The sequence below is a fragment of the Mytilus galloprovincialis genome, chromosome 3 (assembly GCF_965363235.1).
Source record: "Mytilus galloprovincialis chromosome 3, xbMytGall1.hap1.1, whole genome shotgun sequence".
Taxonomy (NCBI): Eukaryota; Metazoa; Mollusca; class Bivalvia; order Mytilida; family Mytilidae; genus Mytilus; species Mytilus galloprovincialis.
The window spans coordinates 41523152-41584842 of NC_134840.1; the positions used below are offsets into that span (position 1 = coordinate 41523152).

Consider the following 61691-nt stretch of genomic DNA (forward strand, 5'->3'; position numbering starts at 1 on the left):
TCATATGACTTCTTTTCTTCGTTGAATAATCTATACACATTGACATTTGTGTTATCAAATCCATTCAAAACAGAGATCTCACGCCTATCCAATGGAAATGGTGGTGAAACACTTTCAAATGTCAAAAAATTGGCAATATCTTTTATTTCATTAGAAACATTGTATGTTTCAGACCGTAAAAAGTCCTGAGAAAAAGACGCTGATCCATTTCCATAGAATTTCCAGTTATAAATTTTCCCAAAACCATCAAATGCGTGTGTGAAATTTCTCTGACCCATCCCAAACATAGCTGGACCTGTTCGTACCTGCAGAAAATGGGGAAAAAAAATATATAAGTTTATCTACGTTCAATTTTTTTCATAATTCTACATGATCTTGAATAAGCATAGTGTTTTAAACGGATTTAGTTTAAACTCTTTCGCATAAACATCATATTTGCAAAGGAGTTTAAATTGATCAATCCAGCAACAAAAAGATGTAAATCCAAAAAATATTGAAAAACAAAATAGAAATGTTCAGTTTCCTACAGAAGTTAATAAAATATCTGAATGTATAATACGCAATGCATCGATCATATTTAGACATCAATTGAGCGAAACAAAATTTTATGGTGAAAAAAACATTTTTTTTTGTTCTAAAGTAAAAAATGGAAAACAACACGTTTAATAATTTATTGCGTTCGAAGCGCTTTTCTGGATTTATAATATAAAAAAGAAGATGTGGATTCGGGGGATCAGTTTCACCAATGGTATTTAATAATTTCGAAGAATACCTTCATCAGGAACGCTCAAAGCCGAACATTTGAAATCCGAAGATAGATAAGTACCGATAATCAATGAAGAGCTATATGTCAAAAATACCTAAAATAAATAGCCAAATTCATCTAAAGCCAACTTTGCCTGAGGTAGTTGAAACCTTAGTTTTACAATAATTTCAAAATTTATAAACGGACAATTTATAAAAGTTTGTTAAATCATGTCAGTACCGAAGCACCGACTACTGATATGATGATACCCTCGGGGATTGATAAATCGAGTCTAGCTATTTAGAGTAATTTTTACAGCTTGTTGCTAGTCACGGGGGTTAATTTATCGGTATATGTCCTGCATTGTCCTGAATTTGTTGGACCATTTTCATCTTATTTAAGTTTTGTTTTACATGGACCGAACATTCCTTTTCCCCTAATTCCCCTGTCACACAACAACATTCGCCTTTATTTGCCAAAATTTATACATATAAGATCCTTATACTAAGTTAAAGCTGTGTAAACATTAGACGAGTTAGAAAAAAAAATAAACATCTCACAGAAAAACAATATGTTATCAACACAGATAAATGAACACATGAAGCTTTGGTGCTATCTTATGATTCTTTTGAACGACAGATAGCATTATGCTGCATATTATTATTCTAATATTCAATTACATTGCGTATGATTATCTAAAGTAGTTCGTGTTCTATTGATTGAGTATAACCTGAATGTGAACTTTGATTCATACAAGTACAGAAAACACGTGAAAGGAACGTGAATTCAGAAGTTTGTTCGAATCTAAAAATAAATGATCTTACCAGGGAGCCATTCAGCCATTTTTGCAACGGATACTGGAAATGTATTGGTTTGTTCAGAAACACGTCCTTGCTATCAGTAAAAAGAAGACTATAAGCATCCTGTTCCACACTGTACACAAATTGTATACTTAGTATTACCAAAACAGCTAGAACAACATTGAATGTCATCTTCACAAAGTTAACAAGTGTTATCTAAATAAAGAAATTGTATTTACTTATGTGTATGTATTAGATATATAACTATGGTGTGATAAACTGTAGATTGCATACTGTACTTGATTTGTCATGTGTCGTACTTTGCCTTAAGATAAAAACATGCAAAATACTTCGGTTTTGAAAAAATAAGAGGTGTGATGAAAACGACTTTGAAGCAAGATTATCAAAGTTAGCCATCTGTAGTCCTATGCACTAACTTCCAACAACAGCGTGTACCATATGACAAGGCTGTAAATCGTGAAAGGTTGACATGATATTTTGAGAACAACACATACCGTCAAGGTTTTGGTTTTCACTGTAGTCCATTCAATATGACAACGGCTATCAGCTTTTAATAAAATGCAGCCTTGGCTTTTCAACCTAAAATTTATCAATGTTTTGTACCGATAGTACAGCTACACAAATTCCTTTTAAATGAAAACCTAAGAAAAAAACAATCTAACACAATTTTCTGAAACTTAAGCGAATTAAAAAATATTTCACCTTATATTCATCATGTGCTGGTGGTTTGTTCCACAGGATTGTGCATGCCTCTAATGTGGCAGGAGCCATATGTTTTTATCACCGCTAGCTAGCCTGTTTTGGTAGGTGAAGAGAAAGCCGAGTTTGTAAGTCTTTTTGCCAATACATAGCCTCTGCACTATTCAAGACCTCCTTGCGACAGCACATGATAACTAGGGTCTCGCATCCCAGGTAAAATTGTAGAGGATCTCGGAGCAGCAAGTGCCCCAGAGGTACATGCAGTGTGTAGGCCTACCGACGTGTGGACATGCCCTAGCACCCATCAACCTTGCCCCAGCTATGGATAAATAGTTGGTCAGATGAAGATCATAGCTCTGTTAAAGCAGTTCATTTAAGAGAAGGACAACTCGATACAAAACTAATGGCAAGATGGGAGTCATAAGCTTTGGCTAGCAGCTCATCTAGAGGAAGGAGACCTTGATGAATAAATCCCTGGCCCTCCTGGTAAGGGGGTTGTGCACTGGGCTAGATACTCAGCCACGGAAAGAAACTTGTGCTACAGAAACAGAAACAAGTGTTGATGCCTTGTGTGTCCAGAAGAACATGAAGAGGATTAAGTAAGTAAGTATATTCAAATAAATGTAACATCCTTGAACACTTTAATACTTAATAATTACATCGATTTTTTTTAGTCAAATACCAATCACTTAAATCTTTTTAAATCCTTGGATAATTGCACAAAATGTAAAAACAAAATGTCTTTATAAAATCTTTTCGATTAACATTTGGTATTTTTTTGTTTTGTTTCATTTTGTTTTTTATGTTTTGTTTTGTTTCCTTTTGCTTTGTTTTTTATGTTTTGTTTGTTTATTTTTGCTTTTTTTTTAATGATTTGTTTATTTTTGCTTTGTTCTGTTTTGATTTGTTCGCTTACTGTTTTCCATTAGGTTGAATATATCTTGCCTTGGTACAAAGAAGGAAATCAACATATACCTAAAATGGATTGAATAATTACCATACAGTGCATCCTTTGTAAACAAGGAAAGCAATACGGCGACGGAGAGACCTCACAACAATGCTTAAATCATCACGTGGGTTTTTTATTTTATTTTATTATACCATGACATAATGAAAGGTAAAAACAATGTAACAACATTTTGAATAATGAAAAAAGTATAACAAACTAGTTGGACTGAAACTGGTGCTGATTCTCTTATCATTTTTCTTTGATGTTCATATTGATAATTGGTACAAGAATATCATCATCCGTACAAGTAGACAAAATTACGTGCTTAATCTTCCCAATAGCTCGTTCGTGAAGAACCTTCCTAGGCCTCATACCAATTAGCTGTATTGCTTTTGGTTTGAAATTAATTATGAAACAACAGCATTCATGATTGTTTTTTTTCACCGTTTTGATGACTTTTTATGGTCTTTCACTAAATGTGCCATTTCTTTTAAACTTTCGTAAATGCCTTCTCCTGTTGAAGCACATGAACCATGTATAAACCATTTATGTCCTGTCAATTTGTGTAAGTGTAAACCTTCTGCTACTTGTGATGGACTAAGTGCATCTAGAAAAGATTGAAATAAATAAATGTTAATTATGCTATACTTATGATCAACAAGTTCTTATCAATATAAATGTATTTTTATCAAAATCACATCTAAATTATTTATTGGAGCAGTCAAAGATGAATGCCCGGATGGAATCATTTGGTTTTACAGAAAAAATATCTGTCAGCATAGTCATCTCGTGGACTATTTATTTTGGACCTCTGTGTACTGTTCAGTTCCAAATCTCAAATACCCTTTCTGAAGATTTAATGTTTAACGCTTTTTAATCACGGTTAGCTAAAATATTATTCACGTTCGTTAAATAAGGATACATTCATCTTGAGATAAACTTCTGAGCTTAGCAAAATCCGCTTTTGTGAGAATATGTTTTAAAATAAAATCTTACAATTTTTTTTTTATAATTATCTGTATTTTGTCTTTATTTTTTATCATATATCCCTACACGATTTTTCCATTGACTCATTAAGAATACTTACTAGGGAGATCCTGCTTATTAGCCACGACAACCAATGGTACATGTCTCATCTCATCATTCTGTAATATTCCCATTAATTCTTCTCTAGCTTCTGCCATCCTCTCTCTATCATTACTATCAATTATGAACAACAGACCTGTAATGGGATCAAATAAATAACCAATTATACAAACAAATTAGAAAATGGTCGTTAAATTAACTCGATTTTGTATATTTTATGATGCACAAGAGAAGTGCTTTCATTGATGATTTGGGGATTGTAAAATTTAGCTATCATTAAATCTATATTAGACAATATAAGTGTGTGCTAAATGGGAATGGTTTAGAAAAATCTATGGATTAGAAATTGGAGATTTGGTGATTTTATTTGGTGATTTTATCACAAATTTAAGAACGCCTTTTTCTGATTATATGTGCTTTAGGGTCCATCCTAATGATCACCGACATTGAAAGTAATCGGAATTGTTTATATAACACACTCATAATAAATATGCACTAACCTTCGGTGTTTTGGAAGTAATGTCTCCATAATGGTCTAATTCTGTCCTGTCCACCCACATCCCAGACAGTAAAACTAACTCCTTTACATGGATTCACTGTTTCAACATTGAAACCTATCGTTGGTATAGTTGCCACCGTTTCGTTCAATTTAATTTTGTAAAGAATTGTGGTTTTACCTAGAAATAAATATAAATATATATATATAATGAAAAAGTAAGGAATAGAAAGATTAAAACGAATAAAACGAATTTATCTATAAAATCCATTAGGTAATTCAAGAAGCAGTAAGTAAAAAAAATAAAAAAAAAGTTTGCCTATTTTTCTTTAGCAAGGGGTAGACTCGCATGACATTCTTTACAGTAAATAAGAGACAATAAAAATGTATTTGATTTAACATTTTAACTTCCATGTTAACATAATTTCAACAATTGAAGATTTTAACATTAAGAAATGACACAAACCAGAAGATTATTTTATTGGACTAACCTGCAGCATCTAATCCTAACATTAGCACTCTGGCAGGATTGGAACCAGTAAATTCAGATAATGCGTCTTTTAATTTTGCCATTAATCCTCCCATTTTTACCGTGTTTATTTATTTTTTTTTTTTGTTGAATGTTAAGACACATAAAAGTAATTTGAAGGCAATGATGAAAACCTCCGTGTTTTTATTAAGTATTTTTAAATCGTCAAACTTGGCCATGTCGATTATTGCTATGTGTCATAAACCATGTTGGAGGAATTGACGTCATACTAAATATTTCCTACAGGATTTAAATAAACCGATTATCATTGGTATATTAGATAGATATGTACCTACATCGAGTACATGTTGTCTATTTTTAATCAATATACATGTATATAAATATTTCGTTAATGGTTGAGCGTGTACATATAATGTTGTTTTGTGTATAATAATTGAATATATGTGTATATAAGTGCATAAACAGTTTAAAGAAATGAAAATTTAAAGAAGAAAAAAAGATCATGAATCAATAAACAATTTATTCATTCAATCATATAATGCCAGAGGCGAATTTTAAGGGGGCAGGGTGACCGCCACCCCTTTTTTTTGGAAAAAAATAAAGCATGACAGCCCCCTTCTTGGGCATTCAGTGCCCTCACCCCAACTTATGATAATTTCTGCATCCACCACTACATTCTAATGTCCTGATACATCTTCATTATAGACAAAACATAGATTTTTTTGAATATCTATGAAATCAAAATGTACAAAAGGTATGAATTTGTAAAATGCTTTCCTGTTTGTGTCGTAGATTTTCACAAACGATAAAACAAAAAAAAAAGAAAATTAAAACAAAAAGAAAAAAAAGAAAAAAAACAATGCATATTAACAAACATAAAAAAAAATGGATGAACTGTATTTTTATAGTTCGTTCTTATGTTGTACTGTCCCAGGTTACCAGGTTAGGGAAGGGTTGGGATCCCGCTAACATGTTTAACCCCACCACATTATTTATGTATGTGCCTGTCCCAAGTCAGGAGCCTGTAATTCAGTGGTTGTCGTTTGTTTATGTGTTACATATTTGTTTTTCGTTCATTTTTTTTTACATACATAAGGCCGTTAGTTTTCTCGTTTGAATTGTTTTACATTGTCTTATCGGGGCCTTTTATAGCTGACTATGCGATATGGGTTTTGCTCATTGTTGAAGGCCGTACGGTGACCTACAGTTGTTAATGTCTGTGTCATTTTGGTCTTTTGTGGATAGTTGTCTCATTGGCAATCATACCACATCTTCTTTTTTATATTCCCAAATATTGAATGATTTCCTTATAACGTCAATTCAGAATATAAAATGCATGCTTTGTACAGAAATATGAAAGCAAATTAATATACTTAAAAAATTTCGACTTATATCTCAATCTCAAAAACATAGATCCCATTAAGCTATATGGTATTGTCAAAAACATAGATCCACAGTTGTCAACACGTTACTCTAAACCTCACAAAGTTTTAACTCATATTAAAATTGTTGTGTTTATAGCCAAGAATAATTGCTGACTTTATAGACTTCAATGCTTTGTCATTTTCTTCTCAACAAATTTACAGGGTTACTGTTTGACTATTACTGGTTTCCAATTGAAACTCAAAAGCGTTTTCTTTCGTACTTTTGTGAAGCATCTCCATTATGCCAAATGAAGAATATTCAATTATTTCATAATTTGGAACTTTGACTCACTTAAACTTAGAATGATAAATACAACAGGTGCCGACATTCGAGCAGAAATTGCCTATCCTATCCAGAAACAGGAGTTCATCACGTTTTGCTGTTGTTGATTGTGTTGTTAAACCTAACTTTTCTGTGTAGTAGTTTATTAATGTTGTTTCTTTTTTTTTCTTTATTGGACCTTTTGATTTTTATTGCTCACTTTTTTACCTTTTTTTCTCTTTAAGTCATTTTTTTTTGTGAATTATCAGTAAAAAGATTAGCCATATTTTTTTTTGAATTATCAGTAGAAATATTAACCAGTTCTTTTTTTATGAATTATCAGAAGAAAGATTAACCATTTTTATTTCCAACGTTTTGAACGTAAATATTTCATAAACAATATTGTGTCATGTATCTCATAATGATAAAGAAACATTTAACGAGTGTTTAATTTCCATGGACTTGAAAACATATTCTTCCTCAGAATAGACATAGAATAGACATATCCCTTATTTTCTGAAAATTATAATCTAATTTGTTATAATTATTGAAAAAAATAAAAAATCGTTTTTGTAATTTTGTTCAAAGATCTTCTCTCGGAAACTTTTGAACCAATTGCATCCAAAAAAAGGTAGCTAGTATAAAGTTTGTGTTTTTAATTCCGACAAGCCAACCAGCATGGCCACCAAGGCTAAACTGAATACAGGATAAGGGTAAAATAGATTAATCTCTTAAACCTGAAAAACTGTAGTGGAAAGAGGATAAGGGAAAAATCTCACAAGACAAAATTATCAAAATGTTAAGATCTACCGACTTTTGTCTACGCCAAAATGATCTAAAGATTCCTTTATGGATGAATTACCCTTAAATAACGCTTTTTCGCGAATTTCCATGTGTTTGAGGGTAAACAAGCGTAAAAATAATCAGCAGTGCAGTATCTATACAAAAATGCTAAAGGAACAAAAACAATTAGAAGATTTTTTTTTTAAATATCTCTTTAACTATACTTGAAAGTTAGAAACTAAATCTGAAAAATGACTAGCATTACAAAATCTACAAAAATGCCTTATAACTGAAACAATTGTTGTCTTCTATATCATATAGGAGTTATTACCTTGAATGACAAAGTTTAACTATTTTTTTCATAATTTTGACAGTAATCTCGAAAACTATGAATGAAAGATAGAGGGTGGAAACTATACAGACAGCCAAAACTATTATCAATATATGATCTTCTAAAATTCCAATACGACAAAATCATTGGATCATCCCTTAAGTAGATAATGCCTAAAGATGAAGATTTTTTTTTATCGTTTTGGGCAAAATTTATGACAGAGAGGTACCGTAAGCATAAAAAAATGATTAGCACTAGACGATCACTATAAGGATGTTTTTGTTATGACTAATATGCTAGTCTTTAATGTACAAGAATGACCATTGTCAAATGAACGATACTGAAAGGCTCTTTAGAAATTTTATTTCTTTTTTTCAATGTAAACTTTAGTCTTGCCTTATCATTATGCTTCTGTTTGTGAACGGTTGTTTGTCTCTTCGTTGGCCAGGGTGTTTCCTGTTTGTATTGGATTTGTTGTTTTAATCCACCCCTGGCATCGTATCCATATTATAAGCAGAGGCGCACAAACAGTATCCATTGGAATACCAACTGTATGACTGAACATTAATCTTTCAATCTCTACATTTGTTGTTGCATTTTGATAATTTCATCGACATATGTGTTATGATGATAAGTCAAATATCCAGCAAAGTAAAAATACACTTCTTTACCAAAATTTTTGTATAGTTCAATGACACATTTAAAAATTCATCGATGTAGCTTTCTTAGTGTAATTAAGTATTTAAAAGAAACCAAATATATACACTAAGAATTTTAAAAAGACAAGAAGATAAACATCTAACAAAGTCACTATAAAGTGCATTGAAAATGCCTAATTACACAAATTTTCTTATCCGTGAGAACTTGTATGCCATATACCTCGATGAGCTTGAAATAAATGAAACGACAGAGACAAGAACCCGTCACAAAAAACAGATGTGAAATGATTGCCAATGAGACAACCCTTCACACACATGAGATCAAATGACATAGAAATTAACAACTATAGGTCACCGTACGGCCTTCAACAATGAGTTTAACTCGTTAGATGCATACAAACAGAAATACACCAAACAAAAACACAGTGGACGTGGATGGGTACTTGTACATCATATATCTTTTTCTTGAAATTGTCGTAGATTTACAAATAACACTAGGATCTAGGACACGCGCAATGATTTTAGTTTTTTCTTGTCAACTTACTATTCTTGAATAGTTACTTAAAATGTTTAATTATGCCGATTTCACGAAACAGGAACCAGTATGTCAAAAACTGAAAAATTAACAAAGAAAGACGTTTTTGAAAAACGATTAAAATGCCTACATTACAAGTTCTACTATTACATTTTATTCCTCATATACACAATTGTTCCTCTTGCTTTATTTCTTGTCTTTGACAATTTATATATTTGTTTTTGGAATTGTATGACGGTCAACCCACTGGTATACTTACTTTATTGACAAATCTAGTCTCAACCCTGTTAAGGTTCTTGCAATTTGATTGTTGTTGTTCACGTTCAAGCACATAAAATATGGATGTTTTACTCTCATCGGGACATGTACAGCAAATGCCATCCATAGATTCATAATTGGTATTCCAATATATCTAATAGATATAAATATATTCAGAATCACAATACATTCATTAACAGTCACACAACAGTGCTCTGTAAGTGGTTAGTACAGTGGTTTATATTTTTTTACTAGTTGTACATAATTAAATACATCAAGGCTCCGTTTTGAAGACCGTACCTTGACCTATAATGGTTTACTTTTTATAAATTGTGACTTGGATGGAGAATTGTCTCATTGGCACTCGTATCACATCTTCCTATATCTATCAAGACAGTGGCGACTACATACTAAAAGACCACGGATTATATCCTTCTGCTGAATTTAGGTAATCATGCAATTTTTAATTTATTGAAATATTTATAATGCATCACGATTTTCTCCATCATATTAATTGTTGACTAAATTGTTTTTGTTTAGTTTTGTTAAATTATTGATAAGAACAATCAGTGTCGGACCAAAGGGGTTGGGAATCCAGGGGTTGGAAACCACCTTTTTGGACTAGCATTGCATTTCAATGTGGACATATGGTTTTTAGCCTGGGTTTGGAACCCCTTTTAAAAATGACTGGATCCGGCCCTGGTATAAGCAAAATAATCTTCTTTGTGTGAATTAACCAACATATAAAAATAACCTGGTACTTCCAACGTCGAGATACTTTTATTTCCAATAATAGCCAAGACCGAACATATATATATAGTTCAAAAAAATAATCGGTAAAAGAAATAAAAGGTACAAATCAAAGCTGACTCCGTGTTCTTTAAAGGTGTCATACCACCAATTAAAAGTCCCTATCTGTTCAACCAAATATTGCAATTTTCACAGCTTTCTAAATATTTTACCTTAAGTTTAACTTCATAGAAACTAGGTATATCCTGAATTGTACAGGTGTCACCTTTCTGCATGCCAATTTTCAACATACATTCAAAATCATATAAGAAAGCAGAGAGCTTCCGAAAGGAGGTACCACTAAAAATAACCCCTGGTTTTCTGGAAATCTTAAATTAGTATACTATGGAGCGCATTAATCCTCAATTTTTAATGCAAACTCATAGACAGGTAAATTTTGGCTCAAAATGGTCTTAATATATTTCTCTTTCAACAAAACTTTCATTTCTGCAAATTTGTTAGTAAGTTTAGGTGAACAATGACATCAAATGCACTTTTTTTTGTCCGAGTAGGCCTACTTTCACTAAATTTGAGGGAGTAATTGGTGGCAAATTTTTAGATCAAAAATATACGAAAGAATTAAACCAGCTTTGGTCTGATCATCTCTATTCAGAGGAGTTGTTTCCCTTTTATTTACCGAATAAATGTTTAACATACAGTATGAAATAGATATGAAGCAAGAATTATTAATACTTTATTTCTCTTAGAGAATATAAATAGAATGGAATATTTGTTGAACCAAACCTGATTAAAGATATATAAACGAGATAAAAAGCAAATTATTGCTTAGTCTTTTTTTCATAAAAAAATGAATTTAAAATTGCCCTCTTATCACTGATATTATTTAAAAAAAAACCTGAATGAAGTAAAATAGCTTTGTTGCATTTGGACTTTGGAGGTGGTCATGGTGGACAAATGTATTTGCAGTAGTTTCCTTATTTATTATTAACATGTAAACAGAACAACAAAACGTAGACACTATACATATCACAATGATTTACAAAACAATGATTCTTCTTTCTCGATTTGATTATGGCAGAACTACATTGACAATATAGTCCTACAATGGATTAACATATTGTACAGTCCCATTATATACATTTCAACACTAAGATCTTCGGTGTTTTTGTTAAATCCCTGTTACCAAATCACTCTGGTTGCACGAAGAAATGGTTATCGGGATATCCCCGACTTCCTTCGCTATCTCAAATTCAGGTATCTTAGGTTTAAAGATGGGAATGGTCAGCACTTTTTGTTAGTTTTCACTAAGTCTGCCATTTCCTTCATGCTCTCAAAGATTCCTTCGCCTGTTTTTGCGCATGCTCCATGAATGTACCATTTTCTGCCAGTCATTTTCGGTAAACCAAGACCATCTGCCACTTCTGATGGACTCATAGATCCTGTAAATCATCAAAGGGTAGATGAAATATGAATTTTAGTTTTGTTTATGACATTTTCTTATCTAAAGAAAAGAGACTAATTTTAAATTCCAATACATTGTTTTTAAAATTGCATTAAAAGTAACACACACGAGGGTTTTGGAGGGGTTTATCTGTTTTCAGTCTTTAGTTTCCAATGTTTTGTTTTGTGTAGTGCTGATTGTCTTTTCGACGTTTTTCGTTTTTTTGCCATGTCATTTTTTTGTGTTTTTTGACGTATGAGTTTGAAAATCCATTTGGTAATTTCGCCTTTCTCATTTAATATAATTACAAATATTATGATCCATTTATAAAAAAAAGGAATGCATCTATAAAAGTACTACTGTTTTCATTTACAACCTTGCTGAAAAAGATAGCCGACAAAGGTAATTTGATATGGGACATGGAAATCACTCACAATGCTAAAATATGAAGACAAAAAAAACTTACGAGGTAAATCTTGTTTATTTGCCATGACTACAACTGGAACACCTCTCATTTCATCACTGTTGAGAATTCCATCAAGTTCATCTTTAGCTTCCGAAAGTCTCTCTTTATCGCTACTGTCAACTATATAAATGAGTCCTGAAATAATGTGGACAACATGTTCATTTATATTTTGCATCTAATTTTAGACAGTTCTATACGTTGTACACATGTTTATAAAACCTATAAGACGATGATATATATCTTTAAAACATTTAAAATTTTAAATTAAATAGAATTCACACTATTGAATTATTAAAATAAGCACTCTAAATAGGAATGGAGAGTACATTTTGAAATTGTTATCTATCCTGGGTAGGATGAATTTATGTAAAGTGTAAATAATAACTGTACCTTCTGCATTCTGGTAATAATGCCTCCACAGACGTCTGATTTTCTCCTGTCCACCAACATCCCACACGGTAAAGCTGACACCTTTTACTGGACTGACGGTTTCAACATTAAAGCCAATGGTAGGAATAGTATGAACACTCTCGTTCAACTTGATTTTGTAAAGTATTGTTGTTTTTCCTGAAGTAAAAAAACAAATATTAGTATCAACTATCCTCAAAATGTTGAGGAGTTAATGAAATTTAAATGTGTTTTCATCGTTGGTGTTTTGAGTTGCTGTTTTGGTTACGTATATCCAATATATCTTCTTATTCATGTAACAATATTCTCCCTAAATATCTCTAAACAAAGGATTACAACTTTACGTTTTGAATGGAAAATGCGATTTTTTATAGACAAAAGACAACTCCAATGTTTATTTTCTATTTCCTATAATGTATTTTCTATAATTAGATGATAGTTACTGTAGTCTAATGTTTTTATGCAAATCGGATGTAGATCTATATTCAAACGTTGTTTTCGAATCATGATTAAACTTTAATTTTTGTTTTCATCTTTTATGGATACACAGTATTATGTAACTTCAAGCCTGGAGACATTAAATAAAAAAAAAACAAAAAAAAAAAGGTTTAGTGCTGAAAAGCTAGTTTAACATCGCCAAATTTCCATTTTGTCATTTCTTTTCTCTCTTTTATTGGCATATACCAACATCTTAAAGAACAATATGTATAATTTTCATAAAACAAACAATTTACTTATAATTAGTAAATATAAGTCAGATTTAAGGAAAAAATTACCTGCTGCGTCCAATCCTAACATTAGAATTCTTGCTGGTGTTGATCCAGAAAATTCAGAAAATACATCGTACAATTTAGATAACCACAAACCCATTTTGTAAATTTTTAATTACACAATTCGCTTATATTTCAAGATATGAAAAACAAATTGAAACCTTCAGCTTTTTATAATTAATTTTTAAGTAGGATTTCGTCACCGATGCCATTTGATTACAACCAAATCGAACGATCCAGCTATTAACTTCCAACCTGGCAAGTATGACATTTATAAAAACCATTGGCTATATGGGGAAACTATCGAGGAGTATCGGATGTATGTTTACATTAGACCATGACGACTGGCTAATATAAATAGATATTTGATAACAGTTATTCATTTCTTGAAATCGATCACGGAAATAATATTATTTTAAATGTTATATGCTGAAATATTGACCATAAATTTCCTCGAGAAAATTTGAGGCCACTAAAATTATAAATAATGCTTGTATTAATGTAGATTTTATAGAGATTTTGCTGTTTTTTTTACATTACATTTATGTAATTGAAGACATATCATCAGTCTTATCTCTTACTTCTTTTGTTTCTACTTTTTTTTAGTAAGAAGTTAAATACAGGTTTATTTTATAAAATTAAATGTGATTGTCAGACTAAATTGTGACAGTAAATGTTTGATATTTTTTTGTTATTACTCCATGGTATTGTTCTGCAATTCAATATTGTTCGAAATCGTCGGTTTGCACAGAAATCTGCTAAATGTAAAGCCGGTGCTAGGCGCCGTATGAACTTGCAGTGGGGTTAGAGTTTTTTCCCTGAGTTTAAGGTCTTTCAGATAAAGAACAGCAATTCCTGTTCCTTTGCTTGTTTTGCTGTACGTGTACGAATTTGTGTCATCCTGTATGATGTGTCTCTGCTGAAACATCTCACCAAACTGTTGCAAATTGATTGTCCTTTGAAGCATAGCACCACAAAAAGTGCGGTTTCATTGACAAATTATAACACAGAATCTTATTGTGGTCAATATTTTCATTTCAACCAGAAATATATAATATAACATGTCTCTTTTCAAGCCATGTAAAAACAATCTTTTTTTCTAAAGTAGGAACTTTTTTGCCGGAAAAGATATCAATGAAACTCATAGATTATTATAATAGAACAAGGAGTCGCAGAATTACTAAGGGAAGTCGATCCTACCAAAGCTTCACCCGAAACAACATACAGTTCTCTGAGAATGTGCTGAACACCTTGCACCATCACTAACAACCATTTTTGACACTCTAACAACACTGAAAATTACCTTTTATAAGTAGTTGAAAAGTGACAATACCATAAGCAGAAAACTATCGACCTCTGTATCACGCAAGTTATTGGAGCACTCATTAGTTAAAACATGCTGAAATACCTAGAGAAAACAAATTGTTGATCCCCCGAACTACTATACGGCTTCCGAACTGACTACTAGTGTGAAACTCAGCTTTTCGTTACAAATTTAATCGACCACTCAGTAGGAATTCTAGTGAAAAAATACTACCTCCCTTGTTGTAGACCCTAAAACTAGATCTTTTTATTGTTTGTCCCGTTTTTGAAAGGCCGCCATCAGTTATAAACTTACGGGAAAGCCTTATTGTAAATGGTAAAAAAAAATGAAATGAGAAATAAGTTGAAATAAAAACAAACTTCAGTTGAATGTTATCGTTGCCCTCCTTAAATAGCAAGCAGCAAGTACAGCAGGCTATAGAAGCTTGGTGTAAAATTGGTTTAAATTTTGCTTGACGAATACATTCCCGGAGTACGCCATTTTAGCAGTCATTCGGTCAACAATTACATATATTTTGTAAAAAAACAAACTGTTAACTTTATATGAATATATCGTTGTTTTGAATTCATATTCATATATTATTATAAAACACAACTTTTGTTTTCGTTTTCTGACCGTTCGAGAACCTCACGAGTAAGCAAGGGAGTTTAACACCTTGCCATGTGATATGAGAGAGACGAAAGATACCAAAAGGGACGTTCAAACTCATACGTTATAGGATTTACCGTGTTGACAATTGGTTTCTAAATTTGCAGATATATTTTGTCTCTGCACTTTTTTCAATTTTGTATTATTCTAAGACCAACAAACATGAGGCCCATAGTTTGACATCAAATGCTATGTAGGAGAACGCATTCGCTACTTCTCATGCGGTTACCTTGGTGTTTAGCTCAGTCGCCAGTAACTATTTGTAATACAAGTTATTGAGTCCAAATCGGTATGCAAACAGGATACATAATGGACAAACGTTTAGCAATAATTTAGGACTCACAAGTTTAAAATGATTGAAACCTCTTTTTTTTTTTTTTGTAGAAGGCATGATTGAAAAGTCCTTTGTTCTTTGTCCTTTTTAAAAACATGTTAACAGTTTCGTATTAAGAACTAAAAGCTGAGAATAAAAAATCATAAGCCAACTATACTTCATCCACTGGTGTTTAAATTTATAAATTGGAGGACAATATGTATAAAAAATTATCAGATGTTGTCTTACTTAGGTCCCTATCATCCATTTTTGGGTTTGGAAAGTTGAACTAGAACATATTTTTTTAGAACTCTTATACCAGGAAAAATTGATAGAGGAAGAAAATGCATATTTTCCAACAATCTAATTAAAATATTGATCTCCGATTACGGTATATACTACATGTTATTGTTTGAAAATCTTTTAAAAAGTTTTTGTAAAAAAAAATACGTGTGGAGTGCATAATTCAAAGCATGAGCGATTTTGATACTTTTGGTTATCGAAGTACGAGAGCATTAAACTGTAAATAACTTTAATTTACATCACACAATCAATGGTTCTGTACATTGCATTTTTCACTCTTTGTATAAAGATATCATATATGTGTTCTGATTGATTTAAACATTATTGTAATCTTGTATTTTTTGGTTGTAAATTTGTAAATGATGTAAAAAAAAAAAATTCACCTTCTTTGAAACATGTAATGCATTTTCTACCCTTTTTTTGTTAATTAATTTGAATATTATTTTCCATAGAAAGCTCTTTCCGGATATTTTATAAATTGTAATTTGAAACAATCAGCTTGTATATCTTTATATTAGTCATTGAGGCCATTATGGAATGGTGGGATTCATGATGTCAAAAACTAAACAAAGAATAATTTAGTTTTATCATTGTGTTCCTCTTAACTTTTTAATGAGTCAGAAAAAAAACATCCATTGTTAATTTTTATTTATGAATACATACACACATAACAAAAAAAAGAATAACATAAAATATCACAATATTATCTATCTTTTAATTTCTCTTTCTCAGTTCAATTAAATATATTGCACAATCCACGTATTTTTATTGCTCCTCAATTTGATGCGGGATCTATCTTTCGTTTCTGTTTCACACTGATTGATGTCGATGTGACCAGGAGATAGGGTTTCAGGATATATATCCCGGAGTCCCCTTTTCATCTTTAAGTTCACATTACTTGTGTTAAGATGGGAAATGTCAATACTTTTCGTTATTTTTCACTAAGTTTGCCATTTCCTTCATGCTCTCAAAGATTCCTTCACCTGTCTTTGCACATGCTCCATGAATGTACCATATTCTGCCAGTCATTTTCGGTAAACCAAGACCATCTGCTACTTCTGACAGACTCATAGATCCTATAAAATATTAAAAAATCACAGGTCAAATAATTTTCTTAATTTTGTTAAACAGCTATTATTTATGATTCCTGTAATAATATTTAAGCAAAATGATAATTTTTTTTATTTTTCATGTTATGAATTTAATTTTTTAAATTTTAAAATGATAAAAAAAAATTGCATATACCATTCCTAAATGTTGAAATGCTGCAAATTATCATATACCAATATATGGAAATCAAACAAATTCTTCTACGACATGTCATTGTAAGGGAAGAGAAAGATATGAGAAAATAAATGTATTGATAAAAAAAACTCTACTCCAATGTAAATTAAATTTGTATGATTTTGAATTGACGAAAGTGAAAAACTTAAAAACTTACGTGGTAAATCTTGTTTATTGGCCACCACTACAACTGGAACACCTCTCATTTCATCACTGTTAAGAATCCCATCAAGTTCATCTTTAGCTTCCGAAAGTCTCTCTTTATCGTTACTGTCAACTATATACACTAGACCTGAAATTCGAAGAAGATACGTTAAATAAATTCAACATTTTGCACTCAATTATTAACAAGGTATTTTTGCTTTTTTGTATTTCCAATTAACTACTCTAAATGACATAATAATTTAAACAGCATTTTTGCTACTTCCTAAATTTTTTTTCTTCTAGATTATGATACAAGCTTTAATCTCCAAAGCATCACAAGCGATCCAACTTGAAGATTTCAAAGAAAACAAATAAGTCCATATAAGATCATATAAGTTAAGTCACATTGTTTTACCAGTAAAGAATTATTTCATATCGTTTTCAGTCTTAAAAAAACCACACCGTTCTAATGTGTAAAACGTTAAACAAATTTACCTTCTGTATTCTGATAATAATGCTGCCACAGACGTCTAATTTTCTCCTGTCCACCAACATCCCACACAGTAAAACTGACACCCTTCACTGGACTGACGGTCTCCACATTAAATCCAATGGTTGGAATAGTATGGACATTTTCGTTTAATTTTATCTTGTACAGAATCGTTGTCTTTCCTGAAATCAACGAAATAAAATAGAATTAAGATTAAATCAAATTGAATCAGCCGTTGACCAGCTCACAATTTAATTGACTATGCTAAGTATTGTAGTACCACTATTATAGGTCAAAGTTTCATCTTCGTACTTTATTTGACCTTTTAACATTTGTTTGATTCGAGCATCACTGATGAGTCTTTTGTAGACGAAACGCGCGTCTGGCGTAAATATAAAATTTCAATCCTGGTATCTATGATGAATTTATTTACAACCACTGGGTCGATACCACTGCTGCTGGAGTTTTAATTTCCCGAGGGTTCCCGTCCAGCAGTCGGCACATCTATGTGACTTGAGTTATCATTGATATGTTCATAATAATAAATTAACTTTTGACAAAACTTTGAATTTTTGAAATACTATGGCTTTTCTACATCGGGATTAGATTACCTTAGCTGTTTTGGCAAAACTTTAAAGGAATTTTTGGTCCTCAATGCTTTTCAACTTCGTACTTTATTAGGCCTTTTTAACATTTTTTGATTCGAGCGTCACTGATGAGTCTTTTGCAGTGGCGGATCCAGAAATTTTCATAAGTGGGAGCCCACTGACTGACCTAAGAGGGGGCCCGCTCCAGTCACGCTTCAGTGATTCCCTATATAAGCAACCAAAAAGGGGGGCCCGGGCCTCCTGGGCCCCCTCTAAATCCGCCTCTGTTTTGTAGACGAAACGCACTTCTGGCGTAAATATCAAATTTCAAACCTAGTATCGATGATGAGTTTATTTGCTTGTATTAAATATACTAATTTATTAAACATGTCGTTCTATACAAAAAAATAATAAAGAAATTTGAAATAGTAATAATAACTTAATAAGTCATAAAAAAACAAAATCAAATTACCTGCTGCGTCCAATCCTAACATCAGAATTCTTGCTGGTGTTGATCCAGAAAATTCAGAAAATACTTCGTACAAGTTAGATAACCACAAACCCATTTTGTATTTATTTTTATTTGTTTACTAGTTCACTTCTTCACAGCTTTTCGAAATTGAATAGAACTGTTAAAAAACCTCTGCTTTTTATAGTTTATCTTTAAGCGCGATTTCGTCACACATGCCATTTGAACACAACCAAGTCGTACAATCCAGCATTTAACTTCCAGCATGGCAAGTTTGACAGATATTTTTAAATCTATGATTAACGCGTAAAAGATCGAGGAGTATCGAATGTTAAATTACATTGCACCGTGACGACTGAATAAATACATATGTATTTTCCTAAATCGACAATATTAGCTATATATAGATATAGATATTAACAACAGTTTTCTAAGCAGATATTCTGTCTTTATTTCTTTATTAGTGTATACAATTTGAACTCTGCGAAACAAGAAATAAGGCACATTCTAAAGTAAATTTGTAACAGAATTGCCAAACAAATATAAATTTATTGAAATCATAATAAGTACAAGAATATGGCAAGCCGTTGTGGAATTTATTCCCTATTTATTAATATTAAAAATCATTTATTTATATTAATAAATGATTTTGTAATATTAAAACATATTTATTAACATTAAAAAATAATATTTAATAATAATAAATGATTTATTAATATTAATAAATAGGGAATAAATTCCAAAACGGCTTGCCATACAAGAAAGGTGATTTTTGTTTTTGTTTTTTGTTTTTGTTTTTGCTTTTTTTTTGCATTTAATATTATTTTCAATTTTGTTGTAAAAAATTAATACGTCATTAATTTGTTTGTTTAAATATATTAAGAATTGCAAACTATCAATATGTTCTTCATGCTTCTCTTTTTCTTATCGTGTTGGATTATTTCTGTATTCAGTCTTACATGCATGCTTTTTTTATTAGTTGTTAGTGGCTTTGAACCAGTTGTCAGTAACTGCGAGTACTCTCAGTTGAGGGTACCATACAATCAATTTGGTATATTACGTTTTATATAGGGAGGGTGGTAAACATAGTCTAATGCTTATATTTGCTTTCTTATCAACCAAAAGAAAAAAACGTAGAAATGGAAAAATTTTGGGCAAATGATCGATTGCTGGTGACTGTGTTAGTATATGCGCATAATTTCTCTATTTGCAGTAAAAACCATCTACGGTGAGATATATAAACATACATGCTTTGATACTATATATGCCCTTGAATTTTTACTAGATAACATTTTTGTTCGCTTTGGGGATTCCGTATATCGTCAGATTATCGGAATCCCAATGGGGACTAACTGTGCACCACTTATTGCGGACCTGTTTTTGTATTGTTATGAGTTACAATTTATGACAAAAATAAGCAAAGACCCATCGAAACAACATCTGATAAACAAATTTAATAGTACTTTTAGATATTTGGATGATATTTTGGCTCTCAATAATGACGACTTCAGTATGTATATTAATGAAATTTATCCTGTTGAACTTACTTTAAATAAAGCTAATACTAACAATGACCACTGCCCTTTTCTCGATCTTGATATCTATATCACTAATGGAAAGCTAAATACTAAAATTTATGATAAAAGGGATGATTTTTCATTTCCTATCGTTAATTATCCGTTTTTAGATGGTGACGTTCCCTTGGTCACCATCTTACGGTGTTTATATATCTCAACTTGTACGATTCGCTCGCGTATGTAACAATGTTTTAGATTTTAACGAGAGAAATTTATGTATTACTGAAAAATTATTACACCAGGGTTTTCGATATCACAAACTAGTCAAAACATTTACTAAATTTTATCATCGGTATAAAGACATCATTCGTAAATATAGCTCAACATGCAGACTTCTAACACGTTCAGGTATTTCGCACCCATTTTTTTATGGAAATATTCTTTATAAAGCACAAAGGTGTCAGTATTCACCTCAGAAACATACAAAACCTTTGAATAGACTTATTAAGAAGGGATATAATTATGATACTGTTGTCAAGTCATTGAAGATTGCATATTTTGGCGTTAATATTGAGTCACTGATAAGGTCTTTGCATCAGAACTAAAGACATTTATTCTAAAAACAGTTGTTGGCCTGACACGGGTTATGTTCTTCTCATATATGTTATGATGGTATGATACTAAACCCCTAACGGGAAGGATTGTGCCTGATGTTCATATGATGAAATCATAATCTTTCAGTCAGTTTAATTGAAGTCTGGAGCTGGCATGTCAGTTAACTGCTAGTAGTCTGTTGTTATTTATGTATTATTGTCATTTTGTTTATTTTCTTTGGTTACATCTTCTGACTTCAGACTCGGACTTCTCTTGAACTGAATTTTAATGTGCGTATTGTTATGCGTTTACTTTTCTATATTGGTTAGAGGTATAGGGGGAGGGTTGAGATCTCACAAACATGTTTAACCCTGCCGCATTTTTGCGCCTGTCCCAAGTCAGGAGCCTCTGGCCTTTGTTAGTCTTGTATTATTTTAATTTTAGTTTCTTGTGTACAATTTGGAAATTAGTATGGCGTTCATTATCACTGGACTAGTATATATTTGTTTAGGGGCCAGCTGAAGGACGCCTCCGGGTGCGGGAATTTCTCGCTACATTGAAGACCTGTTGGTGACCCTCTGCTGTTGTTTTTTATTTGGTCGGGTTGTTGTCTCTTTGACACATTCCCCATTTCCATTCTCAATTTTATACAACTCATGACTTTGCGACATCGAGTCAAATTCGGTGTCCGCACAGGAAATTAAAAGCCAGCTATAACTAAAGATATGCAAGCCAAATTTTGAATGGTTTTCTGTAACAGTTGTAATACCATCAAATGATTGTCCGGCTGTATACGAAAAAGGGTCGAAAAAATCCCTTGAATTTTGCAGTTGTAGAATTAATTCTACATTATATTGCAGTAAAAGTAAACATATTCTGGGTCATCATTATATATCTTTGGTGTTTCAACGCACCATATTTCTTTTTTATTTGGTGATTCTATAGAATATGTTGAAACTTGAGGGTACCAGGTTACTAAAGCTTGTACACAAGTAAAAAAAAGTGGTGATAATTTGATTGGTTAACTATCAGTGATGTTTTTTTCTTCTTATAATATGCAATGAAATGTCATGTGAAATTATGTCTAAAGTAATGGGCAGTATAAAACTTTACTCATGCCAAGTATTTCTTTATTTGAAACAAAGATAAATACTGCACATATGTTTTTTATTGCAAATTTATCAAAGACTAATAGGAGAAAACAATGGTGGCATTACCCATTTGTTACAATTTCATGCTATTTAGGTGAAATATTAAAAAAAAAATGATCTGAGTGGATTGAGTCTCAAAAACATATTAAATGAGAAAAATGCATTGAAATAGACCCCTACCATGAATATAAGTAGTCAGATCAAGCCATACTTATTGTTTTGGGTAGCTTTGTCTGACCTTTTCTCCTTATTTCTTATATTCTGCTTTAATAAAAATATTTTCCTTAATCAATACTTTAATAAAGGAGCCTGTTATTCAGTGGCTGTCGTTTGTTTATGTGTTACATATTTGTTTTTCGTTCATTTTTTTATATAAATAAGGCCGTTAGTTTTTTTTCTCGTTTGAATTGTTTTACATTGTCATTTCGGGGCCTTTTATAGTTGACTATGTGGTATGGGCTTTGCTGATTGTAGAAGACCGTACGGTGACCTATAGTTGTTAATTTCTGTGTCATTTTGGTCTTTTGTGGAGAGTTGTCTCATTGTCAATCGTACCACATCTTCTTTTTTTTTTATAGAAAGTTAAAAGTAAATGAAACTTTTTTTTTCAGTAGTCACAGCAAATTATTCAATAAAAAGGATGCTTTTTATGTCCCTCTCTGGAACGTGGTGTAAATTTAAGTTTGTCGTAAGAACTTGTTGAAACCTCCTTGGTGTCAGTAAACTTGTATATATTCAGCTTGAAATTTCAATTACTCATTTATCATAACATTTCAAACATAAATGAGTGAAAGTTACCACAATTTTTTTAAAAAGTTAAATTTTGAAGAAATGAGAGGTATATATGGACCAAAAAAGTTTTAATAATGAAGACAAAGAGGTCCATTAGTTGTATGTATCATCCTAGTCATCTATTGTATCATATTCCACTGTTTGTAGGCAAATGAGATGAATACTTGGATCATTTATTTGTCCACACTATATTCTACCAAGATGAAGCCTAATTTGGTTTTTCGAAAACAATTTACTGGAATCGCCGAGATGTCGTCTAAATAAATTCAGGTGTGGTCTTACTTTGTTAGTTCCTTAAATTCATATTTTGGAAAGTTAAACTTGAACATGATTTCCCTAATTCACGCAGACCAAGAAAACATTATAAGAGGAAGGATATACTATCATAGAAATTTAAAATACGTAATGTGTATTTTGATTGATTAGTCATCAAAAAAAGTTTCAGTTTGAAATAAAACGTGCGGAGAACATAATTCAATACAAGGGATTTTGATACAAATTGAGTTAAAGTGCATGAAACTTTATACTAACTATAATTTACATTCCACCATCAATGGAAATGTATAATGTTCCGGACCATATGAGTATTTGGACCATACGCGTATGGTCATGACCATATGCGTATACTCATATGGTCGGACCATATGAGTATATACTTGTATGGTTATTAACGGGCCGGACCATATGAGTATTTTGACCATATAGATATTTTTTTTTTCAAATATGCATTACAAACGTTTCAATAATACAATAAACTTTGTCTGAAAAAACAATGATGGTTATACATGATAATGTATTAATTTAAAAGGCTACGTTAAAATTAAATATTAATGCAAAAGTTAATTTTCATCGCTTATTACATTCTTGCATGTAGGCTAACGGCGACATTTACTTCCACACGGTAACATAACTTTTTTTGCATTTGCACGTCATGGTTGTGCACGATTCTTTTCAGTAACACCTTTTGTTCTTTAATATCGTAATATGCACTACAATACACCATATTCACAAAACAACTTAAATAAAATATGTAGCGCTTGCCAGTGACTTCTTGTGTAGAGTTTATTGAGAAATTTTTGGAAGTTATCTTTTCAAGTCAAAATATTGCTATTCACTCGTAATAACAAATCGATAATGGACATCGGTATAAAATGTGTTTATTATAATTTAATTTTGACTAGGTAGTAAAATTAACTAATGAACGGTCATACCATATGAAGAGTTTAGAAGTATTCAAAGTAAACTGTAACAGAGTGTTAATTACCCCGACCATACGCGTACGGTAGGACCATACGCGTATGGTCGGACCATATGAGTATATACCCATATGGTCATGACCATACGCGTATGGTCCAAATACTCATATGGTCCGGAACATAATGATTGTTCTACTATTTGCATAACGATATTATATGCGTGTCCGATTTCAAATTCTGATTCATAAAAGTTTAACATCTATTCTAATCTTATATATTTCAGTTGTAAAATGTGAAAAAAGGCACTTTTTTGTAAGAAGAAATACATTTTTACCCTGCCTTTTTTTTAAGTTGAAATTCTGTGGAATGTTATTACGATTATGCTAAAACTGAAAAATGACACAGTCAGATTGTTTGAGCTAAATTATTCAGCCTAACGCTCCAAATTGATCATTATATATTTAAGTAGAAATGTTTTGGTTAACTATTTCCTCTACACGGGAAAACTCAGATTATTATGGAACGATAGAATTAATGATGTCGAAAACTAAAGAAATGAAAAATAAAGTCAAATTAAAGTTAAAAAAGTGAAATTATGAAAGATTCAGAAAAGAAATGCAAGATATTTTTTATTTTATATGATTAAATACAAACAAAACAAAACAAAAACAGTATAACATTAAAAATCACAATAATAACACTCGTGTTATTCATCTTTCTCAGTTCAATCAAACATATTGCACAATCCACTAGGTTAAGTTGCTCCTTAATTTAATTTGGGATCGATATTTCAGTGTCTGTTGCACACTGATCGATGTCGAAGTGCCAAGGAGATAGGATGTCGGGAGATCCTGGAGTCTCTTTTTCATCTTTAAGATCACATTATTTATGTTAAGATGGAAAATGTCAATTCTTTTTGTTATTTTTCACTAAGTTTGCCATTTCCTTCATGCTCTCAAAGATTCCTTCACCTGTTGTTGCGCACGCTCCATGAATGTACCATTTTCTGCCAGTCATTTTCGGTAAACCAAGACCATCTGCCACTTCTGATGGACTCATAGATCCTGTAAAATATAAAAATCACAGGTCAAATAAATAATTATTATTTTAATTTTATTAAACAACTATTATTTATGATGCAAGTAATAATATCTTAGAAAATAATCTGTACAGAATTTTATTTCTAAATGATTAAAAAGTCCAACTATACATATACCATTTCTTAATGTTGGCATGCTGCAAATTATCACATACCAATATATGAAAATCAAATACATGTGTCTACGTACGACATTGACGTTTTAAAAAATATTTGAAAAAAACTTTATCAATCAACAACTCTACCTAGATGTAAATTAAATTGGTATTATTGTTGATTGACGAAAATGTCAAACTTATTAACTTACGAGGTAAATCTTGTTTATTGGCCAACACTACAACTGGAACACCTCTCATTTCATCACTGTTGAGAATCCCATCAAGTTCATCTTTAGCTTCCGAAAGTCTCTCTTTATCGTTACTGTCAACTATATACACCAGACCTGAAATTCGAAAAAGATACGTTTCAGATTCAGCATTTTTCACTAAAGTTTAAACAATATGTTTGTGTGTTTTTTTATTTATTCGTTTTCTGATCACGTTTTTAAATAATATTACATTCACTACTGTACATTACATAATAATTTAATTATTTTCAACTGTTATGAGTTTGAACACGCCGTTCTATGGCGTATTTATAACATGAATATAGTCGTATGCACAAACAAAAATACAATAATGTTCTTTGCGTCGAAAGAGGATGAAATTATGTAAAATGTTGAACAAATTTACCTTCTGTATTCTGATAATAATGCTGCCACAGTCGTCTGATTTTTTCCTGGCCACCAACATCCCACACGGTAAAGCTGACACCCTTCACTGGACTGACGGTCTCAACATTGAATCCAATGGTAGGAATTGTATGAACACTCTCGTTTAATTTTATCTTGTACAAAATTGTTGTCTTTCCTGAAATCAAAGAAATAATAAGAAGTGAACTAAAAGAATATTGAATCAGCCGTCAGCTCACGATTTAATTGACTACACTTAGTAGGTAATTGAAAATATTTGAAAATATGGCATGTGGATTGCAGTGCTACTATTTTAGGTCAAAATTGCTTGTATCGGAAATATGATAATTTAACACGACATTTGTGGTTCTATACAAAAAATTTATAAAGCAATTTGAAAGAACAAATCATATAAATAAGTCATATAAAAACAAAATTAAATTACCTGCTGCGTCCAATCCTAACATCAGAATTCTTGCTGGTGTAGATCCAGAAAATTCAGAAAATACATCGTACAATTTAGATAACCACAAACCCATTTTGTAAACTTTATTTGTCTACTAGTTCACTTCTTCACAGCCTTCCGAAATTGAATATAACTGTTAGAAAATCTCAGCCTGTTATAGTTAATTTTAAAGCGCGATTTCGTCATACATGCCATTTGAACACAACCAAGTCGTACTATCCAGCAATTAACTTCCAGCATGGCAAGTTTGACAGCAATTTTTAAACCTATGATTAACGCGTTAAAGATCGAGGAGTATCGAATGTTAAATAACATTGCACCATGACGACTGAATAAATAAATAGGTATTTTCCTAAATCGACAATATTATCTATATATAGATGTAGATATAAACAACAGTTTTCTTAGCAGTTAATACTATGTCTTTATTTTTTTTATTATTGTATAATATTGAACTCGGCGAAACGAAAAATAAGGTACATTCTTGTATACTAAAAAAAAGAATATGTGTATATCGTCTAGATTGCTATATAAATATCATTTTATGGAAATTAAGTAAAAGAAAGGCAATTGGTTTCGTCGGCGTCCGTGTCGGTGGCGGCGGCGTCCACAAATATTCACTCTGTGGTTAAAGTTTTTTTTAAATTTTAATCACTTTCTTAAACTATCCTGGATTTCTACCAAACTAAAAAAGAAGCTTGTTTATGGTCATAAGATAGTATCCATAAGTAAATTTTGTAAAAATCAAATTCCGTTTTTCCGTATTTTACTTATAAATGGACTTAGTTTTTCTGCTTGGAAACATTACATTCACTCTGCGGTTAAAGTTTTTAAAATTTGAATAACTTTCTTAAACCAGCCTGGGTTTGTACCAAACTTGGACAGGAGCTTGTTTATGATAATAAGATAGTATCCAGAAGTAAATTTTGTAAAAATAAATTTCCATTTTTTCTGTATTTTACTTTTAAATGGACTTAGTTTTTCTGCTAGGAAACATTACATTCACTCTATGTCTATGGTAAAGGTTTTTAAAATTTTAATAACTTTCTTAAACTATACTGGGTTTCTACCAAACTTGGACGGACAGGAGCTTGTTTATGATAATAAGATAGTATCCAGAAGTAAAAATTCCATTTTTTCTGTATTTTACTTTTAAATGGACTTAGTTTTTCTACTGGGAAACATTACATTCACTCTGTGGTAAAGGTTTTAAAATTTTAATAACTTTCTTAAACTATCCTGGGTTTGAACCAATCTTGGACAGGAGCTTGTTTGTGATTATACGATAGTATCCAGATGTCTATTTTATAAAAAAATAAATCCATTTTTTCCATATTTTACTTTTAAATGGACTTAAATTTTCTGCCAGGAAACAGCACATTCACTCTGTGGTTAAAGTTTTTTAAAATTGTATAATAACTTTCTTATACTATTTTGGATTTGTACCGAACTTGGACAGAAGCTTGTTTATGATCAAAAGCTAGTATCTAGAAGGAAATTTGTTAAAATTTTGTACCTATGTATCTGTATTATACTCATAAATGGACTTAGTTTTCTTCCAGTAAACATAACATACAGTCTGCAGTTCAAGTTTTTAAATTCATAAACTATCGTGGATTTGTACCGAACTTGGACAGAAGCTTCTTACCATCAAAGAAGAGGTATATTTTAATTGATGTTTTTTCCTCATTTTTATTGAGCCTGCGATTAACAGCGAAAGTAGGCAAGACTTTTGGTTCCGCGGAACCCTTACAGATTTTTTTAAAATTATTTTTTTTTGGCATTCAATTCTATTTTCAATTTTGTTGTAAAAAGAATACGTCATTAATTTATTTGTTTAAATATATTAAAAATTGCAAATTATCAATATATTCTTCATTCTTCTCTTTGCGTTTCTTTGATTATTTCATTTTCATCTCAGCCTTGTAAGAATAGTTTTATAGATTTTCACTCTTCTTAGTGTAGATTCTTGCGACGAACAAAAACTACTCAAGGATGCTTATATCTGTTTCTTTTGTCATGTATAATTTTTGATAGGATTCATGTTATTCGATCTCTCTCTCTCTCTCGCACACTCAATTTCTCTCCCTTTTTCTTTGTGATGTTTGTCCTAAGCTTTTCTTGTTTTAATTGTAGTCTCTATATTTTTTTTTATCCACAAGGTTTTGATTTTCCCCTTAAAATTTTCATCCTTTCTTATATTTTTGTAAATATTTTACCAACAAACCATAATTTGGAGATAATTAATTTCAGAAAGTTACAACTTTATTCAACTCCTGATCAAATATCTATCTTTTACTTATGTTCAAAAGAAATCAATTATGTCAATAATATTTTGTGTTAAGGATGTATTCTCCTGGCGGGAATTATTTTAAAAAATTGTGATGCCAGAGGAAAATATCAATGAATTTTAAAGATGTTATAATCAAATATAACTATGTGAAAAAATTGCACTTACAATAAGTAATTTTAGAGTAATAAAATGTTCAATTTTCGTAAGCAATCCGGTAAAAAAATCAGATTAAGAAAAAAAGTTTATAATTCCAGAAATGTTAGGCTCCTTCAGAGGTGTACATCCTTAATATAACGACATTTCCAATACTCGTTACATGTCAAAGTGTAAACATTTCATACACATCTATTATTTTTACACTCGACAAGTATGTTATGAGTCCTGACCAGTTGAAAACACTAAAATATGTTGTCGTCATTTCATAAACACAATATTCAGATATGTTTAAATCGACAGTCAAAATTTGCTGTTGTCGTTTTCACGTTCGTATCATATTTGTCCTTTTAATTGCTTCTATCAGTAAAGTGATGCTCTCTATTATTCCACTGCCTGTCTTGGCACACATACCATGTATGAACCATTGTCTGTCCTCTATCAGACATAATTCAAGGCCTGATGCAAGATCTTTAGGAGTTAAAGTATCTATTAAATAAAGAAAAGATTTTTTTTAAAAACATTTTCATTTTTGCGTGCATTTAAACTACATTTTATTTGTAGATTCAACGAGAAAATCCATAGTAGATTTATTTACCAAAATACTGATTGGAAGTATTATCATAATTTTACAGAAAACAAATGATTTTGTAGTTATTGTCCACCGATGCGAAAGATTATTGAAAGTGAATTTGGATAGAAACATATGTTTTGAGATAACCCCTCTGCTTTATTTGACATTAGATCCATGAAAGTGGCAACTTTTTTTCATTCATTATTGTTATTTTAAGAATGGTGACTTACTAGGTAGGTCCTGCTTATTAGCTATAACCCCAAGAGGAATACCTCGTGCTTCCTTACAGTTCACTATGTAACGATGGAGGGCTACTTTAGCTGAATGCAATCTTTTTATATCGCTGCTATCAACAACAAATAAAATACCTGTAAAATTTTCTTTTTTAAAAATCTATTTAATCATAACATTACAAATAATAATTACAAATACACATAATATTAACAACAAAATAAACGAATTAGGTATATATCGACATCTTAAATAATCACTCAAGCTAATTAAAAATTCATATCTTTATTAACTCGTACATATCAGCATGAAAATAACGCAATCATAGATTTATATTTCATTTAGATTGATTTACCGATAAAGTTGAAATTCAAGGCAATATTTGGCCACAAAAGAGGGACAAAAGATACAAAAGAAACAGTCAAACTCATAGATCGAAAGTAAACTGACAACGCCATGGCTAAAAAAGTAAAAATAAACCTTGTTCTTTGCCTAAAATAAAGAATTCGCTTCAAAACCCACTATCAACTGTTATATGTTAGCATTAAGGTTTTAACATATTTGCATGGTTAGTGCATGGCAATAAAACTAATGTCCGTCACTGACTTGTCATATAAAACTTTTCAAAAAAAAAATATTTTGGGGTAATTTCTGATCAGATTTTAATCAACTTCAACTTGGTATCAATAGAAGCAGAATTTGCACATAATCATTGCATAGAGGCTTGCAAAAAAGGTTTTTACTTCTTACAATTTACTTCATCAACAATACAATATTTCAACTAACATAACAGTATAAATTCACAGATCACGAAACACGATAAATATGGGTGCACACAGAGACTAAAAGCTGAAGAACGATTGTTTTGGTAAAATCATTAGAATTCGTTTAGTTTAATATCGTTTGCATGTTGAGCAGGAATCTGTATCAAACCATGTTTCGAAGCATCTTTGCATTGGAATTAAACACGTTTATTCTAAAACCAGTTGTTGGCTTGATACGAGTTACGTTCTTCTCATATATTTCATGATGCTATGATACTAAACCCCTAACGAGAGGGACTGTGCTTTATTTTCATATGATGAAGACAGACTCTTTCAATCTGTTTAATTGAAGTTTGGAGCAGCAAGCAGTCCCTTGATAATTTTTGTATCTTTATAATTTGCTTAGTTTCTTTAGTTACATATTCGGACATCGGACTGAGACTTCTCTTAAAATGAGTTTTACTATATACGTATTACTGTGTGTTTGTTTATTCTACATTGGCTAGAGGTAAAGGGGGTTGAGATCTCACAAAACATATTTAACCCCGCCGCAATATTGCACCCGTCCCAAGTCAGAAGTCTCTGGCAATTGTTAGTCTTGTTTGTTTCATTTATGAGATTTGGAGTTTATTTTCATTGAACTAACAATACTTTTGTTTATGGGCCAGCTGAAACCCGCCTCCGGGTTAGGGATTTTTTCGCTGTTTTGAAGACCCATTGGTGGCTTTCGGACTGATCTTTAGTTCTTTTTTTTCTCTTTGGCACATTTCTCATTTACATTCTCAATTTTATTGAAGAAGCTTATTTTTTCTTTTTAATTTTGTATTATAATATCATGCCTGAGTGTATTCGAATGTAGAAAATAGATATTGGATACAGTAGTTATATGTCTAACCTGATGCATTTAAGAAATAACGCTTCCACTCGTGTCTGATTTTATCCCCACAACCAACATCTAAGATTGTTAAATATATGCCTCTGAATGTATTAACTGTCTCTATGTTAAACCCAATAGTAGGTAATGTCTCAGAAGTATTATTTTGAAGCTTATATAATAACGTAGTTTTCCCTACAAATATTAGAAACATCGTTGGTAAGGTCAGATAATAATAATTAGAAATAAGTTATATAAATCAAATGGCTAAGAAATTTTTGTTGTAACTTTATTATATTTAATGTAAGCTGGTGCAAATTTGACAACAAGGTTTCTACTTTGAACAATTATTGTGCTGTGTTGATGCTATTGCAAAAACAAATAGTTCTCTTATTTTACTTAAATTGAGACGCCAAATAAGTATCCTTCCAATAATTATTATCTATAATTACCTGTTGAGGTTAGACCTAGCAGAACAATCGTCAATGGCATCGGACTACTTGTTAGTTGTTGCCAAAATTTGCTCCATTTTGATAAGCACATTCCCATATTGTGAATATTTAATTGAAAATTATATCATGATTATTAATCTACGTGATTGTATTCTGTCATCAATGCCGGATGTCAACTTCCAGATTTCCCAAATTATGACGGGACCACTTCCTACCATTTATACGTTTAGAGAATAGAGAAATCGATCAAATACAACACGTGTTTGTGTTTGTTATGTACTTTTCGATTCTATTTAGTTTTATACACGGACATATTCCAGCTGTTATTAGTTTGCTTCTCAGCTGTAGCCTGTTAGCAATATTTTATAAAGAAGATAGCAAGCAAATAAATAATACGGTTATAAATTACACTTACTTTTATTGAGAACAAAATAAAACGACGTCAACGGACCACACTAAATACTGCAGTAGAAGGTTTACTCAAACTTTTGTTACGGAGTATATAAAGTTGTATATATTATACAAGATCGTCGTATCTTTCTAGACAACTAGTTCTCAAATGTACAGCCGCTGTTAAATTGAATAAGATAATAACGCAACGTTGACTGCTGAGGAACATGTACTAATTGAATGTCCGCTTTATGACGATTTAAGGAACGAACTTTATGAATATATAAACAGTGTAGATGAGAACTTTAACATGTTGATGAACCGTGAAAAACTGTCTTTTGTGTTGGGATGCCAAAACGTTAATGTTATTTACAAATGTGCCAAAACCTGCAAATCTATTTTAGACAGAAGGAGACGTTTTTTATATCGATAAATTTTTTAGACTGTTAAAATTTTTGTAATTTGTTTTAGAAATTAAAATAAGTGCATGTACATAGTTTTATAAAGTCCTTTTATTGTTTGATGAAATTTTACTTTTTGTCTCTCATAATTGTTTTAAGAATGGCATTAATATATATTTATGTTTTATGATATATGTAAATATTGTATTGTGTATATATTAATGGTGAGACGTTAATAAACTATCTATCTATCTATCTTCTGTACCCCTATTTTTGAAATTTTTACCTATTACGTCAGTTTGTTTTGTTCACACATCGTTGTCAATGTAGTTGAATTTCATACGACTGTCATACAAGTGAGAGATTAATCTAGCTATAAAACCACCATTGTCTAGCAAATAAAATGCCTGTACCAAGTCAGGAATATGACCAGACAGTTGTTCCGTATGATGTGTTTGAACTTTTGATTTTGACATTTTATTAGGGACTTTCCGTTTTGAATTGTCCTCTGAGTTCAGTATTTCTGTCATTTCACTTTTTACACTACTGTTGTCATGCTCTATTTTTGGAAGTTTATTTTACTACTAGTATCATGCACTATTGAACTTACTCTTTATATGAACAGTTATTGAAACTTTGAATTTTCCGAAAAACTAAGGATTTTCTTGTCCCAGGAATAGATTATCTTAGCCGTATTTGACACAATTTTTTGGAATTTTGGATCCTCAGTGCTCTTCAACTTTTTAGTTGTTTGGCTTTGTAACTATTTTGATATGATTGTCACTGATGAGTCTTTTGTAGACGAAACTCGCGTCTGGCGTACTAAATTATAATCCTGGTACTTTTGGAAACTTCTGGATAACTATTGGAAAAGAAAAGAGGGACGAAAGATACCAAAGGGACAGTCAAACTCATAAATCGAAAATAAACTGTCAACGCCATGGCTAAAAATGAAAAAGACAAACAATAGCACACATGACACAACATAGAAAACTAAAGAATTAGAAACACGAACCCCACCAAAAACTAGGAAGGTTTTACCCTGCTAGTGCCATGCTCTATATTGAACTTTCACTTTATCTTAACAGTAACTGGAAGGTTTCCCACTGCTATTGTCATGCTCTACTCTACTAATAGCATGCTCAATTGAGATTGTACTGTATCTGTACAGTTACAACTAGTAGCATGCTCTGTTGAAATTACACTTCAGTATCTAAACAGTTAGTACATGAAGGTTTAACACTACTAGTATCATGCTCTATTGAACTGGCACTTAACAAATTCCGAGACGGCCTTTAGCATCAAATATAATAACTACAATTTCATAATCAATGTTTTACTCTATTCATTGGGATGTTAAATCGTGTTTTGTACAAATCTTTTCTATGTATCTGGTCTATGTATAAATTTTATTTCAATTCGCAGTTCAATAAGATAAGATGATACAAATTAAATAGTAAAACAATCAAAACAGAAACATAACGAAACAATAAACGTATATAACGCTGCAATTACAAAAATATATTATCATCTCTCTTTAGCATTTGTTTTATAAGGTAGCGGCTAGCCGATAAATACAAGGTATAAATTAATCATGGCTTGGGTAACCGCAACAACTACCAAGTTACCTCCTTATCATAGTTAAAACTGGGTAACTCGTTATGATGACTAAGTATCTAGTTATAACAACCTAGCCAACTTGTTTCAACGGCAAACGGCCCTTTATAGTCAATGCTTAACCTGTAGCATCTAGACCAACTTTGGAGTTTGAATCCCACTGTTTAACATGAGCTGAAAAACATCCATAAATCTTAATCTGTAATTCTTGTATTTGGTTTCCCCGATTGTTTGAACTATAGTTTTGCTTTTACTATAAATGAAGGTAATGGCGCCACACTGGTGAAATTTAAAAACACAATTTCAAATTATTATTTTAAAATCTCATTTTCAAATATGCAATTCTTGTTAAATAAATATATAAACATAAATCTGATTTCTTACTTCACTGTCTAAATAAGTTTGCAGTTTTAGAGTTGAACAGAATACGTAGTGTTTAATCATGTTCAAATCATGTTGTGGTATGTAACCTTTTTCTCCTCTAAATTTTTCCTAATCTATCATATTTGACAATTTTAGTTATATATTTGACCTCAACAGCGGGTGTCACATGATGAACAGGATCTGCATTAATTCCGGAGCACCTAAGGTAACCCCAGTTTTTTGTGGTGTTTTTTAATTTTCAAGGCTGTGTATTGTTTACTGTTGTTTGTCTTTTCGACATCTTTCGTTTTTTTGCTATAACTTGTCAGTTTGTTTTCGACCTATAAGTTGGATACCCCTTTGCTGTGTTCCGTTTCTCATTTTTTGATATGTTACTATGTTCAAGTATGTTGAAATTTTTTCTCATACATATGTCAAACCTGAAACGTTAATACAATAATGCTTCCAGAGAAGAAAATTTAACATCTTTAGATGCGTTGATAGTTTCAACATTAAATCCAATTGTGGGTAATGTAGTCTTGTGATCCACGTTTTTAAACTTGTATAACAATCTAGTTTTTCCTTGGAAATAAAAATATGTTTAAAAACAGAGCAAAATAATTATAAACTTGGAAAGTAAATAAAGTTAAATGCAACAATTTCCGTACAAATGTTGTTAAAATTCTAAACTTACAAATTGTGTGTATTTTCAAATATACACGTATACGTCTTGTAACTCATTTATGTATATGTACATCCATATTTATATGTTTAATACAAAGATGAATTATTTCATCATACAAACAAAGAAATTAACAAACAACAAATAAATTAAAGATTTGGTAAAACATGGTTGCAGCTTTGGAGTTTGAATCCCACTGTTTAACATGAGCTGAAAAACATCCATTTATATCCATTTGCGGCGTTTGTCATTTTTTCAGAAAACAGTTTAGCATATAGTTACTAAAAGGAGACTTAAACATAACATATTAACATAACATATAAAAAAAGAAATGAAAAAAAAAATATCATCTTTTAAAAGGACATACAGTTGTCGTTTCTACAGTTACAATTTTATTTAAACAAATACACCTACCTGCCGCATCTAAACCAAGCACCATAACCTTTAAAGGTTCTTTACCATGTAACAAATAAAAAGAAAAATTATTAAACTTCGACACAAATATCCCCATTGTTGTTAAGCAAATGACTTCATGCATGTACAGCCCGTAACAGAGAAGTGATCGAATTGATGTTTCTTTACCGTCAAAATTAGCTACGTTATCGACAAACTTAATTGAGTAGTGACCGAACTATTGGTACTTTAACGTTAAAAAGATTGACAATGCTGACAAACTTCCATGTGTCGATAATCATGTTTAATACCGATAATATTGAAAATAATTCTAATAATCTGAAACAAAATATGTCCATGCACCATTTCGATTGGGCGAAAAGTAGTCATTTCTTCAAAGTCAGAACAGAAAAAAAAAGATTTATGGAAGGACGTCTTAATAGTATTATTTCCTTTATAAGTTTACCCAAAACTAAAAGAAATATACTGGTAAACAATTAAAAAGGTGTTTGATAGGAATAAAGTCCTTTATTTTTTCGGACTACAATGTGTACCGTATGTGTACCGTATGTGTGATGGATTTGAATTCAATCAATAACTTTGAAATGTTTTCTCATATGTATACACAAAAGAGAGGACTGGTATTTGTACTTCTGTTAGAATATGTCTTCGTCCGTTTCACATGCCAAACTTTTTTCTTGTACAGTTTAAACGGGAAAATTTTGTTGAGAATTTTTTTTAATATGACAAAATAACGAGCAAAACTATTTCTTGCAATGGCACACACAGAGAAAATGAAAAGATATGTGGCAATTTACAGAGAGACCACACTCCATCCATGAGAAAAACGGAAGGGAATTTAAAAATCTAGAGGTCTCCACAAGGCTTTCAACAAGGGTGGAATCTCACTCCTTCTGAAAAGCTCTAAATCGCCCCAACGTGTACATACGTTTGGTCATCAATAAATTCTGGTTTCTCTTTTTGTGTGTCATAAACATTCAATTCGGATTTGAACTTAATTTTCCGAAACATTTCCGTACATTAAATCTTAGGACGGTCAGAACATTTTAAGGACGCAACAGATCGAAGTACAATTTTAAGTAGTACATAGATGTGCAATAATTCAGCTTCCTGTGCATGTTCATGAAGTTCTAAATTTTGAATGTTGATTTATTTAAAAAACATTTTTTTTACAATAAAACATCTCAAAATGTCCGTTAACAATTAAAAAGTTTGACCATAAAAAATCACATGTCTAAGAAAAGCAGTCGTTTAATTGATTATAAGAAAGTTTCAGTATATCATTTCAAATTTCTTTAATTTGAGAGTTTTCCTTTAGTAACAAATGTAGCTCCATGTCTGATGGTGAAATAAAAATGAATGTCTCAGAAAGTGGTAAATTAGTTTCCATAAATGACAGATGAATCGGGCCAAGCTTAGTAACTTACAGTAAACAGACTACTGTAACATTGACGCACTCGTCGAACTGTTTAAAAGATTTGTGTTTATGACCAAAAATTTATATACAACTTCATTTATAAATCAATCTGAATTTCATAGCGCGTCGTCACAATAATGAAAGTTATAAAAAAAATCTATAACCAGCAGATCTATACTTCTATAGAGAAAGTATTCTTGTACAAAAGGGTATTTATTATAAAATAGTCCTAACTATAGAATAGATAGTTTACCACAGAAATCTTAAACGGAAGTTTCGACAATTTTAAACAGAAGAGATTTGAAAAATTAATTTAACTTTAAATAAACACTGAAATGATTTTAATACCTCGAAGGTGTAAAGAATAAACCAACAATATCAATCTTTAAAAGTGTCTTCATTGCACTAACCGACGAGTTCATGTTTACAGTAGACACAGTGGATGTGACTCCTATAAATTCATTATCATTGTAGTCATGAATATTATTGATAAAGATTTTATCGAGGTCGCACCAACTGTTTCTACAGCTAAGATCAGTTACATGTATCATGATCTCGTCGATTCGCACGATGAAGCCATTGTTTATGACAGAACACACATTCTAGATTATGTATTTTTGTTTCCGTCAGTTCGAAAGTATTTGATCATTTCAACTCCTTTGTATTTCATAATATGTGTCATGAACAAAGACACATGTTCGATTGAAATAATGATTTCCTCGTAACAAATGATAGAAATTTCGGAGATCCTGTATTTGATCCTTTACCGTTAAAATGAAAATGCCAATGACAGAGGTTGATTATAAAAAATGTTTTACTGTGTTAAAAAAAACTTCGACTGTTACTCTGTCCTATATGTTCTCCCAATTACTTGTATTGTAGTCCTGTAATGTAATGTTGTCATTTTAATGTTATATTTAACATTACTATAAAAGCGGGAGGTTTGGCTAACCACAAAACCAGGTCCAATCCACCATTTTTTTTCTCTAAAAATGTCGTGTACCAAGTAAGGAAACTGGAAATTGTTATATTATAGTTCGTTTCAGTGTGTGTTAAATTTTAGTGTTGTGTTTCTGTTCTGTCATAGTTCTCCTCTTATATTTGATGTGTTTTTCAGTTTCTTTTAGTAACCCGGATTTGTTTTTTTTCTCAATCGATTTATGAATTTCGAAAAGCAGTATACTACTGTTGCCTTTATAAATAATTTATGGCAACGAAATCCCCGACCAAAAAAATTACTAGGTGTACAAAGATTACATTCATTGACATACGAACCGTCATTACAATTAAATACTTTGTTTTGTATGATATAAAAAAGTAATATCTAAAGTCGTAACGACATGAAAACAGGCATAGTGTGTAAAGAACGGTATTGTCAATGATAGTACACCTAAAGAAGGCTTTGTAGTGTTATGAATATAAGAATGATTGGTGCACCCTGTCGTAATTTAACATGGTTGGCTTTAAAATAAAAAAAATTATCGTGTTTTCAAAATCAAGGTTAAATAAAACAATCTTTAATTGTATTGATTAACAACATTTTACAACCTTAAACAGTATTAAATAACACAAATATTATATCATATGAAATACACATCCTGTTAATAAGACGTTCCTGTCTTACGATTGTACATATATCTATATATACGATCGAAAAAGAACGTCAGTGTTCATATATATCTTTTGTGGTCAAAATTAAATAATATGTATCTGGATACTGATGTAACAAATTTTGTAAACCGTCAATGGCAAGGAATTCATGCAGTATGAACCAAATTGAAAACAAAATAATCCATAAGGTTCAAAATCCAAAGCCGACTAAATATGATTGTGTACTCTATGCGCATTTAGCTATAATATAGATAAGAAGTATCTGTTCCAAAGGCGACAACAGTCGCATTTATTAATGTTCAGATTTCTTTAAAATAAATTATTGATCAAAATAATGTTTAAAACTAAGAAATAGTCTTTCAAACAGCTGAAATATATATAGATAGGTTTCTGTTGCCTTCCGTTAATAATATTCATACATCGTACTATTTATTTCTGTTATAGTTTAGGAAACACTTAATTGTTATAAAACAAAAACATATTACATTCCTTTTACTCTACAGATGAGTAAACATTGCATCTATAAATATTGACAATAGGTTCAAACAACATCGACGAGCTACGTTCTTCTATTTGATTGTTACGTTATCTTCAAAAGAAAATATAAATAGCTCTATGTATTGTATTTTCGTACATCAAAATCGTTATGTCACAAGTTGCTTTCAATGAGGAATTTTAAATTTGTCGTCAGTATCCTCTGATCTTTGACCTTGTTAAATCGTACTGTATTTAGCAATATATCGCACATACTATACTATCTTGACGATTTTTTCTTTTTTATTGTATCTGACATCAATTTCATGCTTTCAAGTAATCCATCTCCAGTTTTTGCACTAACGCCATTTACGAACCATTTTCTGTTTGTGAGCTGATGTAAACCCAGTTCACATGATATGTCAGATTTATTTAGGGCATCTGGAAAAGAAAGGAGTTCTTAGTTTGCTTTGATACAAACGATTTATCATACTTCTAAAATTATGTTTCGTGTAAAACGATTTTGTGCGTAACCCGTGTCTTCAAAAGATTCGAAAGAGGTGTACTGGAGGTTAATAAATAACTTATATAAGGTAAATACTATGACAATCTTCCTATATTAATCAACATCAACTGCTTCCTTATTTAAATTGGGAGACGTCAATTTGTTATGGTCATATCTTACATTGTTCGACGAAGTCATCTATATCTTGTATTTTAATATTTTTGCTCTTCTTCCCACTGCAATAAGTTTCAGTTCATTGTTTTGTAAAGCTCATTAATCAGAAAACAACTCACAATATTTTATAAAAATAGCACCAATAAGGAAGGTTTTTTTTATCATGTTAGATATGATAAGTTCGATGGACCAGTAATATTTCCCTTTTTTTTTTTTTTTTTTTTTTTTTAATATTTGAAGATTCGTCCATTTGGCTTAACAGATTATAAAAATAGCACCAATAAGGAAGTTTTTTTTATCATGTTAGATATGATAAGTTCGGTGGACCAGTAATATCTTCCTTTTTTTTTCTTTTTTTTTTTTTTTAATATTTTGAAGATTCGTCCATTTGGCTTAAGAGTCTACTTTAATTCTGTTAAAACTGCATCAAAATGATTAAATTGCTTCTTCTTTTAATATGGTTGCATTACCTTTATAGCTGCTTAGACAATTAAGTTCATCGTAAGAGGTACTTAAATAAGCGTAACTAAATTCAAACATATTAGGATGGATTTGGCTATTTATGTTGGTCCTTTTCTGTCATACAGCTCTTCAACTGTTTCAATTTTTATGCACCCTTGTCTTTCAAATATTCGCCTTCGTGTGTGCCTGGTGAAAGTTAGTTCAGAAAAGCGCTTTGGGCGTATGCAATTTATAAAGTGTTGTTTCTTTCTTTTTAATTTATTGCATTTGTTCGATACCAACGCTGGTGGACTATCAGTTCCCGAGGTATCATCAACTCAGTCGTCAGTACTTAGGTACTTGCAAGATTTATGACAAACCTTTCTAAGATCATCCGTGTATTAATTTATCAATTATAGAGAACTAAAGTTTCAACTTCTTCAGGCAAAGTTGACCTGACATGCATTTGGTTATTTCCTTTATGTCCTTGTGTTCATATAGCTCCTATTCAATTTGTTTCTGTTTTTATACATCTATGTTGTTAAAAATATTAGGCTTTGAGCGTTCCTGATATAGGTAAATCCAGAAGAACACTCTAGACGAAAGAAAAATATATAATTGTATTTTTTTTATTTTTCTAAACCAATTCAATTTGTAAAGTGTGCATAATTACTTCAAACATTCAAAATGTGGAAAAATATGAAGTTTTTCCATATACGTAGCCCACGATGGAGGGCAAACCATGCTCTTATGCTACACTGTCCATTTTAAAATAATTCATGAAAATATATAATGCCCCACTCAATAAAACTTACATACTTTGAACATCCTGTTTATTAGCTAGAATTCCTATTGGAATGTTTGCCGCTGTCTCACAGTTCACTATATACTGATGTAGGGCTTCCTTTGCCTCCTGTAGTCTCCCTTTATCAATGCTGTCAACGACAAATAAAATACCTGCAATAAAAATTTCTAAACTTAATAGATGGAAAAATTAATTGTAAAAATGCAAAAAAGAATTTGTTCGTTAATTTCTGAGCAGATAGCTTTAGTAATCATTCCAAGAGAAACACGGCAACTTTGAACAATGGCAGATCAAGTAATTGTGGATAAAAACGTCTCAATTGAATGAGTATTTAGGTGGAACACTTTGATCTAATATAGTAATCTTTAATCATTCTCAAGTAAAAACTGGGTCTATTGCGTTGAATTCAAGATTTTACTGCTGACTCATATGATCATTTTACAAAAATAAAAACATTGCTCGTAACTGATTATCTGCAGTTGTTTTTTTTTTTTTTGGTTAAAATATGAAAGCTGGAAAACAATCCATCACATGGCACTCACCCGCTGCATCTCTGTAATACTGCTTCCATGTTACTTTTACTTTTTCGCCGCCACCAATATCGAACAAATTAAAGTGAACTCCTTTCAATGGATGTATTGTGTGAATGTTAAACCCTATAGTTGGCATCGTCAAACTATTTCTATTTTGAATCTTGTACGACAATGTCGTTTTCCCTGTAATTGTAATAAGTCTTTTAGTTCAAATATTAATGCATAGTTATCAATGACGTGCTGAAATATTTGGTTCAGTTCAGACTGATTGAAGTATTTGGCTATGTTTTATATATTACCTGCATCATCTAAACCAAGCAGAAGAATCGTCAATGGGTTCTTTTTTGATGAACAAATTCCCATACTTCATATTATCATCTGAACTATTTATGTAAAACTTATTTTTGTATTTCTGTTAAATATGTGATGATACTTTCAGGATGTAAAATCCTCAATTATGAACGATCTCTTCCTATTGGAGGTATAAAGTTTAATGCATAATGATTTATTGTCTATTTATAAAGATAATCAGTTTCCTTATTAGTCCATACGTCGCTAAAGGTGCGAACTTTACAAATAAGCCGCATCAGCCTTAAGTAAAAATAACTAGTTGTTTGTTGCCTATTATTTTTTTTACAAAATTAATCATAAATGCATATGCATTTTATAATTTATTGTGTTTAATTATCTTTGCATTTGGATCGGAGATAAAAAAAAAAAAAAAATCGCTAAACTATACGTTTAACATACAATTATGGCTCTTTGAAAACGTGAATATCTCATGACAAATTGTCAACCCACTAATATGTGATTTCAATGAAGTCGCTTCTATGAGGTTCCACTGATTGTTTGATTATTACACCCTATATATAATTATGATAAACATTCCATTTTATTCATGGAGTAATACAGTTAATTTTCATGAAGTTAGTTATTCCTGAACATTTTAAGCGCTGATTTTAGAAGCTTTTTTTTAGAGATTCAGCAGGCGGGATTATCTTTTCACCCCAAAACATCTTTTTCTTTTTAGTGGCAAGGATTGAGGTGTTATGATGTTTCTTCAGAAATCATTGTACGTTTCTGGTGAAGATAAATCCAGGATAGCGCGTTGGATTCATGAAGTCTATAAAATGTTGTTTTCATTTTTCCAGCACTTGGTCGATACCGCTGCTGTTGACAATCGGTCCCCGAGTGTATCATTAACTAAGTATTAGGCAGTACTTTGATACTGACGTAATTTAGTCCATAACATTTTTATCTTAAATTATTCGTTGATAAATTAACAAAAGTATATAAAGACACTATGATGTTCACTCTCTCAGGGAAAGTGACCTTAGATGGATTTGGCTATTGTTTTTCAGACTTATTTTGTCATATAGCTCTTCAACTGTTTCAGATCTTATAGGCGACTTTTTAAGTTCTTGATGACGATAAATCACAGAAAAGTGCTTTGGGCCAATTTTATAAAATGTGTGGTTTTTTTTTTTCATTTTTGTTTTATTTTCTAGGTGTATGATATTATGAAACATATGAATATAGAAACGACATCAGTAAATAAAACAAAAAAATCATGCACACGGTATATTCTCTTGATTGGTGTTTTTTTAACTTTTGACCATCTATCAGAAAACGTTCTATAATGCAATGGGATATACATTTACTATGCATCTGCATGAACGGAAAAAAAACTAATCATGATTTCTTTTTGAAAAAAAAATGTATATGTCGTTATCAACAGTAAATCCCTTCATATCTTCCAATATGTAGTTATTGAGTACAAATACGAATGACAATCAAATAGTGTTATTATACCGACTAAAGTTGTGTTAAAGGTTCCTCATAATTAACATATTGATTGATCGATTGGTGAGTGTTTTACGCCGCATTAAAATTACGTATTATTGCCAAATACAAATAGCATCATTAAGTGACAGTTACTTAGTATTCAAACGCCAATTATAATTGCAGAAAATAAATCTTCGACTTAAATATCATTCGGAACACATCCAACATCCTATGGATTTAGTGTTAAGACGTCAGTAACAGTCGGAAAACACATAACCTTATACACTGCTAAAAACCAGGTATTGAAAGATTTTGGAAACGTGAATGTGCGAATATATTTATTGATAGTAAAATCGATATCTATACTAATAAAAAAAATACTCAAAGATCTAAGTACAGTGTTGATTTAGTGTTTATTTTATTAAGTGCATTTTAAAGATAGATAAGATTACCCGGATCGTATCTACATTTCCGAGCTCTGTATAAAACATCTCCGTAAAACAATAGGATGTGCTATCCCATTCGTCCAGTTTGTTTTCAATTTAGGATTTTTTTGTTGGATTCTTTCAGCGGCATTTGTAAGCATTTATTTCATCATTGGCTTTAGTGATGTGTTCTTAGTGACTATTGTGTTGGTTTTAGTATATTTTATTCCTTCTATCGTTGTGGATCAATTATGGTCACCTTTAATGACAAACACACAGCCGCTTATTTCTTGATGGCTTCTACCATTGCTATCATGCTGTCATTTAGGCCATTCCCGGTTGGGGCACTTGCACCGTTTATAAACCAACGTCTGTCCCTCACTTCATGCAAATTCAAAACATTTGCAATTTCTGACGGACAAATAGCATCTGCAAAAAAAATATGATGGATTATTATTGAATTTGAAATATAGTTTCATTTTCATTGCCTGTCAAAAAGTTAAATAACAAAAATACCGAACTAGAAGAGAAATTTAAAACGGAAAAAAATCCTTTATAAAATGGCTAAATCATAAGCTCAAGCACATCTAACGAATGGAAACCGACTTTCATATTTCTGACTTGGTATAAGCATTTCTTTTTGTAGACACTGGTGGATTAATCCTGGTTTTATAGCTAGCTAAAACTCTCACTTGTTGAACAGTTGCATGGAATACCATTATAACAACAACTTTTTGAAAAGGTTGTTTGAAACATAGAAATAACCCTTAAAAATATGTTTATTGTAATGATAAAAGTACGGCTTTCATCGAATGTATACTTGACATGAATAACCTTACGAGCAACCTGAGACAGTCCCCGTTTTTGATGGCGTTGTAGATTCACAGTTTATAGACTGATTTCTAGATGTTTTTGTTTTAATCAGGCTCTGGGTCGAACACACTATTATTGCCATATTTGATTTACTGATTGATGTCTTTGGACGTCAACAACAAATATTACTCGAGTATTTAGGACAAAAGCATGTTAATGAGATTACCCTGATTTGTTTGTACTCGACTGACACGCAGAGTCGGATTTTTAAAAGTACTTAGCTCTGAAAAATATTAAAGGCAGGAAGTCATTCACTTATTTTTACTTTATATTGATCAACGTTTGCTCTTACAATGTACTTCAAAATGCACAAGAAGCAACAACTAATTGTAAAGTCTACTGTTTGAACAATTCCGGAGGAACGAACCGAGATATAAAATACAAACTAGGAAGGTCCTGTTTATTAGCCATAACAACCAGTGGTACTTCTTTCAATATTTCAAAGTTAAGTATACGATGCAATATCTCTTTCGCTTCATTCAGCCTTTCTCCATCATTGCTATCAACAACGTATATGATCCCTACAAAATTAACCTCAGAATAGTAAACATAACAGGATAGTAATATGTTTATGTGTAAATTCTCAACAGTAAGCACAGCAAAGATTAAAATGACTTTCTGAAATAAACCATTCCAGTCAAGGTAAAGCTTCCTATCATCAACAGTTTAATACATGTAATCTTCTTGGTAATACCTTTTCATATTAAGTGTAAAGAATTTAAGTTAGCCAGAATTAATAAAAGTAAGTGTGACACGACATTCCTTAAAGATTTAAAGTTACCAGAATGAACCATTGCGTAAGAATCCTTTTTTCTTTTCTTTTTTTCCCTAGATTATATATTTATTGCACTTGTCTTTGCTGTTTTGACAAATTACTCGACCTACAGCAGTTGGACGAGTATCCCTGTTGATTAGTCACTGGATAACCAGGGAATTTATTCAGTGAAATCATATCTATATGTAGTTTGTTAGTTTTACAATTTAGAGTGGTTACATAGATCTGACACATACATTTTACAAAAAATATATTGTTTCAGGATTACGGAAAATGTACAGTTTTGCGTAAGAATCCTACAGAAACTCAATTGAGCCAAAATACAAATACTTAAAAAGAAAATCACAAAAATTCTGAACTCCGAGGAAAATTCAAAATGAAAAGCCCGTAATTAAATGGAAAAATCAAAACCTCAAACACATCAAACGAATGGATAACAACTGTCATATTCCTGACTTGGTACAGGCATTTTCTTATGTAGAACATGGTGGATTAATGGCTAGCTATACCTCTCACTTGTATGACAGTCGCATGAAATTCCACTATATTGACAACGATGTGTGAATAAAACATATAGACATAATAGGCAAAAATGTCAAAAATAGGCATACCTTCTGTGTTTGAAAAGTAATGTACCCACAAAGGAATCATTTTTTTCCTGAAAGGAGATGTCCCATACTGTAAAATTGATCCCTTCAACTGGAGTAATGGTTTCAATATTAAATCCAATCGTTGGTATTGTCTGAACATTTCTGTTGTATTTCATCTTATATAAGATTGCTGTTCTTCCTACAAGCAAATACAAAAATATTTATTTACTGTCTCATGCAATATGACATATCTTCTGATGTAAGAAATGTTGATGAAATCGACATTTTTTTCTGTGAACAAAAAGAATGTCATTGATTTTGATATTAAAATAAGAAGATGTGGTATGGTTCCCAATAAGGCAACTATTAACCTCGTGACCAAATGACGTAAATGTAAGCAACTATAGGTAGCCTTCAACAATTAACAAAATCTATAACGTAATCTATAAAAGGTCACAAACTGACAAAATTTCAGGAAATGTTCGGCTTGATTGAAAAAACGAAACAATAAAACAAAAACAAAATCTTGTAACCTAGAATTACAAATTTTATTGAAGAGTTGTACCTTGAGAGCCCGAATGAATAATATCCTACAACTCGGATGCGTAAAATCTTAAATGAAAAAAAAACTCTAATGGTGGCTTACGTCAATAGATATAAACAATTCCCCAAATTTTCATGAAAATTTGTCAAAACATTTTTGAAATATTGTCCGAAGTGTTGACCACGGACGGAAGGACAACGGTATACCAAAATAAAGAAATTAAAAAAGATTTAGACCTTTAGATCGATTACAGCATATTTTGAACATTCCCAAGTCCTTTTCCAACGCTTACATTACGAGTGTTGAGGCCCCTCATGGGGGGTCCTAGTAATCACATAATCACCATTTTTTTGCCAATATAATCACATAATCATTAAATATTTGCTTATCTTTAGTAATCAAATAATCATAAACTAAAAATACAGTCCTAGGTAATCAAATAATCATGAAATATTTGGCTTAATAATCAAATAATCATTAAAAAAACGGCCAAATAATCACATAATCAAAAACCCCATGAGGGCCCTCAGTGTTATGGACTTGTACACATGATAATACCTTTCAATATTAAATACTAATTGCTTAAACAAACAGAACCGGTAATGTACCTACCTCCACCGTCTAAGCCAAGCATTACTTAAGAAATAATTCATGGGGGCTTGAATATATCGTGATTTTACCACGGGTTGACCCTTTATGACAAATATTTTACCCCTGAGCGATAGCGAGGGGTAAAATATCGGCATAAAGGGACAACCCGTGGTAAAATCTAGATATATTCAAGCCCCCATGAATTATTTCGATTCTGATAGGACACATACGGCAATTATTTTGGATCGAAGCGCTCTAGGTGTAGGCAAATATTTGCCGTTCCCATAAATAAACGCACTAATAAACTAGCGTAAAAGAACGGAGCAAACTGCATTAGTGACATGCTTAAACTATTTAAAATAATGTATTTAGACAGTTTTGGATGAATTTGAATGATAATTTATTTATATGTCTTATATGATGTACAATAAAGGGATTTTGCCACATTTTAGCATCATTTGTGTATGTTTCCTTGTGATGATTTTCGGATTCACAAGCGTGTATTTTCCCGTAAAATGCTTACATTCTAACGTCATTGTTCTATGACGTCTGGTATCTCATTCATAAAAAAGCATATGACGTGGGAGTACAATCGGAACAGCACTGGCAATATATTCATATTTTACCACGGGTGTGTACTCAAAGCGTTTGAAGGACATCATGTTAGAATATTTTGTATGAAACTGGTTCCCGTAACGAAGGAAACCAATATGATTTAGACAACATTGATCCCATGGTATATTATTGGTAATGAATCTTTTTGGCATACAAAGCAAACAAAAACGTCCAACATGGTTTAACTGACGGATCTATTTTAATTTCAAAAATAGAAATGATAAATACAATAACTATATTTATAAATACATAGTTACAACGTTCATATGTTTAAATTTAAATAGCTTGTCAAAATAGAGGAGCATTCTCACAAAGTATCGATTGTACTGTTTCGCTTGAATAACTGCTAACGTAAAAAGAAATTGGAATCAGTTTTATAAAAGACACTATCGGCATAATATTCCATCCTTTTTAGCCACGGAAAGCACCACCTTGTCCCTTCGAAAATTAAGGACATATTTTGTAAACGATTAAATAATGACAAGATATATTTATTTTAGTACTACAGCTACCCAATGACTGGATGACAGCCGTTAGATGATGTTATACTTTGATAAAAGTCATTGGACTGGAGAAATATCATTTAAGTGACTGTTTTCGAAACTTTTCCCTCCTTTCCTTTACAGTCATTCGGTTGCTTTTCTTGATTTTAATATTATACAAATATAGCCTTTGTATGAGGTCGATACAAGGATATATTGACCTGAAAGAAGTATATTGACTGAGGACGAAGTCCGAGGTCGATATACTTCTTTTGGTCGATATGTCCTGTATTGACCTCATACAAAGGCTATATTTGATATATTATTAATTTCCGACCATGTTTGTATTAAAATCGTCATTTAGGTTTGTTGGAACTTTATAGATATTACATTGTCTCCTTGACAATAACAACATATTTGTTGTTTTTCATTTACTTTTTTTTTTTTGACATCTTATTCATTTGAAGATTTGTTTTCGTCAAATAATCGATCACAGATATCATTTGTTTCAAAACGTTAAACAATATCCCGAAATTCATTACATGACGTCACAAAGTATATCGGTTTTTAGATATTCTAAAAATAACCGTGCAATATGCTTTTTGCCGGTCAATATGCTTTTTGCTATCCGCCGTTTTCTCTCTACCTTCGAAAATATAGTTTAACATGTGACTATCCCTAAACGAATCAAATTTGTTAAAATATACGAATTAATAATATTAGATGATATATCATATAACTTTCTTGAGAAGGACATCATTTTACTCTTTGTCACCATTTCTACAAGTTGCAAAGCTGAATATAAGTCTACTTATATTGTATAATTTATCAAAATCCGCAATTGATAGCCTAAGGTGTCATAAGGCTATATGTGTAGTGAAGCGTTATTCAGTGTTATTCTAATACGTACGTTTTGAGACTCAAATGATACATATACAACCTACCAGTATGCTTCATGAACCGTGTTTGTTCATCAGTACTATTCTCGTGATGTTGACCAAGTGCAACTGTATAAAATCCATGCTTTTTCAAGTGCCTGGGGGAATTTTTGTTATCACATGGTTTACAATATCTTTTCAGTTGACATTGTATTTACTTATTAACTTATTCACCTGTTTTGATTAAATTATATTTTTCCTATTTACTTCCAGTTATTGTCTTAACATTAGATATTATGTCTTGACACTTTCAATATCTAACTGTCTGAATAAGAAATAAATATTGACATTTATTCTTTATATTTTTTTCATTTCATTGACAGTTATTCTTTATATTTTTTTCATTTCATTGACAGTTATTCTTTATATTTTTTTCATTTCATTGACAGTTATTCTTTATATTTTTTTCATTTCATCGTCATTTATTTCAGTAATGTTCTGAAACGCATGGGTGGAAAGTCCTCGAAAGTTGATGAATTATTCTCACACTTTTCAGAGTTGGATAAAACTCATTTAATAGTGATTGGATTACACAATGCGGGTAAGATTAATTTAAAGCAAAAGTATCATAATAAACAAATTAATTCAAACCAATGGTATCTTCCAACTTCTGAACGCATGACACATGTTACTGGAATAGCGCTAATCAGATATATGCTCCTTTGGTCTTTAGTGCCTCTCCGTGCTTTAGGTTTGTGCTCTTATAATATACTAGATTATGGAGTATGTGTCCGAGCGCGAAGACCTGTTGGTGACATTCTGCTGTTGTCTGTTCTATGGTCGGCTTGTTGTCTCTTTGACACATTCCCCATTTCCATTCTCAATTTTATCCCTATACTTTACCCAAATCTAGAAAGGTTGAACTACACAACTGTAGTTATTTATCATTCGATTTACATTAGATATATTTTTCGACAGGTAAAACAACCATTATGCGAGGTATGGGTTTGCAATCCAGATTGAAGAATATTTCCCAGCTAGGAATGCCCATTCTTACAGCAAAGGTTGGTAAAAATGTCCACATCACAGCATGGGACGTTGGTGGACCTAGAGAGTTACGGTGTATGTGGGAACATTATTTTAGTGTATCTAAAGGTAAATCAATAAATGTTCGAACATTTTGCATGGGAACCTTTTACCTATAATACAAATATAACTAGATTTAAAATCAATCTACCGAAAACCTATACAATTAGTTCGATAGCATCAAGATTGAAAGAAAATAAATATCATTATTTCATTTTAAATATCATTTTAAATAAATAAAAAATAAGTAATTTTCCAGCTATCCGATAATTTTGTTGAGTTTATGAAAAGAAAGAACATCATTACGCTTATGAATTTGAACATCTTCCCCTTTTTTTCCTTAGCTTATTTCATTTGAAATGATCGAATCTACAACCATACATGTATTAATTTTGAATCGTATAAATATATTCAGGTATAGTGTTTGTAGTTGATAGTACCAACAAGGACACATTAGCAGAAGCCTCTATGGAACTAAATATCATTCTGAGTAAAAAGATATTAACAGGTGTTCCTTTAATGGTAATGGCAAACAAGCAAGATCTTCCCGGTAATTTTTTTAAATATAAAAAAAAAAAATATTTTCAAATAAGAGTCAACAGCGGTGTTTTGTCATATGCTATAATATACTAGATATTACTTTATAAACAAACAATGATCAGCTGCAACACATGCACACAAAATGTTCAAAACCAAAGTTTAATTTAGAAAGTGAACTGTGGACAAACAAACAACATTGGATATTATTTTTCTAAGTTCGTATTGTACAAAACGTATATGAAATGATTTCTATATAAACAATTAAGGAGAGGGGATAGTAATCTCATTTACTGCAATACACTCATCTTCCGTATTTATTTAACGAGAATACAAAATTATAAAGCAATCAGAAATAAGAAATAATCTCAATAGTGATAAATTTTACAAATAACATATTTCCCGTATTTTTTTTCTGACTAAAATATATGTTTTGATCACATCTAAAAACAGCACTTACAAATGTATGTATGCGCTTGTTAAACTTTACAATAAAAACTTAGTGCATTTTTTAAGTATATTTTTTGTTGTTTATTCAAGATAGTGTAACTCTTGTTGTTTTTGATGTTGTTTATACTATTAGGATACATAGATAACAGTTTAAATTATTTATTTTAGAAACGATGCCTATTTCTGATATTTCAACAAGTCTGCATCTATATGACTTGGACAGAATGTGGGACATAATAGGAACCTGTGGTACAACTGGAGATGGCGTTTATGAAGCCATGAAAGGAATTAGTGAAATGATGAAAATACGTCAAAGAGAAACAAGAAAATAGAGTAAAGGAAATAAGTCAAGAGAGACAACTAGATAATAATACAGCAGATGCAGAACGTTCGAAATTCAGAAAAGGGTAGCTGCTTTTATGTTCGGGAGTTTGTAGATGGATTAATATACGATGTGTATTTGGTAGTTTAATAAAATGTGGAGAATTATGAGAAAAAGGAAATATTTTTTTTATAAAAAGATGAACATGTGTGACTATAGACCAGAAACCAGCTTTTATAAACTTTCAAGTCATAAATTAAAAAAATTAAGTGACTATATGATTTCAAACGTGATAGCACATCCTCATTTTTACGGAAATGTTGTTAACCGTGCCCGGAAATTTAGAAATAATCCATGTAAACTTGTCGCTCCTTTAAAAAAAAAACTTATTCTAAAAGGTTTCCTATTCAACACCGTAATAAGATCATTGAATATTGTTTTTATTGGAATAAATATTGATTTTGTTATCAGTAGATTAAAAGCTAACTAAATTTTACTAGTATGTTATATATATACATATTCATGGATCTACAATCTGTCGATACCTGTAACTTGGCATTGCACAAGGTCATGTTTTTCTCTAGCTGTTTATGATGTCTTTACACTAAATCCATTGGACATTGGATGTGTACGGATTGATAGTTTAGTCTTAGATGCATGATTTTTTTATTAGTTGTTAGTGGCGTTGAACTAGCTGTCAGATAACTGCGAGTACTCTCAGATCTGTTCATTGTGTCTTTTTGTGTCGGGATGTATAAGTACCCGGCCACGTCCACTTATATTTTTGTCCATCTGATGAGCTAAGCCTTTTTCAACTGATTTTTATAGTTCGTTCTTATGTTGTACTGTTATACCACTGTCCCAGGTTAGGGGAGGGTTGGGATCCCGCTAACATGTTTAACCCCGCCACATTATTTATGTATGTGCCTGACCCAAGTCAGGAGCCTGTATATTCAGTGGTTGTCGTTTGTTTATGTGCTACATATTTGTTTTTCGTTCATTTTTTTACATAAATAAGGCCGTTAGTTTTCTCGTTTGAATTGTTTTACATTGTCTTATCGGGGCCTTTTATAGCTGACTATGCGGTATGGGCTTTGCTCATTGTTGGAGGCCGTACGGTGACCTATAGTTGTTAATGTCTGTGTCATTTTGGTCTTTTGTGGATAGTTGTCTCATTGGCAATCATACCACATCTTCTTTTTTATATATAGGTGTTTAAGCTGTTTATATCTTTTTCGTTTTGAAATGAAGCTGTATTTTTGTTTAACAATCTGCACTAAAATATATTCAAGATATCACATTTAAAAACTTCAACGAAATGAACATTTCACAGTGAAAAACATTATGTTTCATTTTTACATATAAATACCATATAAAAATGCCTGGTATTAAAGCTGCGGAAAATTACTTTACTAAATTTCTATATTAAAATTAACTTTTTTTTTATTTTGCGACATTTGTGTTATAACTAAAACCGGAAAATATCAGATGTTTAAAACTATGTTTGGTAAAATTTATCATACGTCATGTTAAGTATATACATATAGTTTTAAATACTCGGAGATACATGCTCAGTAGCATGTAGTGATTATTTTTTATATACTGTGAACTGATTGCCAAATTTGTTCGTTTGAAGAGGGGAACCATGAATATAAGCGTTCAAAAAGTAATTAACAAAAATTTAACTCCAAGGGATATTAAAAGCGAAAAATGGTAAAATAAAAAGCTCAAATACATTAAACGAATGGAATGCATCTGCCATATTCCTTGACTTGATACAGACATTTCCTTATGTAAGGAATGGTGGGTTAAACCTGATTTTATAGCTAGTTAAACCTCTCACTGTATAAATATATGACAGAGGCATAGAATTTCATTATATTGACAATAATTTGAGGGCAAAACAAAGAGACATACAAGGTAAAAATGTAAAAATTTGAGGAACAGCTGTCAACATTGTAATAAAGTTTTGATTATATGATACGGTAAAATGGTCAAAAATCGGGATGCAGCAGTAAGCATTGTAATTATATCAAATATTAATAAAATTTCGCTTGTTTCGAGAACAAAAAAAAATTAACAAATCATCAAAATATTAAGGCCAAACAGACTTCAATAAAATACAATAAATATAGTATATTTAGAGCAAAAATACGGTAAATTGGTATACATAATGTACAAATAAATTATAAATATATATATTAAGAATCAGGGATATATATTGATAACAGGGTAGGGACTATGCTTTCCAAACATAGAGACATGCCCTCATACACCTATGATTGAGTCGACACAAGTGTGGACAATTCGATAAATTAAACAGCTCTAACAACGACAAATCATCAACAATTTTTTCAGTACAGTTTAGCGACATTCTAGCATTGCCATATATGCGTTATATTTTGCTAGCCATAACAATAGGTTCAACCGACCACTTTTTTCTTAACATTTCTTGTACAAAGTCAGGAATATGTCAGTTGTTATCAAATAGTCCGTTTCTATGTATGTTTGCGTTTGTTTTAGTAGCAGTTCATTGTTTTTGTTGTGTCTTTGTCTCCCTCTAATAGTTTATATGTGTCCTTTGATTTTTGTTTGTGACCCGGAATTATTTTCGCTTAATCGACTTATGACCATTGAACAGCGGTATAGTACTGTCGCCTTTATTTGATAATTTCAACAATTTCTCAGATTAATAATGTCTGTTTTACAAGCAACAGAAACTCTAGTAAAACAATAATCCCAATATATCTAATCTGCTAATAAATAAACCATGACTTCTTATATTTCAATATCAACAGAAAATTCCTCATGTTCCAATACCAATATTGAACCAAGTCATTAGAAAAACTGACAAACTTATTTAATAGAGATATGTATTATATTACATTCTGGCTAATTCGTTGCTTATAAAATGAAGTTAAGAAAAACAAAATTTCATTATCTCCAGTGTCATGCAAACGGAAAAAAACACTTTATTTTTTAAAATCAATAACTAAACCATATCATCTGTTGTGATGCGCTGAGCTGTTTTTTGTTTGTTTTTTTTTTTTTGCAATAGCCTTTTACCCTTTGTTGTGTATAGTACATGTTTTGTTCATCGTTATTCTATAATAAACAGTTCGTTTTCTCAGTAAGAACATTCGTTGATTCATCTGTTTTATCCTGACCATTACATATGGACAGTTCATTTTAACGGATCTGCTTTTTTTCAATAAGAACTGCCGTTAAAATCATCTTCGTTATGCTGGCCATTACATTCGGACTATTCACTTATACTTATTCAGTAGGAACATTTGTTAATCCATGTTTGTTGTGTCGACCATTACATGCGGGGACTGTTCATTTACACTGATTTGTGTTTTCTTCTAATAAGCTCTCATTTTTGTAACTTTTTATTAACTCGCTCATTGCTTTCATGCTTTCAAATAAACCAGTCCCTGTTTTTGCACAGGCTCCTTGAATTTTCCATTTTCTTTTTTTCATTCTATCTAAATTTAAACAACCTGCAACAATCGAAGGATCCAAGGCATCTGCAATTACAATGATAACACAAATGAGTAAATAAAGTTGTTCTAATACCTTGTTTTTGTTTTCAAAGTAAATACTTTTATTAACAATGAGCAATTTTATTAATGTAATTTATACATATATAAACGAAGACAAATGAAATCAATGCTATATACTCTGGTCAGCACGCCGATTATGTGCTTATTTGTCAAGTAATGAATGCGCATTCATCTTTTTAAATGTGCTTTAATATGTAAATATTACTGTGGTTTTTTTTTCTGCATCTTCTATTGTAAATCACTTTCGAATTACGAATTCGATTTTGTATTTATTTTGATTTGACATGCTGTCGTTGAAATGAATATAAATTGAAAATTTCATGATTTAATCGAACATATTTTTGACAATCGACATGTAAAATTGTATTACATATGTACGTGTTTGACTTTTGTTTTTTATATTTTACAGCAACATAATATATATGACCCCTGCGAAACATAAAAAGAATTGACAGAAATAATCAATAATAATATCCATATTCTTACTCCATTTTTTCTTTTGTCGATATAAATCATTTTTTTTTATCAAATATAATAAAATTTGGAAAGGAAATGGGGAATGTGTCAAAGCGACAACAACCCGACCATAGAGCAAACAAAAGCCGAAGGCCACCAATGGGTCTTTAATGTAGCGAGAAACCCCCGCACTCGGAGGCGTCCTTCAGCTGGCCCCTTAAGAAATATGTATACTAGTTCAGTGATAATGGACGTCATAGTAAACAACGAATTATAGACAAGAAACTAAAATCTTACAAGACTAACAAAGGCCAGAGGCTCCTGACTTGGGACAGGCGCAAAATTGCGGCAGGGTCAAACATGTTTCTGAGATTTCAACCCTCCCCTATACCTCAAGCCAATGTAGAAACGTAAACGCATAACAATACGCACATTAAAAACAGTTTTAGAAACTATATTCAAAATGTTAACATAATCGGTTCTTGATATATTAACAATTCCCATGATATTATCATTAAGACCGAGAGGGTAGACTGTCTATAATTTTTTAATCCAATTTAATTCAATTATTTTCCATGATCGTACCTACTTTGAATGAGATTCACCAGGCTGCTTATTTACTACTTCTAAAGGATGAACTGTTAAATATTTAATAGGATGATAGTGCTTCTTAAGATACTGATAAATGATACGTTTGAATTTATTGGGTCTTTTAAAACGATACAAGTGTTTTTGCGTGCGTTTAGATAAATATCGTCCAGCTTCACCTACGTACTTAATACCGCATCCCGGTTTGTTTCATGTGAGTAAATAAAAAAAAAACTGCTTGTTATTCCAGTTATATCAGTTTCAAAATTTAAAGAAAATGTGCGACCATTAAACGTGGACCATGCCGTATTGTTGGTGGAAAGACGGGGACATGTAAGTCTTTTTTTGGCATGACACTTATCGATAGAAGGGTAACCACGATTTTTATTGTTAAAAATGTTAGCGATGGTAGTATTTTTAGATAAGCGATTCTGAAGATTGAGACGTGTAGATAACATTTGAACGAGTTTAGGATTTAATATTTTTCCATTTCTAAGCTTCATATTTGTTTTTTGGTAAGTGGATTTTATTAGAAAGGAGCAAAGACTGGCGTCCAGAATATGAACCAGCACACAGTAAATTGAATAATGTGAAAAAGAGAAAGCTGTTCGGCTAAAGACGTCAAACGCTTTTTGTCATCAATTACCCGACAAATTTATTGAAAGATAGGGTATATCAAGGTAGCGACTGACGTCTGACTAAATAGATGAATGGGGCTGAATATTAAAATACTACTTTTTGATAAATATTCCTAAAGTAATGAACATAGAGAAGTTCTCGCTCAGATACACACTCCATCATCTAGTATATTAAATAAACTCATCATAGATACCAGGACTAAATTTTGTATATACGCCAGACGCGCGTGTCGTCTACAAAAGACTCATCAGTGACACTCGAATCCAAAAAAAAGTTTAAAAGGGCCAAATAAAGTACGAAGTTGAAGAGCATTGAGGACCAAAATTCCTAAAAGTTTTGCCAAATCCAGCTGAGGTAATCTATGCCTAAGGTAGAAAAGCCTTAGGGAGCTACCATTTGATTTTTATGGGGGGGCTAGGATGAAATTTGAAAAAAATAGGCAGGACAGGAGTTTTGAGTAAAAAAAAAAGGCAGGATGAGACACTTTGCAAAAAAAAAAAGGCAGGATGACAATTTAGGTAAACAAAGTCAGGATAAACTAATAAAAAAAAAAGGCAGGACCGAATAGAGTGAAAAATAAAAAGGCAGGACAGAGATTACAACTAAAAAAAAAATGCAGGACAAAATTTTTCATCCTAGCCCCCATAAAAATCAAATGGTAGCTCCCTTAGTATTTCAAAAATTCTAAATTTTGTAAACAGTTAATTTGTAAATATAACCATATCAATGATAATTCATGTCAGCACAAAAAGTGCTGACTACTGGGCTGGTGATACCCCCGGGGAAATAAATCTTCACCAGCAGTGACATCGACCCAGTGGTAGTAAATAAACTCATCATAGATACCAGGACTAAATTTTGTATATACGCCAGACGCGCGTTTCGTCTACAAAAGACTCATCAGTGACGCTCGAATCCAAAAAAGTTTAAAAGGGCCAAATAAAGTACGAAGTTGAAGAGCATTGATGACCAAAATTCCTAAACGTTTTGCCAAAATCAGCTAAGGTAATCTATGCCTGAGGTAGAAAAGCCTTAGTATTTCAAAAATATAAGAGCATAAACCTTAGGCACGGGGAGGCACTCTACTGTCTCTACACGGCACCAAAGACAAACACTGTAAAAAATAAAATTGGGTAAGATAATGAAATGAAAGGAAATAAGCATACCAGGCATATCTTGTTTGTTTGCTATCACAACCACTGGCACATTTCTCATATTCGTACTATTCAATATACCATAAAGTTCTTCTCTGGCTTCGCATAGTCGGTCTTTGTCATTGCTGTCAACAACGTAAATAAGTCCTGTAAAATAAATAAAAAATAATCAATGTATTTCCTACACTAATTTTTTTCTTTGGCAATTCATAAGTTTACTACAATAATCATCAGTTAAAAATACAACTCATACATAACCTCTCGCTACACGTTTTTCGTGAAATGCCTTTTTCACTTTCAAGAGTTGTTCGTTAATTTCATATATTTTAGGTCAGATATATGTTTGTTTGTTTGTTTGTTTGCTAGTTAGTTAGTAAAGCCCTGTGTATGGAGTAAACCATTTCTGTTTAGTAGATAGCTTGTTCGATTATCTATTTTCAGATCTTCCGTTTCATTTTAATGTTTTTTTAGGTCTCAGTTTATTTACGTCTTATAGTCGCCACAAACATAAATGATGCCATTTTTAAGCAATTTTATTTTTAAACTTCAATTTAACCTATTTAATTCTTTTTTGCTTGAATATCTAAATTCGTAATGTATATAATTCAGGTTTTTCTCAAATATAGGTAACCCTCTTTTTTGTCTGCCTTTTAGTTGAAGCGTTCACAGTTCTTACTATGGGTTTGGATGTTAATCTTATCTTATGAACTATATATTTAACAACTTGTTGATTGTCTCTCAATTTAATCATTTTAAGAGTTTTACCGTCTGTATTGTTCAAGTAGTGCTGCCATAACCGTCTGATTTTTTCTTGACCACCAATGTCCCATACTGTGAGGCTGATTCCTTTGATTGGTCCCACCGTTTCTACATTAAATCCTACAGTAGGTATTGTTTTAACGGTTTCATTTAGTTTGATCTTGTACAGTATAGTTGTTTTTCCTGTAAATCGAGTTAAAGAAAACTATAACATTTTTTTGGGAACTAAAATGGAATGGATAGTAGGTTAAAGCCTTTTTGCAAACCCTCCTGTTAATTATGTAAATATGATACAAAAGTTACAGGATAATTTGCAACAATTGATGAAATATAATTGAAAAAATATACAGATAAGTAAGACGTCAATTAAACACGGTAGGTGATGCTTTTCGACTCAAGTTATATTATGAGGTTTTTTTTTTTTATGAAAATAAGGATATGTGATATGATTGTCAATGAGAGAACTATCCACTGCTGCTGCATAAGGCTGGCCTCCCTCTATGCTTTTGGGAGTTCCGGTTATATGGAACCATGTATAAATCGCATATGCATAGGCAATTGTTTCTGTTTGTTGAAAGTGTGTTGCATATCATAAACTTAAAATAATGATTCTGCATTAAATTATAAATAAAGGTCTACCTGATGCATCCAAACCCAGCATCACAATATTCGCTGCCACTGAACGTGATAATCCTGAAACTAGTGTATATAACTTTGATATTAGCTGTCCCATATCTTCTTGATGTATCGTTCTTTACTTCAAATTAAATCATACTATTTTTGTTAATGACTATCAGTATTTATATATATATATATAGATTTGACCACACAGGTTTCATTCATAACGATGTAGCCATGCTGATACGTCGAGTCTGAATAAATATAGATAATCGGGGTTGTCTTTCAACTAACACTATATTTATATTTAGAAACATAATAGGATTGGTTGTTATATACTTATACTTATTTCCTTCCTAGAATAATATCTTTCTACAAGCTTCCAAAGTGATTAGTCATACAAGTTTAACATGACCAATGTCATGATTGGATTTTTTGTATGTTTATATGTTTTATGTTAGAATTATCAAGCACTATAAAAAAAAAAACAGAGAAGAGGAAAGGATTTTAAGTGTTCAATTAAAATATTCTTGAATGCTTCACATGTGACACTCGTCGTGTTGATCAAGCAAGTACAAACCCGTTCAGTGGATCATATCTGTAAAACAGATATTCCAACACACTCGTTATTGTGTCCATAAAACGTAAGAAGGGATAATTAATTAGGAAGTCTAATACATCTCTTTTGTTTCGTACAGTTTTGTTTTCAAACGAACCTCATTATTAAGATATGATACAGACTTATCTCAAGTTCGATGGGATATATATGTTTAACTTAGTTACTAAACTTTGAAAAATATAAAATAAGATGTGGTGTGATTGCCAATGAGCCAACTCTTCACAACAGATCAAATGACACAAAAATTAACAGCTAACATTCCCATCTAAGATAGGGTCATAGTGTCGTTTTTGTCGGTAATTTCAGAAACATACGTCCCCGACTCTTGACTGGTGCAAAAAGGTCTATCATCAAACTAAGGATTTTCCACCCCATATATTACCTTAGCTTAAAAGTTTGGTTAAAAAATTTTCGGAATTTTGGGCCCTCAAATCTCTCCAACGCATTTTATTTGGCATTGTTCTTCTTTTTCCCTCCACTATCTGGAGTACCCCTACTTTTGTAGCAGGAATAATTTACAGTGAATATGATCGGTGCACAAACCAGTATTATTTCGCCTATAATAAATTGTTCAAGATACTGGTGTAAAGGATATCAACACAGCCTGGCGTACCCACCACAAATTTACAACGCAACGGCAGTTGGTCTTATCCAAAATGAGCTAAGGCTGCGATCCCAGCTGGGTGCTCAATTTCAAACAAACTATGTTTGTTTACTATTTTGATTCGAGTGTCAATGATGAGCCTTTGTAGACTGACAGATTTGCCTTGCTTAGAAGTAAACGAATGAGTTGTAGAACTTTCCCCATGATTCTGTAGGTAAGCTACTACTGTTGAGATGCATGAATCGTCTAGGTAGAAGTATATGAGAACAACCCGAGAATTAAGGCAAGATACTCCGAGGAAAGCTAGTGAAGCATTAATCTCAGCATTGATAAACTTTGTCTGGCCAAACCAAACTGGAGAAATCGGAATGTGAAAATATCAATCTGTCAAATCTTGCAACCGATTCTTTTGAGAATCCTTTGTCAAGACAGATCGATTGGAACTGATGTGGCGGCTGTTCCAAAGTTAACAGAATCCGGAAACCTTCCGTAGTATCGAAGGAATCCACATATCTGTTGTGAGCGACAATTGATCTAGAAGAAACTTGGATAGCTTGCCCCACTGAAACATGGGCAGATGACATTTCCTCTGACATTTCTATCGGAGGGGTCAACACATCACTTATACTGTTTCCAACCCTTTCCATGATGGTCTTTCTTGCTATCAGAAAGGTTAGGACAAAACCAGCTGATCTCTTCTGGTCTTGGAAAGAGGATTCAAGTTTGTTGTACTGAAATATCTTTTGACACCAGTAACCTTGACAAGGGGTGACCTGTTCATATCTTGCTGGAATTGATCTACAGATAAAGAACCAAAACAAATAACAAGGTGTCTTAGACTGAGAAGACTAATTGTCTTTGGATAAAAAAAACATCATCATAGATAGATTTAGATACAAAGTCGGGGAACTTGCTTCCACTAGCTTTGACAGTGTTATCATTGTTCTTAACCAGGACAAAAGACAAAGCTGTCATGAAAATATTCGGACCTGGGAAAGACTTGTATCCCTTTGTATCAGGCTTGATCAAACAAAAGCAAAATTTAAAACTAAAGTGGTGGCAGAGATCCTTGGAGACCAACATTGGA

The 61691-nt window shown here is 31.6% G+C and overlaps 8 protein-coding genes across 9 annotated transcripts in view; 1 reads left to right on the top strand and 7 right to left on the bottom strand.

Moving 5' to 3' along the window:
• The window catches only part of LOC143067954 (retinoid isomerohydrolase-like), a 2930-nt gene extending 1147 nt beyond the window's left edge, over positions 1-1783 (bottom strand). The window contains exons 1-2 of the mRNA XM_076241620.1: positions 1570-1783; positions 1-305 (exon numbers count right to left, since the gene is read on the bottom strand). The exon at positions 1-305 is cut by the window's left edge and continues 1147 nt beyond it. Of these exons, the coding sequence (XP_076097735.1) occupies positions 1-305; positions 1570-1737 (473 nt within the window). The 5' untranslated portion in view covers positions 1738-1783. The remainder of the gene's footprint in view (positions 306-1569) is intronic.
• A 1556-nt stretch (positions 1784-3339) lies between these two features.
• On the bottom strand, positions 3340-5527 carry LOC143067955 (ADP-ribosylation factor-like). Its single transcript, XM_076241621.1, has 4 exons — positions 5288-5527; positions 4801-4977; positions 4302-4436; positions 3340-3821 (listed from the first exon to the last, which is right to left on the bottom strand). The coding sequence occupies exons 1-4, from the start codon at positions 5379-5381 to the stop codon at positions 3655-3657; spliced, it is 573 nt and encodes a 190-aa protein (XP_076097736.1). The 5' UTR covers positions 5382-5527; the 3' UTR covers positions 3340-3654.
• A 5726-nt stretch (positions 5528-11253) lies between these two features.
• Positions 11254-13613, bottom strand: LOC143067956 (uncharacterized). Its single transcript, XM_076241622.1, has 4 exons — positions 13380-13613; positions 12586-12762; positions 12196-12330; positions 11254-11727 (listed from the first exon to the last, which is right to left on the bottom strand). Exons 1-4 carry the CDS (start codon positions 13471-13473, stop codon positions 11570-11572), a joined length of 564 nt encoding a protein of 187 aa, XP_076097737.1. The 5' UTR covers positions 13474-13613; the 3' UTR covers positions 11254-11569.
• A 2981-nt stretch (positions 13614-16594) lies between these two features.
• Positions 16595-19096, bottom strand: LOC143067957 (uncharacterized). Its single transcript, XM_076241624.1, has 4 exons — positions 18939-19096; positions 17885-18061; positions 17403-17537; positions 16595-17037 (listed from the first exon to the last, which is right to left on the bottom strand). Exons 1-4 carry the CDS (start codon positions 19030-19032, stop codon positions 16880-16882), a joined length of 564 nt encoding a protein of 187 aa, XP_076097739.1. The 5' UTR covers positions 19033-19096; the 3' UTR covers positions 16595-16879.
• A 5702-nt stretch (positions 19097-24798) lies between these two features.
• LOC143067958 (uncharacterized) lies at positions 24799-26653 on the bottom strand. Its single transcript, XM_076241625.1, has 4 exons — positions 26460-26653; positions 26016-26192; positions 25592-25726; positions 24799-25249 (listed from the first exon to the last, which is right to left on the bottom strand). Exons 1-4 carry the CDS (start codon positions 26551-26553, stop codon positions 25092-25094), a joined length of 564 nt encoding a protein of 187 aa, XP_076097740.1. The 5' UTR covers positions 26554-26653; the 3' UTR covers positions 24799-25091.
• Positions 26654-38591: 11938 nt separating this feature from the next.
• Positions 38592-43065, bottom strand: LOC143067959 (uncharacterized). 2 transcript variants are annotated; one of them, XM_076241627.1, is made up of 4 exons: positions 41948-43065; positions 41658-41831; positions 41126-41267; positions 38592-39631 (listed from the first exon to the last, which is right to left on the bottom strand). In XM_076241627.1, exons 1-4 carry the CDS (start codon positions 42009-42011, stop codon positions 39619-39621), a joined length of 393 nt encoding a protein of 130 aa, XP_076097742.1. In that variant the 5' UTR covers positions 42012-43065; the 3' UTR covers positions 38592-39618. The 2 variants fall into 2 exon arrangements, with proteins under 2 accessions (XP_076097742.1, XP_076097741.1); XM_076241626.1 differs by having other exon boundaries at positions 41130-41267; positions 41948-43029.
• A 6639-nt stretch (positions 43066-49704) lies between these two features.
• Positions 49705-51611, top strand: LOC143066419 (uncharacterized). The gene is made up of 4 exons (XM_076239349.1): positions 49705-49807; positions 50185-50361; positions 50708-50842; positions 51448-51611. The coding sequence occupies exons 1-4, from the start codon at positions 49714-49716 to the stop codon at positions 51609-51611; spliced, it is 570 nt and encodes a 189-aa protein (XP_076095464.1). The 5' UTR covers positions 49705-49713.
• Positions 51612-54332: 2721 nt separating this feature from the next.
• Positions 54333-59651, bottom strand: LOC143067960 (uncharacterized). The gene is made up of 4 exons (XM_076241628.1): positions 59403-59651; positions 58770-58946; positions 58017-58151; positions 54333-55131 (listed from the first exon to the last, which is right to left on the bottom strand). Exons 1-4 carry the CDS (start codon positions 59494-59496, stop codon positions 54941-54943), a joined length of 597 nt encoding a protein of 198 aa, XP_076097743.1. The 5' UTR covers positions 59497-59651; the 3' UTR covers positions 54333-54940.
• Between the last annotated feature and the right edge of the window lie 2040 nt (positions 59652-61691).

Bases quoted from the DNA above. Each gene is read 5' to 3' on its own strand.
- LOC143067955 (XM_076241621.1), bottom strand. From the start codon at position 5,381: ATGGGAGGATTAATGGCAAAATTAAAAGACGCATTATCTGAATTTACT. The intron at 4,437-4,800 runs GTTAGTGCATAT...ATCCCATTACAG, and splicing joins TTACTTCCAAAACACCGAAG to GTCTGTTGTTCATAATTGAT. The intron at 3,822-4,301 runs GTAAGTATTCTT...AATCTTTTCTAG, and splicing joins TAATAAGCAGGATCTCCCTA to ATGCACTTAGTCCATCACAA.
- LOC143067956 (XM_076241622.1), bottom strand. From the start codon at position 13,473: ATGGGTTTGTGGTTATCTAAATTGTACGATGTATTTTCTGAATTTTCT. The intron at 12,331-12,585 runs GTACAGTTATTA...ACATTATTTCAG, and splicing joins TTATTACCAGAATGCAGAAG to GACTCATTTATATAGTTGAC. The intron at 11,728-12,195 runs GTAAGTTTTTTT...GATGATTTACAG, and splicing joins AAATAAACAAGATTTACCTC to GATCTATGAGTCCATCAGAA.
- LOC143067957 (XM_076241624.1), bottom strand. From the start codon at position 19,032: ATGGGTTTGTGGTTATCTAACTTGTACGAAGTATTTTCTGAATTTTCT. The intron at 18,062-18,938 runs GTAATTTGATTT...CGTTGATTTCAG, and splicing joins GTTAGGATTGGACGCAGCAG to GAAAGACAACGATTCTGTAC. The intron at 17,038-17,402 runs GTAAGTTTTTAA...AATATTTTATAG, and splicing joins CAATAAACAAGATTTACCAC to GATCTATGAGTCTGTCAGAA.
- LOC143067958 (XM_076241625.1), bottom strand. From the start codon at position 26,553: ATGGGTTTGTGGTTATCTAAATTGTACGATGTATTTTCTGAATTTTCT. The intron at 26,193-26,459 runs GTAATTTAATTT...CTTTGATTTCAG, and splicing joins GTTAGGATTGGACGCAGCAG to GAAAGACAACAATTTTGTAC. The intron at 25,250-25,591 runs GTAAGTTAATAA...TATATTTTACAG, and splicing joins CAATAAACAAGATTTACCTC to GATCTATGAGTCCATCAGAA.
- LOC143067959 (XM_076241626.1), bottom strand. From the start codon at position 42,011: ATGGGAATTTGTTCATCAAAAAAGAACCCATTGACGATTCTTCTGCTT. The intron at 41,832-41,947 runs GTAATATATAAA...TTACAATTACAG, and splicing joins GCTTGGTTTAGATGATGCAG to GGAAAACGACATTGTCGTAC. The intron at 39,632-41,129 runs GTATGTAAGTTT...TTTCTTTTCCAG, and splicing joins TAATAAACAGGATGTTCAAA to ATGCCCTAAATAAATCTGAC.
- LOC143066419 (XM_076239349.1), top strand. From the start codon at position 49,714: ATGGGTGGAAAGTCCTCGAAAGTTGATGAATTATTCTCACACTTTTCA. The intron at 49,808-50,184 runs GTAAGATTAATT...ATTTTTCGACAG, and splicing joins GATTGGATTACACAATGCGG to GTAAAACAACCATTATGCGA. The intron at 50,362-50,707 runs GTAAATCAATAA...AAATATATTCAG, and splicing joins TTATTTTAGTGTATCTAAAG to GTATAGTGTTTGTAGTTGAT.
- LOC143067960 (XM_076241628.1), bottom strand. From the start codon at position 59,496: ATGGGACAGCTAATATCAAAGTTATATACACTAGTTTCAGGATTATCA. The intron at 58,152-58,769 runs GTAAAACTCTTA...TTTATTTTACAG, and splicing joins CTACTTGAACAATACAGACG to GACTTATTTACGTTGTTGAC. The intron at 55,132-58,016 runs GTATGCTTATTT...TTGTAATTGCAG, and splicing joins AAACAAACAAGATATGCCTG to ATGCCTTGGATCCTTCGATT.